The sequence below is a fragment of the Lissotriton vulgaris genome, chromosome 3_1, assembly GCF_964263255.1.
Source record: "Lissotriton vulgaris chromosome 3_1, aLisVul1.2, whole genome shotgun sequence".
NCBI classification, from domain to species: domain Eukaryota; kingdom Metazoa; phylum Chordata; class Amphibia; order Caudata; family Salamandridae; genus Lissotriton; species Lissotriton vulgaris.
Window position 1 is genome coordinate 1,170,989,039 of NC_141689.1, and position 72,089 is coordinate 1,171,061,127.

Consider the following 72,089-nt stretch of genomic DNA (forward strand, 5'->3'; position numbering starts at 1 on the left):
CGAGAAAAAAGGGGGTCCCAAATCATGTTTTCCCCATGCAATTTTCCATAGGAACTTTAGCCAGGGCTACAGCCCGAACGGCTTAACGGAATTACACCAAATTTGGCAAAAAGGTAGAGTTTGGTTCGCAGATTGTTATACATTAGGAATATGAAATGTAACTTAAAAAAATAAAATAAATATAAATATTTATAATAAAAATGTAGTAAATCAGTATCAAAACAAATAAATATAACAATGAATACTTTTAAAAATTGTCATTTACAAAACTTTTGAAATTCACAAAGAAAACCATAGGTTTCAGGCCTGATATAGTTAGGAATTAGCATTTAAAAAACCTTTGAAATTCACTGAAAAAACCATAGGCTTCAGGCCTGATATAGTTAGGAATTATTATTTAAAAAACCTTAGAAATTCACTGAAAAAACTGTAGGTTTTAGGGGTGTTATAGTTAGCTGGACATTTCACTCGTACAAAACCATTGAAATTCCTCCGATATAGTTAGTTGTACTAACTATATCTTGTGTGCCCGCAATCCACCGCTGATGATGTCACATATTACATCGTTCATGACATGGTCAGTGACATCACTGATGACATCTCAAATTACATCACTGATGACATCACTGATCAAGGTTCCTCGGAGTTGAAACGTTATGGCGACAAGATAGCACGCATTAAAGACTAAATTTGCATCGAAGAATTGGTTTTGTGTCTGTGTTGGCTGAAACTGGCGTATAGATTTGGCTGCTGCAGCGATATGACGGAGTTGAACATATATATATATATATATATATATATATATATATATATATATATATATATATATATATATATATATATATATATATATATATATATATATATATATATATATATAGTCACTGAAAAAACCATAGGTTATAGACCATATATAGTTAGGAATTTGCATTTACAAAACCTTGAAAATTCACTGAAAAAACCATAGGTTATAGACCATATATAGTTAGGGATTAGCATTTACAAAACCTTATTTTATTCGCACAAAACCATTGAAATTCCATATATAGTTAGTTGCACTAACTATATATCGCGGACCCGCAATCCACTGCTAATGATGTCACATATTACATCATTCATGACATGGTCAGTGACATCACTGATGACATCACTGATGACATCTCAAATTACATCACTGATGACATCACTGATGACAACACCCAGTGACTGTATGTTTCTGTAAAGTTAAAATATGTCTTACATATTGAAGAATGAGTGGATGTATAAGTGTCTGGATGAAGGATTTAGTAGGTGCATGACTGACTGTATGAGAGAATGATTAAATGTGTCTCACTGAGTGCATGGGTTAGTGACTAAAGTGTCTTAATTTGGCAATCATTATATATGTTGTTCTGTAAACTGCTGCATGTTTAAATCAGTAGCTATATCAGTAACTATATGGGTTATTGAATGGTTGCCCAAGTATTTGTATGGGAGACTGAGTATGTTTGTGGGTGGCTGGGAGGTGTATGACTCTGTGCATAGATGTGTGAGCAGTTGATTCCCTAGGTGTATGGGTTCAAAAGTGCATGTAGAAACAGCTGTATGGACAGTTGACTGTGTGCATGAGTGTATTGGTGAGTCAATGGATATCTCAGTGCTACATGTCAAAGTAAGTACATATGTAAAACACAGTCCATGTGAGAGTTGACATATATAAATAACTGAACATAAGAGCCAGTGAATGTGAGAGTGACTGTATGGATCATTGTGAACTTGTATCAGGGATTGTATAAGAGAGTAAATATGTGTTAGTATATGTTTGAATAAGTAAGGTGTGTATAACTGTATAGTTGAGGAAATGGAGGTGTGATTGATTCTTTGCATGACTGACTAGGTGTGTGAGTAACTCCATGGATGTGTGACAGTCTGTGAGTGTCTGTTTACACTGAGTGTATCTAAGGTTATATTAGAGTCTGAAGATGTTCATTGTATTATCACATAAATGATATCATCAGTGATGTGATCAGTAATGTCAAATGAGATGTCAGTGATGTCATCAGTGATGTCATTTGAGATGTCATCAGTGATGTCATCAGTGATGTCATTTGAGATGTCATCAGTGATGTCATCAGTGATGTCACTGACCATGTCATGAATGATGTAATATGTGACATCATTAGCAGTGGATTGCGGGTCCGCGATATATAGTTAGTGCAACTAACTATATATGGAATTTCAATGGTTTTGTGCGAATAAAATAAGGTTTTGTAAATGCTAATCCCTAACTATATATGGTCTATAACCTATGGTTTTTTCAGTGAATTTTCAAGGTTTTGTAAATGCAAATTCCTAACTATATGTGGTCTATAACCTATGGTTTTTTCAGTGAATTTCATTGTTTTTTTAAAAGCTAATATCTATAAAATATATTCTTTATTACGTGACGTATCACGTAGCCCGTGAGACGCCTCATGATGCATCGCATAACCGTGACATATCGTCTCTGCAGCGCAAACAAAACCCGTAACGTAAGCGCGCCAGAGCACGCTTAAAGATATATATATATTTTTTTAACCTTAATTAGACAAAATCCACACGTGCACATATCACAAACGTTCAAAAAACACAATATGTCGGACTCCCGTTACGCTGGCGGTTAGCTGCCCGGTTAACGTACCGGGAAGCACCTTTACCGCGAAAAATCGCAATTCTTTTTTCTTTTGCCCCGCGGGGAACTTTAATAGCCCCCTCATCAATCCTAGGGGTTAAGGAGGGGTCTACCTTACCCCTTTCCTTCATTTACACCTTTTTTTTTTCCACCTCTTGTCTCTCGATCCCACAGAGAGACAAGATGGCGGCCGCTCCAGACTGTTTACAATGTTAACAGCCAATCAGCTTCTCCTCAGACTCCCGTTACACTGCCGGTTAGCTTCCCGGTTAGCTGCTCGGTTAGCTGCCCGGTTCGCGTACCAAGACGCGTCTCTACGGCGAAAAAATCAGATTTTTTTTTTTTTGTTGGGCCCCGCATGGCTCTATAATATCCCCCTCATCAATCCTAGGGGGTCAGAAGGGGTCTACCTTGCCCCCTTTCCTTCATTTCCCCCTTTGTTTTGGCCTCCTCTTGTCTCTCGATCCTACCGAGAGACAAGATGGCGGCCGCTCCGGACTGTTTACAATGTTGACAGCCAATCAGCTACTCCTCAGACTCCCGTTACACTGCCGGTTAGCTTCCCGGTTAGCTGCCCGGTTAGCTGCCCGGTTCGCGTACCAAGACGCGTCTCTACGGCGAAAAAATCTGATTTTTTTTTTTTTTTGGGCCCCGCGTGGCTCTATAATATCCCCCTCATCAATCCTAGGGGGTCAGAAGGGGTCTACCTTGCCACCTTTCCTTCATTTCCCCCTTTGTTTTGGCCTCCTCTTGTCTCTCGATCCTACCGAGAGACAAGATGGCGGCCGCTCCGGACTGTTTAGAATGTTGACAGACACCGGAGAGCCAATCAGCTTTGCATCGCAAAGTTCCGTTACGCGAAAAGTACGCGAACCGGAGCGCTGCCCGGAGCGCTGTTACAGATATATATCTTTTTTTGAACGTTAATTTCTCAAAATCCACTGGAGCACATATATTGAGACCTAGCAAAGGCACATCGGGCTAACAGTCCCTACAATTTTGCCAAGTTTCGTGCAAATCCATTCAGCCGTTCGAGCTAAAAGTGAGGCCAACCGCCCTATGGAAAAATGAATGGGAAAAACGCGTTTTGGGACCCCCCTTTTTTCTCGTCCCCCCTTGACGAACCCCCCCAAATTTTCAGGGGCTGCTCAGAAACAAAATGTGCCATTTTCCTGAAAATTTCAGCCAATTCCGTCCACAAACGCCAAAGTTATTAGACATAGAATTTTCAAAAGTTCCATAGAGAAAAAATCCTAACTATATATACCTACTGGCTATCGCCAGTAGGTAATATATATATATATATATATATATATATATATATATATATATATATATATATATATATATATATATATATATATATATATATATATATATATATATATATATATATATATATATATATATATATATATATAATGGCTCCAATACCTCTAAGATACCCAGCCGGGTCAGAAGAAATACAGCACTCACGGGGTTTTCAGCATTCAGAAAAGGATTTATTCAAAGAACAAACGCGTTTCGGGAAAGAATCCCTTCGTCAGTGCTCACATCTGAACGCGCTGCGCGGCACCATTATCTGTGTTCACTGGGGTCATTGAAACAAACAACGGACATCAACAAACATTTAGGTTTGCGCGCCATCTTTGAATGTGCATTCCATTCCAATTCGTTTTTACAATGAATGTTTCAATCAAGTTATTCCACCATCTATTCACGCCGTGTATCGGCAAGGGATGTAACACGAAAAGTACTATTTAGTGCTACATCAATATTGAGGTCTTATAGGCATTATTTACCTGGACATCGATTTCCTGAAGAAATGCCGTTATAAAACTATAACGTCTCCATAGCTATACGAATATCATAGATTTAAAGTACCAGTTTGCGTGATATCTTGCCGTGTATCGGCAATTGCAGCCTAAATGGCCGCATAGATCTCAGGGTAATTTCGTGTACAGGTAAAGTTTGACATGCCTCAGACATTTCTAATAGCCAACGTGATTCAAAAATAGGTGCATTTTCAATTCTAATAAACCCTTCTATCATTTACATTCTTTATATTTCCATACTGCAAAACATTTTCTCTACCATTCATTTAAACACCTTCACATTCACAGTTTCCAGATACTGGTGTTCTGTAGTTATCCCAAGTGTGATGACAATTCCTTTCCCATATTAAGACCTCCCGGTGCCCTGGTCTCCAGATCGATTATATATCGAGATTCTAGTCTCCTGAGTGTCTGTAATTTGTTTCCTCCCATCGGGCTTTCAACAACACAGTCCAAACAAAAATATCTCAGAAGGTCCCTGTTGCTGTCGTGTTTGATTGCAAAATGACGGGCCACCGTATAGGTGAAATCTCTATTCACGATGGCCGGCATATGCTCCAACACTCTCAGTTTTACAGAATTGATAGTACTGCCAATATATTTCAATTGGCAAGGGCACATTAAACAGTAAACTGCAAGATCTGTGTGGCAAGACATACATTTGTTAATTCTCTTACCCCCTTTACAGCCTTTCACATCATATGTCAAGGTTCTATACTAGCTGTGCAAGCTTTGCATTTCCCACATGGGAAAAAGCCCTTGACATCTTTCAGCGTACCCTGCTTCTTCTCTAAAGGCTTCAAGTGGCTATGAACCATGTGGTCGCGTAGCGATCTGGCCTTTTTGAAGGTTATGAGTGGAACAGCAGGTATGTCGGATCCAACAATTTGGTCAGTTTTTTAAATGTGCCAATGTTTGGTCATTATGGATCTTAACCTGAAAGAGTTGGCTGAGTAGGGTGTGATCATGCGGAATTTGCCATCAGTGACGGAACGGGTCTTTTTTGCAAAGAGGGAACTACGGGGTAATTTTCTCACTCTGTTCAGAGCATCCTGTAGAAGGTTGGGGTTGTAACCTCTATCTGAGAATCTTTCCACACTGTCACTGGCTGCTTGTTCAAAATCCTCATTTTGGGTATAATTGCGCTTAAGTCTTAGAAATTCCCCGTAGGGGATGCTGTTTATGAGATAACGGGGGTGGCTGCTGGAGGCGTGCAGTACACTATTGCCTGCCGTAGGTTTTCGGTAGAGTTGAGTGCAGATCTTACCGTCCCTCACACTAACTTGAAGGTCCAAATAATTGACCCTTTCATTGCTCACCTCTCCCGTGAATCTCAAATTGCAATCATTATTGTTAAGCGCTTGTATGTACTCGTTAGCCTCTGCTATTGACCCATCCCAGACAAGGAACAGGTCGTCGATGTACCTGATCCATGCAACCACTTTGTTGTTCCATGTGGCATTCCTGGGGGCCTAGGCTACCTGCTCCTCCCACCAGCCAACGAATACATTTGCATAGCCGGGGGCGAAGCAGGAGCCCATCGCTGTACCAGAAAGCTGTCTGTATATGTCATCCTGAAAAAGAAAGATGTTATTGTACAAGCAGAATTTGATGAGTTCTAGCAACATCTTGTTATGCATTGCATATTTTAGTTGTCTTTTGTTCAGGAAATATTCTATAGCAAAGAGACCCTGTTCATGCTCAATGCAAGTGTAAAGACTTGTTATGTCTAAAGTTATGAGTACATAGGTTGGTTGCCAGTCTAGGTTTTCCACTTTCTCAATGAAGTCTGATGTATCTCTAATGTAAGACTTCAACGAGAGTACAAAGTCAAACAGGTAATGGTCCAAAAATTTCGAGAGATTCTCAGTAAGTCCCCCTATGGAGGAGATGATTGGTCTCCCTGGGGGATTAACAGTGTTTTTATGGACTTTGGGCAGGTGGTAAAAACAAGGTAAGATCGGATTCACAGTCTTTAGAAAAAGATATTCTTCTAGTTCCAACATCTGCTTGTCATGCCATTTCTTGAGCAGATCATGTAAGGTGTCAATGCTCGCAAGATAATCCTTTTTCATTATCACAGAATAACAGGTTGTGTCTTGTAATTGACGCAAGGCTTCTGCAACATATTGTTCTCTCGACATGATAACGATGTTACCTCCTTTATCGGAGGGTTTGCATATGATGGTTTTATCCTCCATCAAACCTTTTATGGCCAAGTTTTGTTCTTTGGTGACATTGAAGTTTTTTTGTTGGGAACTTTCAGGCACATGCATCACGCGATTTTGAAATCGCAAATGGTGCAAATCGCAAAAATCGGCCGTTTGCGATTCCAAAATCACTTATTGGGATGCATTATTTATTTTTCATGTATCGCAATTTAAGAATTCACAATTTTTGGCGATTTCTCAAATTGCGATAGCATTTAAGAAATCGCCAAATTTGCAATTTCTTAAATGCTATGCATGATTAATTTTATTTTGCGAATTCGCAATTTTGTAGGGAAAACTTACCATGAAGTACACCTTCATGGTAATTTTGCGAAAAGTGTAAAAAATGCAAATAAATGCATATTTGACACTTACATGTTACACACACACATGCCCTTGGGACATGTGTGTGAGTAAAATGTACTTACATGACATTCCAGTGGTGCAGGGGGTGGTCCTTTGGAACCCCCCCCCTGCACCCTTGAAATTGCATTCTCATTTTGGGATTCCTTAATTGCGAATTCGCAAAATGAAAATGCCTTCCAATTGATTCCTATGGGCCTCTAGGCCCATGGGAAACAATGTAAAGCTATTCCTTATTTGCGATTCGGAATTAAGGATTTGCAAATAAGGAATATTAAGAAATCGCTAAAAGTTTTGCGATTTCTTGATGCATTGCCTTTTGCGATTCCTTAATTGCGATTCCTTAATTTTTGCAAATAAGGAATCGCAAACGGCACCAATGATGCATGTACCTGAGAGTTCTGCCCTCATAGCCATCAAATCCCAGATGACTGCATCAGAAAAAATGTCAATAGCATCCACAGCGGTTTGTGGAAGAAATTTAGATACAGATTTAAACTCTTGGGTGCTTCTTGGTCAATGTCAACATTGGCTAGTCTTTGTGTGAGGGTGTTGCTTGTCATGTTCGTTTCCATGTGTCCCTCTGATCTCAAGTTTTGCAGAACTTCACGTGCAGTCAAGTCATTAACAGTTAAAAGGTCAGTATCCTTTTTGTTGTTTCTCAGATGTTTGACTTCTTTAGCAGTTGGTATGACCTTGAAAAACTTGTGTAATTTGATCTTTCAGATGAATTTGTACAGATCAATTCTCGTTTGGGTATATTCCATATTGTTGTTCGGACAGAATGTAAGTCCCAATTTCAAGATGGACTCTTCCGCAGATGTTAGGGGTCTTTGGGATAAGTTCACTATCGTAAGATGGTCAGATGCAGCTACCATCTTCCTCTTCTCTGACTCCTGGTTACCCTTGGAGTTGTTTTTACTTGCCCGCTGCCTCTTCCTCTTACAGCTACCACGTCTGGTTCGCCTACCCCTTCCAGGGGTTTGTTCTTGCCATCTCTGAGCCAACTTTCCTGGATTACTTTGAACTCCTGTTTTTGTAGTTGTTGTTGTTACCGGACCTGCCTCTTTGTGGAAAGAGCGTTATAATATAGCAATTTTCTGTCATTCGATTGCTTCATCAAATTGTCATTACAACAAAATAATCGTGTATATCAACACAACAGTTCTTAAGACGTATGGTAATCATTAAAATAAATAATATTGGTCATATTTCTGGTCAAAGTTTCACATTTCACCATGTTCAATCATGGCCTAGTGGCCGTGTGTGTGTATCAGAGGAAACCATTTCTTCTAGTCCTAAAGAAAGTGTGATTTTGGGCACGACCGAGAGATTGTCGTCCCGACTCCTACTAGCCAACTACCCTACCCGTGTTGTTTTAAAAAGCAAGAGACGAACTTCAGAAAATCTAAACTTGAAAAAGTGAGGAGGGTTATCTACACGGGAGCCTCACTTACAAAAAAAAGGGGGGGAAATGACCAGTGGTGAATGTGTATGTCTGGTGCAAACGAAACAACAAACTGAATAAAACAACAAAGGGGAGCAAGGGGTGGATGGTTTTTAATGGGGCATATCAGTTCCAGTTCGGTCACAATATACAGATACAAATTCAAATCAGATTCCAAGTGGGGTACATAGTGTTGACTCACACTATGCTGAGGTGGACCAAGCTCCATGTGAAATTTTCCAACCTGGTAGTGCTGCGTCTGGGTGGGGGTCCCCCCTCTCTGAAGACAAAGCAAATGCAGAGAAAATGGGTATCACAGCGAGAGCAGTAGGGATAGAAAAGGTTGGGTACTCATCCAATGTGGACATGTAGTTCCTCATCCTCATTCAACCCAAAAGGGTTCTTAGTCTCTAGCATGACGATGTACTGGGACTCCAGGATTCTTAATTGTTTCTTGCAGTCTCCCCCTCTGGGGTTCGCCGGGACCCTGTCAATGCCACAGAAAGAGAAGTAGTTAATGTCTTTGTTGTGGTGTCTTAGCCGGTGTCTTCCAGTTGAGTAGTTCAGATCAACATTCTTAATTGTTCTCATGTGCTCTAAGATGCGCTTTTTCATGGGAAAGATTGTACTACTAATATACATCATGGAACACGGGCAACAATCGCATACACACAAAAATCAGTGTTACAGTTCATAAATTTCGTTATGTTTCTTGTTTTGCCTGTGGGTAGTGGATAAGTTTTAACATTTCTGCTCGTCCCACAGGCTTTGAATTTGCCACATTTGAAAAAACCTTTTTGTTGCTGTATCCAAGTTTGCTTTTTCGCCCCTCCCATGTAACTTTGGACCAACATATCCTTCAGGGAACGCGCTTCCTATAGGTTACTTGTGGCTGTGTAGTCATTGAGGGTCCTTTGATTTGATCATTCTTCACTTAGGGCCAGTGTTTTTTAAGAGTTTCACGCACCGCCCCTGCCTCCACATTATATGTGGTGATCATTCTTACACTGTTGCCGGAACTTTTGCTTTCTGGTCTTTTGACCAGTAAAGTTAGTCTCTCCTTGGTAGCTGCTCTCTGTTTGGGTTGCACAGGACTTTCTCAGGATAACTGCTTGCCTTAAATCTTGTCATCATGATAGCTTGTTCTTTCTCAAAGGATTCTGAGGTGTTGCTATTTCTTTTCACCCTAAGTAATTCCCCATAGGGAATACTCCATTTAAAGTTGGGCGGATGGTGGCTTTTAGCATGTAAAATGCTATTCCCTGCTGTTGGCTTCCTGTATAGATTGGTAGTTAGGGAGTTCTCAATAGGAAGTCCATTTCCACCTGGTGAAATTTGTGCGTGAAACCGAGATTGACCTTGTTGTTGTCTAGGGACCTGAGTAGTTTGGCTAGATCTATCTTAGACCCATCCCAGATCAAAAAGATATCATCTATGTATTTGGTGTAGAATACAATGTGTTTAGTCATGTCTGCGTTTGCTTCTGTCCACAGCATTTGCTCCTCCCACCAACCCACCAATCATCATACATGAGTAACGAGGCGCAAAGCAACTTCCCATCACTGTGCCCATCTGCTCTTTGTGCCACTTGTCCTCGAAAAGAAAGAAATTGTTAGTTAGGCAGAAGGTCAACATTTCCAGTAACATCTGAGTTAGATCATATAAAAATGCTGATCTATACCTAAAGAAGTGTTTCCACGCCTGTACACCATCAGTGTGTTCTATGCAGGTGTATAGTGATACTACATCGATCGTAACAAGCCAAAGATCTCCTGCCACACAATTCCCTTGATCTTGTTGATGAATTCAGTGCTATCTCTGCAATAAGATGGGAGATTCAGGACGTATGGGAACAAAAATGAGTCTAGGAAGATTGAAGTGTTTTCCAGAAGGCTGCCATTAGCAGATATTATGGGGCGTCCTGGGGGGTTATGGTCATTCTTGTGGACTTTAGGCAACATGTAAAAACATAGTGCCACAGGATGTTTAGAGAGAAGGAATTTAAATTCAGCTTCCTCAATGAGTCCCTGACCTCTCCAGTGTCCCAATTTCTCATGATAGGTTTTTACTGCTGCGGCATTCTCATCTTTGTTAGATCTAACATATTTCCCTGATAGAACCAGTTGTCTATTGGCCTCTTGACAGTATAGGTTAATGTCCCAGAGGACCACATTGCCCCCCTTGTCCGATGGTTTGATTACAAACCCCGGGTCAGCATTCAAAGTGTTTAGTGCTAGGTGCTGTTCCTGTGTTAGGATGCGGGCATGCTGATTTTTGCTCTTCTCTCAAATTTTCATGAGGTCTCTAATAACCACCTTGTGAAAGGTGTCTAAGTCATTGTGTGGTGGATTGGGATTAAAGGTAGATTTGGGTCTAAATCTAGTAGTGTTGTCCAACCCATCTGAAGGCCCATTAGCTCTAGCATTTCATGCTCACTTAGGCCTTCCGTGGTACCCCCACAGAGCTCAACTGCATGTGCCATATCATCAATGTCGTCTAGGGAAAAGTTCCTGGAGGCGCGTAGCTCCCAGCCCCCCCTCACCCAGACTGCACTCAACGGCACATTTCTTTTTCATCATAAACATTTTCATCAGTTTAAGTTTCCGGACAAACAAAAATACATCAGTTCTTGTTCTGCTATAGTAAAAGTTCGCCATGGGGCAAAAAGAGAGACCAAATTCCAGCAAAGACTCCTCTGCCAAAATTAGTTTGTTTGAGGATAAATTTAAAACTGTAATGCTTTGCTCACCCATTATTTGCGTCTGGATTTGTTGTGTTTTCTTACTCCCTTCCTTGTCCTCTTCCTCTGGTGCTTGCGCCTCTTCCTCTTCCTCTTACTGGTCCCCGGGTTGCCTCCGGTGGTCTCGCTCTCAAAGTTATGCTTGACTGTAAAAAAAACGATATTCGTCCAGGAGCCTGAAAGTTGGGATATCTCTCCTTGCATTATCTGGTTAGTCTTCCAATTCCGAGTAAATTTCAGAGCCTGACTCAGAAGATGCAGCTTCCTGTTGGCGCACGGTGTTGAGCTGTTTAAATTGTTTGATTGCGCCATCATATTTCCTGCCAAAAGTAAGTATTCTGCAGCTGGCGTAATCAATCTTATCCCTTAGAAATTTTCTTCTTCTGTTTGATCTCTTCTTCATATTTCTCGAATGTGACCTCCATGAGGTCAAGTGCTGTTTTAATTTCTCCCTGAGCGCTATGTTTATCCAGTTCACCTTTGATTTGTTCAATTTCCTTCAGCACTTGTTCAAGTTCAATTGCCACATACTTTGATAATAGCCCCATCATGTTTTTGCAGGTGTTAGCCCTTAAGCCCGACCAGTCCTCCAGCAGTTTTGGGTGTGGATTTTGATACGTGGGTGTAATCAGGATCCGAAGTCCTCTAGGCAGTCTACAAACTTCAATATAGTTGTTCTGGGAGGAAACCTCCCACCATCGGTTGATCTCTCTTACTAAAAGCTTCTCATATGTGAAGAGTATTTGTTTTATTATTTTGCCTGTTGCGCTCGCTGTGTCCCCATTTCCTGGACAGTTTCTGTTTCCTCCTGTTCTGCTTCACAAAAGAGCGAACATGCAGCATCTTCTCTCTCCGCACGTTTGTTGCGACTGGTAGTTTCAGCGGCTGTACTTACATCCTGTTTCCCCTTGCTCATTTTCTTCGTGATTCTTAGTTATAGTAAAATGAACTTGGCCCTGCCACTGCTACTCTCGATATGAGTGTGAGGTACCCCTGCCTGGATTAACAGTTGCGGTGACTCGAGTAACTGCGTTCCCCAAAGCCAGCTTGTGTGCGACCCGGGAACGTGCTCCCTCCGGTGCACGCCCACCTCTCCCTCACTTACCGGCGCAGGATCAACAGCTTTTCTTACTCGTTCCGTCCACCTCCGAGTGGAAAGGAAAAAGTACCAAACACCAGCTCCTCTCCTAGCGGGGTTGGTGCCAGTGCCGGGATTCGGGACCCGGTATGAAATGGAAAGTGTATTAGTGGCGACGCGTTTCGAGCGGACGCTCTTTTTCACAAGCCAAAGTTTACAGTTGCAAACCACCATTAAAAGTGAATATCAACTACATAGAGAGAGGACCAACTGTTTCCCAATAGAACTGAAAAACAGACTTAACTGATGTTACTTTGCTCATCTTAACAGCGGTGAAAACTGCACTTTTTCATTCATTGTTCACTCTGTTTTTATTGCACATGAAGTACTAATTCCTACCTAAAATCAGAGCCTATTATCAGGAGTAAACATATGTCTTGAACGGAAGAAATGCCAAAGAAAAAGATATATATGACAACATTTAAATAAATCTTAATAGCTTTAGAGGATAAAAGAAGCACCAAAAACAAAATAAAAATAATAACAATAATAAGAGAGATCCGAAGGGAGACAAAGAGGGAAAGCTTCACAGGGGCAAATATTTGATTTCTAGTTTAAACTCATATATGAGAGAAACTCATATAGAGTTGTCTTACACATAATCTATTCTGCAAGTATAAATACATCTTCTTTAAGGGTGTAACCTTGGATATATCTCCCGTGTAACATTGCTTCCATTCTCTACAAGAGGTTATACATAATTTTCAAGTATCCTCAAATTAAAGTGCATCTTCATCATCAATCATAAAAATGTCTAAGTTGTGCTAAAGAAAGCATACTTGGTATTCTATTCAATATTAAATTGTGTTTTCACTGTAAACATTATATTTTTCTATTTTGTGCAAAGAGATGCGTACAGTTCCGATGTATTTTGACGTATAAAAATAATGATGTGATTTTCCAAAGTAAATTTTCAATAGAAAGACATTGTTATATACATACTTTAATTTGTTAATTGTACTGCCCATCTATTTTATTCCACAGGTACATTTCAAAGTATATATTACTGATTCAGTTTCATATGTGATTCTCTCCTGTATTTTGTTCTTCCTTCCATATATGGCCTTATATTCTGTTTTGTTTTCACCATATCTACAGATTTTACATTTAGTACATTTAAAAAACCTTTTGTTTGAATCGGAAGCCATGTAGTCATGTTTGTTCGTACAGTCACAGGTTTCATGTAGCTACAGGTTAGAATATCTCCTATGAATGATGTTGCACTGTAATTAATGTTGGGTGTTTCCTGAAGTATATTCCTCAGATCTTCAATCATTTGTAGAATCTTCCAATTGTCCTTTAGTGAATTCGTCACGTTTTTACTTTATGTATTATAATCTGCAATATACCTAAATATCTGATTCTCATTCTTTGCTTCTTCATTTTTCTATTTGATTCTCAATAGCGTTTCTCATTTTTTAGGCTTGCTCTCTTCAGGGCATCATTTAAGATAATTTCAGTATATACCCTTACCTGAAATCTTTTGAACATCTCCTTTGTTTGTTCTTTAAAGTCATATTTCTCAGAACAGCATTGTCTTAACCCAGAAACTCACCATACACTCCATTTGCCCGAAAGGGGATGCCCAATATTGGCATGAAGTGTGCTGTTTGTACTCGTCCATTTCCTGTACATTTTAGTACAGATTTTATCGTCTTCGACTTGGATGCTGATGCCTAAAAAATATATTTCCTATTCTTATCTCACAGATAAATCCCAAGTTTAGATTGTTTTGCTTCAGGGATTTTAAGAAGGGTTGTAGGTCTGAAATTTCGCCTTCCCATATTAAAAAGAGATCATTTATGAAGCGAACTCATAGAATCATTTGTTCCATGTGTGCTTGTTTTGACCACTCCATGCTATTCTGCTTCCCAGCGGCCCATAAAAAGATTTGCGTATGTGGGTGCGAATGATGTGCCCATGGTCGTTCCATGAGTTAGTAAAAAATATTTGTCATTAAATAAGAATACATTGTGATGGAGGCAGAATTCGATCATTTCCAGTAGTAATAGTAGTAAATAATCTTTATTTCGATTATACACAATAATCATAAAAGCTAAAATCACATGTTAAAAAAAGAAAAAAATTGTAACAAAAGAATACTTATTTTTAAAAACACAAAAGACATTTAAAATCTTCTAAGGCACATACCAATTCAGTTCATCCAATTTAAATATGCAAAGACTCATAAAATCCTATTAAAATCAATTCCCTGTCCTAACATGCGTGCCATTATTACTAAGCACGCAGTATTTTGTTCTAAAATAGGGCACCTTTTAAATAGCCGATGACTGCCGTCATCACCACCTGGTCCTGTAAAAGTTGTAAAAATAAAAAGGCAGGGCGATGTTGGATGAAGCCCCTCACTTTTAAAAGTGGTAAGAAATATCTTCTATGGAGGACCTCATAGTATTTACAAAATAGGACCAGATGTATTAGGGTCTGGGGGAACGGTCGTCACAAGGGCAAATTAAAAGAGCATGAGGATCAAACTCACCCGGCGGAAGCAAATCATCGTACAGATAGTACCCAAGCAAAATTTGATAAGTAAGGATCTATCCGTGGGGTGCTTTACTGTTGTGAGATAATATTCAGGGCCTGTAACAGTTTTCAACAACAGGAAAGATCTAGTAGAGTCTTTCATCAGCACCCTCGCTTCGCTATCCTCACTGACTTTATTAAGAAATGTTTCTCCGATTGGCACAGGGCAGGCATTACAAAATTGGGGGACCTAATCACAAACGAGGGAGTTATTCCTTTCTCTGACCTCCAAATAAAGCACAACCTTAGGAGAGAAGACTCTTTTAAATATTTATCTATCCACAACTTTCTCTCTCGTAAGGTTGGGGGCCCCTCAGGATTTGCAAAGGTGGAATTTCTTAGGGGGCTGCGGAAACCATTGACTCGGCGTATCGGCTTTCTGTATAGTATTCTTAATACCCGGATGCCAGATGACCTCTCAAAAATTGCAGACAAGTGGCACGACAAACTTGGCGCCCCCAAAATGTTTTTTTAACTCTATTACTTTGTCCCAAAATATCTTGCTCTCATCAAAACTACAAGCACAACACTTTAAAACTATTTTTTTTCTTTATTACACTCCAAACAAAATCGCTAAATGGGGGACAGGCCGAGGCACTCTATGCCCCAGATGCGCTATATTTGGAGCCGACTCCATGCATATTTTTGCTTCTTGCCCAAAGCTTACTCCCATTTTAAACCGAATTCAGGGGCATCTAAGTCAAATCTTTTCTCAATCAATCCCTCTTAATTCTACCACTATCATGTTAGGTACACAAACATAAACACCACACTTTCAAAGAGAGGGTCTGATTTTTATAGCCATGGCTGTTTGGAGAATCTGCATCGCTACAGCCTGGCTTGATCCAGAGCCCCCCTCCTACTCTCAATGGCTTGCACGATTTTTAGCTACGTACCATCTTGAAAGAGCAGTTTATGCCAAGAAGGGAAGCAGGGGGCGCAAAAAGGGCCTAGAAGTTTGGGGTAAATTAACGGACTGGCTTTCCCCGAGTGAGTAAGAAAGGCTCGTTTCTGTCATCATCCTTGGGGTTTTTTTTTCTTTTTTTCAGAAATTGCATACCAGGAAGACATATCCACGTAGTGTTTTAGATTGTTATGTTTTTCATTGTTGACTTCGTTTTTTCTTGACGTTTTGCACTTTTGGTCATCTATTTTTCTTTTCTTTCTTAGCTGTTTCCCCATTTCCTCATTTGTACCTTTGTGACTTGAAGGGGGGGGGGGGGGGGGGTCACCGTTGGATTTGCTCACAGCCAGTTATAGTTGTATACATTTTGCAATTTGAAAATAAAAAAAAATAAAAAATAAAAAAAATAAGAAATGTTTCCATTAAAACTCTGCGATGACCCTTTTTGATGAGATGTGGCTTTTCGAAAATGTCCATGGAATCGAGGGAGTGGGCGACCGATTTTATATAATTAATCCACTGTATCTTAAGGCCGTAGGTGCAATCCATGTAGTCCTCAATCACACTCCTGTTAAACCAAAGGCTATCATTTGCCCAAACAGAGATCCATAATAACAGTCGAGCCAGTTTAACCTACTCCTCCACATAGTTTAGTCCTGATTCCTCACGCGTGACAAATGAGGAGCTGTTTGGGACCACCCCAAGGAGTTTCCTACAAAATCGGTCCTCTTCCAACTGGATTCCTTTACACTTACGGTACCCCCCAAAAAGCGGCTCCATAAGTCAGGACTGGGCAACAATTCATTTAGAAATGTTTTACCAGGTACAGCACAGGCTTGTTGCCTACTGACATAGAAAATCTGAATAGGGCACAGCAGGCTTGGGTGAATTTAGAACAGCGGCTACATATACAGTCGAGCCAGTTGTTCTGGTAGTCAAAAGAGATTCCCAGGTAGGGGAATGTGGATACCCTATTAATGTGTTGCCCTTTGATGACGATGGGCCTCGTCTTAGCTGTCCTCCTCCCACAAACCTTATAGTGCGTCTTAGAAATGTTAGTGTCTAGGTCCAGGTCATCTGTGAACTTCACAAATAGATCCATCAGGAATATTAGCCTGTTAGCCGTTTGGGCCATCAGTATGGCATCATTGACGTATAACAAGGATGTGACCCTACTTGTCTCTACCCTTGGCAGATCAACTCTTTTTGTGCTCAGATATGCATCAAGGCTGTTGATATATAATAAGAACAGTAGTGGGGCCAGCACGCATCCCTTCATGAGCCGTCATAGTAGGCCTAAAGGTTCAGTTGTTTCCGCCAGTGCCATATCTGACATGAGCATTTACGTCCATATGCAGGGCTCTGAGAGAATTTCCAGGTCGACAGCAAGCCCCAGCACCCCGACAATGTCCCAAAGCTTGGACCTATTCACCCTATCAAAGGCACTGCTAAGATCCATTAATGCAAGGAAAACAGATCCCTGCTTTGCTACAACATACTTTCATTTAATACGGTTGAGGTTCAGGCATTGCTCAATAGTGGCCATCCATTCCCCAAATCCATATTGGATGGGGCAAATGATGTCTTTTGCCCAAGCCCAGACTTCCACATGCTGGAGAACAATATGCCCTACCACCTTTACTACTGAGCATAATAGGGATTTTGGTCAGTCGCAGGTGGGGTGTAACCGATTCCCCTTCTTAAATACAGGGATTATAGTAGCTGTTATCCTGATAGGTGGATGACCAAGTTGTGTTGCAGCATTGAGAACAGTAACCAACACTGTTGCCCAAAGATGAGGTTTATTCTTCTAAAGGTCCATGGGGATTCCGTCTGGCCCATTATAGCCTTGTAAACCTCGTCAAACTCAAACCTGATCTCCAAAGGGTAAAGGTTATCTACATCACGCTGATTAAGAAGAAGGTCTTATCCAATGACTAGTCCTTTTGAAAGTGTGTAACCCAGGTGGCTGGAGGGATGGAGGAACCTATATCATCTTGCACAGCCACATTGAGTAGCCTACCATTAACCACCTCCCAAAAACATCTAGAGTCTCTATAGGCAGTAGTTGAAACTAACTGATCCATTGAAGCTTCTCTAAGCGCCTCCTTCCTCTTCTCTAGGGCGGATTTATAGTCCCTCCCAGCCTCCCTAATGTTGTCTTGGTTGCGAGGCAAGGTGTTTAGAACTTCTCGCAAATAGTTGCCCACAGACCGGCATGACTTGTTGAACAAACCCGGATTGGTGCCCGTTGGTTTCCTCGCCATGTCTCCTATATGTTGGCAATAGATTTGTTTAACTGGGAAAAGGCTTCAACCGTTAGGGCGGGAGATATAGCCAGGGTTAAAAAAGGCTCCATGATAATAGCAATGTTCTATGAAACTACTTGATTGTTCACTTTGGCCATTGAGAGCTTACGCCACTTAACCCTCAGACTCCTGTCCTTTGTGGTTAAGCCAGTCAGGCTCGGGTCAGGAGTTACACTCTGACCTATATCAATTCTTAGCCCAATCTCTATGGAATTACGGCCGCTAAAAGTGATTTCATGAACCACTCCTGGGCTGACCAAACTATTGAGAGACCTTGAAATAAAGATATAGTCTATAATGGTCTCTTTTCCCCAACCCACAAAGGTAGGCAGTTCCCTGGAGAAACGGGAACCCCACGCATTACATTTCTCAGCCCAGCCTGGGCTAGGGCTTCCGGGAGCTTCCATCCCCTCTGGTCCAATTCAGAGTCATTAGTCTAATGGTCTTCTAGAGCAAAGGGATTATCCTCATAAGGACCCAACTTACTATCAACCCCCATCTCTACCCCCACCCTGCCTCCCCCTGCCTCAAGCCCACCCTTTCTTCACCCCCCCGTCACCCACGTCTAGACACCCTCCGCTTGCCCCACCTCCACCCTGCCTCCCCGCACCCCCAGCCTCCCTCCTCCTCGCACACCAGCACCTACTCTACTCCCCACCCTCCCTCCCCCGTCCCCTCTTACCCCTAGCTGCACACAGCCCAACGCTACCCTCAAGCCCTCTAACTCACCTTATAAAACACATCTCCTCTGCTCTATTCGCCCCCCTTCTATCACCACCCCCCACCTCTCGCATCTAGCCCCTTCTTCTCTATCACCACCCACTCGCCCCCGCCCTGCTTCCCCCTACACCCAGCTCACCTCCTCCCCTCGGGCAACCAATGCACCCCCTCTCTAACCTTGCACCCCCTCCCTCTTCACCACCCCTCCTCCTCTCTTGCATAAGCCCCTCTCCTCCCCCCACATCAGTACACACCCCCATCCACTCCTTGCACCCCCTCTTGCCTCCTCCCAGCACTCCCACACCACCCCAAGCCACCCCCCTCATCCTATACTGCCCCAAGTCACCCTTTCCCCTCTACTGCCCTCCCCTACCGCAGCCCCCCTCCTCTTCCCACCACGACAATCACCCATGTACCCATCAGGGAAACGCCCACTCCACCTCCTCTTCATCCTCCACCCACCCCCACGTCCTCCACACCCACACCTAACTCTCATCCTACTCTCTATCCCCCACCCATACCCTTTCCACACACACATCGAACAGCACCATCTCTCCTCAACCTACCCTTGGTTTTCCTACTACCCCCACCACTACTGCTCCTAACTACATGCTCGATCAGATCGTGGCAACCCTTCAACAAATCAAAGACAAGCTTCAAACCTTCAAATTACTGTTCACTCGCCAACTTAGGCTGCCCGTTCCTCTGAGCACCGTACCATCCCGCAAGCACCCCCCATCCCACACGCTTACACAAGCCCAACCCCCCACTGGACTTCTATCCCTGCCCCTAATTCTTCCAACCGCCCTCTCCGGTGCACCAATCCATTGACAGGATATGGCATACGGGTCCTACTACACTCTTACGAACCCCTTCCCACCACCCACATAGCCACCTCGCATTTTCCCACCCCTTCCATCCATTCCAAACCTCACACGCCCCCTCATTATTGCTCACCGCCCACCACTCACCTTCCCATCCCCACCATCCTCTCCGACCCGCACAGGCCCCCCACGCAAAACACTAGAGGCACTATCCCTAATAATCTGAAAACAATCACCCTCACTCTGGACCCTTCCACCTCCCTCCTCAGCCCACGGCTCAAATGCACTCTACTTAACTGCAGATCGGCCTCCAGACACGCATCTGACATTGCTGACCGCATTATCGCACATAATCTACACCTTTCCATACTCACCGAAACCTGGCTAACTGAATCTTCTTCCCCCATCATCGGCATTCAAGTTCCCCCTAACTATCACATCATCAGATTAGACAGGCCTGTCAAGACAGGAGGTGGAATAGCATGTATTTATCGCAATAGCCTTTCAGTGACCAGAGCCATCTCCCCTACATTCTCCTCTTGTGAACACATATGCCTAGACGTCAACAGTGAGGGCAACTCTGTATGCTTGCTACATATTATCTACCACCCACCAGGGGACAACCTCACCTTCACTGAACACCTCATGGGCATGATCACAATTAACTCGGGTGGACAAAACACACAAATATTCCTTGGTGACCTCAACCTTCACTGGAATGATCACAATGATTCCGTGGTTAACAGTCTCAAAATCTTCCTCAACACCTTAGACCTAACACAAATCTGCAACAGCCCCACTCACGACAAAGGCTCTAGCCTTGACCTCATTATCTCCAAATATGACGCCACCCAGATTGACTCAATCCAACCCTGTGACTGGTCAGACCACCACATTATCACATTCTTCATCAATGAATTGGTGAAACTACACCCAGCACAATCAACCAAACCCAAAGTATGGAAAAGAGACCTGAGGAATCTTAATCCCATCTCTGCACCCTCCTCCAGTTACAACTTACTCATACCTCCCATTGGCAACAACGACGTCCAGGCTCTTACTGATCACTACCTCAACTCAATGACTACGATAATCAATGAAGTTGCCCCCCTCCAGCTAAAGAGAGTCTCCTCCAAAAGCTCAAAGCCTTGGTATGATGGTCTGCTTAACAAAGACAGACCAAACATGAGATTAGCAGAACGCAACTGGAAATCCGCCCCATCAGCTATGCACCTCAAGACTCTGAAGAAAAAAAGAAATGCTTACTTCAGGAAAATTAAACAAACGAAAGCTGACTTCTTTAGCCATCAACTAAACCAAGCAATAAATCGTCCAAAAAAGCTATTTGAGCTAATCAAATCGCAATCCAAAGATGAACCAGAACGAGTGCTTAGCTCAACCAGCACTCTTCCATCATGTGAAGATTTCTCCACCTTCTTCAACCTAAAAACAGTCAACATCAAGAATGATCTCATCACGGACCTAAACCTTTATTCCAACCCCATCAGCAAAACACCTATCAAACAAAAAAAACATGCTACCTGGGTATCCTTTGACACATACACGGAAGAATCTATTGGCAAGATCCTAAGCACCCTGAAGCCCTCCAACACCTCTCGGATCCTCTACCTGCAAACACCGTAAAGTACTTTAGCCCATGGCTCATCCGGCTCTGGACAAAAATAAATCGTTAATAGCTCTCTTCTTCAAGGATCTATACCAGACTCCCTCAAAGTGCGACAAGTATCACCCATACTTAAGAAACTCACAGCTGACCCTACCGGCCTAAACAACTATCGCCCCATCTCTAATATCCCTACCTTAGCAAAACTGTTAGAAAAATGTGTTCACCTACAGCTTACTAAACACATCAACGACTTTGACCTCCTTAACCAAAACCAATCCGGCTTCCGTGCAGGTCACAGCACAGAATCTGCCATGACCCATATAATTGACGACGCACTCCAAATTCTAGACCAAAACGGCACCTGCCTCCTCATTTTACTCGACCTATTATCTGCATTCGATACAGTCAAACACGAGAATTTACTCGATCTGTTGAATCTCAGAATGGGTATCTCTGGGACAGTACTCAAATGATTCTCCTCCTTCCTGCATAACCGGACTCAGAAGTTCAAAACTAATAAAAACATGTCCAAACCTGTCCCATTTACACTAGGTGTCCCGCAAGGTTCCTCCTTATCACCGACCCTGTTCAACCTAGTCATGGAGCCACTCACCGCATTGCTTCAGGCATCGAATGTGCAATTCCACATGTGTGCGGACGACACCCAACTTTACCTCAAATTACAATCCCCTGAAGACCTCATACTTCTCAATTCAACACTCAAGGACACACAAACATGGCTAGCAGAGATCTATCTCAAACTCAATGCTCTAAAAACAGAATTCCTCCTATTTGCACCTCCCTCCAAAATCCTCATCGCTCAGGACTGGCTGAAACACCTCACTGCATTCAATGTCCAACCTATCATTGTAGACTCAGCTAAATATCGACGGTTTCACCCTTGACTCCAATCTCAATATGCAACAACATATTAGCAATGCAACCAAGGGTGCCAATTTCCAAATCAATATCTTGAGAAAGTTGAAACCCTTCCTCCCAACCAACGACTTTAGAACTGCAGTACAAGCATTAGTCATACCTCGGATTGACTATGGTAGCACTGCCCTCTGTGGTCTCCCTCTTTCAACAACCGCTCCATTAAGAGCTTCCATCAATGCTGCAGCAAGACTCATACCTGGATCAAAAAAACGCACACTCATCTCTCCGGAATAAAAATCTCTGAATTGGCTACCGCTCGAAGTCAGAATACACCTGAAAATTGCATGCATTACGTACAAAGCTGTACATCACAGCATGCCCAGCTACATTGCTCAGAAACTGACACTCTCAGGAGGCTCAAGATCTACAAGGCATGGCTTGGTAGTTCGGACTGGACTGTTCCCATGAGGCACAGGGTCAGAGCTGATTTGCATATGGCCAGTGTCTAACCCAGGGTGGTGTGGAGTGCAAAAAAACGATGGATTTAGGCCCAGATCCTTGTACTGGGGTGAATGTATGACATTGTTCTACATTCTGTCCATCAACTGTGTTTTTTGCAATTTTCACCCCGAGTGTGCTGGGTATACTCAGACGTGAGTCCCAGGCTCTCCACACCACTGGAGTCAAGCTATCCAGGCTGAAGAAGGCTGATAGCCAGAAACCGGTCCTTGGATGCTTGATTCCGGTCTGGGAAAGACATGGCTTGGTAGTTCGGACTGGACTGTTCCCATGAGGCACAGGGTCAGAGCTGATTTGCATATAGCCAGTGTCTAACTCGGGGTGGTGTGGAGTGCAAAAAAACGATGGATTTAGGCCCAGATCCTTGTACTGGGGTGAATGTATGACATTGTTCTACATTCTGTCCATCAACTGTGTTTTTTGCAATTTTCACCCCAAGTATGCTGGGTATACTCAGACGTGAGTCCCAGGCTCTCCACACCACTGGAGTCAAGCTATCCAGGCTGAAGAAGGCTGATAGCCAGAAACTGGTCCTTGGATGCTTGATTCCAGTCTGGGAAAGACATGGCTTGGTAGTTCGGACTGGACTGTTCCCATGAGGTACAGGGTCAGAGCTGATTTGCATATAGCCAGTGTCTAACCCAGGGTGGTGTGGAGTGCAAAAACAACGATGGATTTAGGCCCAGATTCTTGTACTGGGGTGAATGTATGACATTGTTCTACATTCTGTCCATCAACTGTGTTTTTTGCAAGATCTACAAGAAGCACAGAAACCCTCCTTTTGAAACCACAAAGATTCTGCAAGAAAAAAACTTACAAGCGATCCTTCTCAGGGATGGCCCCCAGGATCTGGAATGCCCTCCGGCGAGAAACGAGACTCATCTCATCCACTGCCTCCTTCAAAAAAAGAAGCAAAATCTATTCTTATGGCTAAATTCACTTGAACGTCAAATACCCTTTTACTGTAAGCCTATTTGCCTCTCCCTTATATCTCAATGCCGTACTTCACCACTTAATCATTCCGAACTACCTGACATTGTTCGTTCTTTGCACATATTGCTTTATTAGGTTCTACTCTAAGTTTGCTGCTCATTTGTACTATGATCTTTGTATTGCGTTCTTCTCTCATATGTATGTAAAGCGCTCTGATATCTCCAAGGATCTAGTTCACGCTATACAAAACTCCTAAAATAAATAAAATAAATAAGTGAAAGATCTGAACAGAAGGCAGGAGGCAGCTTCAAAGAGAGCCTCACTCTGGCACCCAGGATCCCCAACAGAACTGTAAAAGTTTTACAATTTAATACTGGCATTTACAAGGTTGAATCCAGCAGTCAAAATGTTAAACCCTTATTTAAAAGGCTTCTATGATCTTCAGTAATGTTTTTGTGGGAGAGATTAATAATCAAGTTATTATCTTGCATCCCTTCCTTTCTTATTGCTATTTGTTTTGCGTTCTTCTTCCTCTTTTTACTCCTCTCCTTTGATCTTCTTGTCTTGTGGAATCCCTTTCTGTTTTGTTCATATTTTCTCTTGCTTTCTGCCTGGTTGTCCTTTAGAAGAGTCTCATCTCTCCTGAAAAATCCAATCGGGGAAATGGTGTAGTGGGTTACTCATTCCCCGCACTTACTTCCGATCTCTCCACACTTGAAGCTGCTGATTTCACCCCTGGCCTCTAAATTGCCACTGTTTGGTTTGAATATAAGTAATAGAATTCCCTTGCAACCATATATACCCGGCCTGCAGCATGATCTCTTTTGTCTCGATTAAACTTTTTGAAATTTTTTTGATCTACTTCCTGTTCATGTTTCTCCAATTCATTTTCAATACTAAGTAAACCATTCTTTATATCCTCTCTGTCTTGCATGGTTTCCGAGGTCTCTTCCAGTTCTTTAATTCTCTCAACAGCTTTAGCTAGTTTTCTGTCAGCATGATTTATCAATGCTCGCATCAGTTTGTTTGAGCATTCTGTAGTGTCATCGTGCCACTGTTTTGTTAAATCAGGGTCCAGATCACTTAGGGTCAGGACTACAAATATTCATAATCCTCTTTGCATCTTTCTGCACACCAGATAGTTCTTTAGAACTGTCATCTCCCACCATTTATTAATTTCAGTGATCCTTGTTTGTTCTAATTCTTCAACTAGTTTCAAAGGAGATGTATCCATTGTCCTCAAACCTTGCCCACCATCACGAATGTCTTTGCCAAATAGGTCCTTTGCGGTCCGTTTTTGTTTGGCCCTTATGTCTGCCATGAGTTTTGTATATTTACATATTTCTGCTCTTGTTTCCGTGTCTCCTTATTCCAATATTGGTTTGTTTATTTCAGTCCAATATGTAGTTTTATGCTTCTCTTCTTCTTCCTTCTGGTGTTATATTTAAAGCATATTATCCCGCATTTCCCTTTCAGATCTGTTCTTTAGTTCCTTATACTGTTTCTTTTTATATTTCAACTATTTTTATATTTATTTTTGTAATTACAATTATTTCTTCTCTTAAGAATAGCAGTATTGTACAGTACATAGTTAAAACATGTTGGGCTTTCAAACATGAGTATAGATTTATCAGTTAAATTCATTCGGGTAAGAAATCACTGAAGCTTTATTTATACTCTAATGCAAAAACAACAGTTGATAGACAGAATGCAGAACAATGTCATACATTCACCCCAGTACAGAGATCTGGACCTAAATTCATTGTTTTTTTGCACTCCACACCACCCCAGTTTAGACATGGCCATATGCAAATCAGCCTTGACCCTGTGCCTCATGGGAACAGTCCACCCCGAACTGCCAAGCCATGTCTTTCCTGGGCCGGAATCAAGCATCCTAGGGCCGGTTTCTGGCTATCAGCCGTCTTCAGCCAGGATAGCTTGACTGTAGTGGTGTGGAGAGCATGGGATTCACGTCTGAGCAAACCTATCCCACTCGGGGTGACAAATGCAAAAACAACAGTTGATAGACAGACTGCAAAACAATGTCATACATTCACCCCAGTACAGAGATCTGGGCCTAAATCCATTGTTATTTTGCACTACACACCACCCTTGTTCAGACAAGGCCATATGCAATTCAGCGTTGAGCCTGTGCCTCATGGGAACAGTCCAGCCCGAACTGCCAAGCCATGTCCTTCCTGGACCGGAATCAAGCATCTTAAGTCCAGTTTCTGGCTATCAGCCATCTGCAGCCAGGATAGCTTGACTCCAGTGGTTTGGAGAGCATGGGACTCACGTCTGAGCATACTCATCCAGGCTATCAGCCGTCTTCAGCCAGGATAGCTTGACTCCAGTGGTGTGGAGGCCATGGGACTCACGTCTGAGCATCCCCATCCCACTCGGGGTGACAAATGCAAAAACAACAGTTGATGGACAGAATGCAGAACAATGTCATACATTCACCCCAGTACAGAGATCTGGACCTAAATGCATCGTTTTTTTGCACTCCACACCACCCCAGTTCAGACATGGCCATATGCAAATCAGCACTGACCCTGTACCTCATGGGAACAGTCCAGGCCGAACTGCCAAGCCATGTCTTTCCTGGACCGGAATCAAGCATCCTAGGACCCGTTTCTGGCTATCAGCCGTCTTTAGCCAGGATAGCTTGACTCCAGTGGTGTGGAGAGCCTGGGACTCACGTCTGGGCATACCCTTCCCACATAGGGTGAACAGCAAAACACACAAGGTGATGGACGGAATGTTGCAAAATGGCAAAACATTCACCCCGGTCACAGATCTTGGTTTAATCCATCGTTATTTTGCTCACCAAGTCTTCCCAGTTCAGACATGGCCATATGCAAATCAGTCTTGACCCTGTGCCTAATGGGAACAGTCCAATGTCTGAACTGGGGTGGCTTGGTGAGCAAAATAACAATGGATTAAAGCCAGATATTGGACTGGGGGTGAATGTTTTGCCATTGTGCAACATTCAGTCCATCATCTTGTGTGTTTTTCTGTTCACCCTATGTGGGAAGGGTATGCCCAGACGTGGGTCCCGTGCTCACTAGCCCACTGGAATCAAGTTATCCTGGCTGAAGACGGCTGATAACCAGAAACCTGTCCTAGGATGCTTGATTCCGGTCCAGGAAAGACATGGCTTGGCAGTTCGGGCTGGATTGTTCCCATGAGGCACAGGGTCAAGGCTGATTTGCTTATGGCCATGTCTGAAATGGGGTGGTGTGGAGTGCATAAAAACGATGGATTTAGGCTCTTTCAACGAAATTAATATAAATTGTCAGATTGCCCCTTTGACCCAAAGAAAAAGCTTTAATAGCTGTCTGGCATTTTTGCTCTGGCAGCTTAAAGAAATATAACTAATCTAGAGTACAGTTGTGGAAATGCTGGGTTGAAGCAGGCCAGCACTGCTTGCCTCCTTGTCCGAATTCCCCTTTAGTTGAAGTTATTTTTTTAACAATTGCCTCCTTTCCTGAAGCATCTCCGTGCAAGAACATATGGTGTGGATAATGTCGCCCTGACCATTTTTGCAGAAACTGCATGCTGTAAAAGTCTGTACCCTTTTCCATAGTGGAAGATGCTGCGTGCATGGTAACACTCCAAGTCGTAGCTTTAAGAATTTTAATTTCTGTGCTTTTGGGTAGCCCAGGTTGACATATTGTTGGGGGCTAATATCTTGTAAGAATTCAGAGTCATCCAGGCATGTGCTCTAGCTGTAAAAGCTGGTTTATCCTCCAACTGTGACAGTTTTTTCAGCGACTTCCAGACTAACTTCTTCAGAGTTGAGTGGTGGCATTGTGTGTTCCATAAGGACGATAAGCCTATGTTTGCCAGTGACTCCTGAAGATACATTGTTGCAGGCGAGTTCTCCCTCTGTTGAAAGTCTTGCCACAGAAGGTGGTTTAGTGAGTTTGGGGTTGATGTTCTAATTTTATCCCAGCAGTTGATGTATGCTCCATACCTGGCTCAGGTTTGCTTTTACAGGCCAAACTCCAGTCTAAGTTGCGCCAGGGAGGTATAGTTGGGGAGGCTGAACATAATTCTGTAAGCTTTTACTAGAGTTTTATCCAAGAGATTGGCATCTCTCCCTTACAACGCTTCACTGCCATGAGTGATTGTAGGTATAATTTTAGCTTGTGCTATCATTAGAAGAGGCCTCAGCATTGGTCCCAATAGTTTGGCTTATAAAATTTTCAAAGATAAGGCAAGGATCATCCATTTCCTTTTAATAGCTTCTTGTTGATGGGTAAATGATCCTCATTCATCTAAGTAGATAACCAGATACTTATAAGTCTTTGCTGATTCAATGTATGTGCCCTCCAGATGCTACAGGTGCCCTTTTCTTTGTTTGTTGTTAATTGTCATGGTCCTGGTTTTGTTTAGGTTTATTAAAAGGCTATTTTCTATTGCCTAGCCCTGCAGACCGTTAAGGAGATGCTGCAGACCAACTACCGTATAGCTAAACAGGACTACGTCATCTGCGTATAGTAAATTGGACAAGGGAGTACCTCCAGTCTGGGCACGTGGGAGTAACAGATGTTGAGTGTCTGTGGTAATTCTGTCATGAATAAGTTAAATAAAATGGGAGACAGCCTACATTTGAGACCTTTCAATGTTATTACTTTCCTTGAGAGGTGAGGCCTTGATTCTAATTTCACCGGTACCCAGGTGTCGGTATGTAAGAGCATTAACATTGATAAAAGAACGTTTGGAATGCCCCATCTGGCTAGCTTGTTCCACAGTTTAGACCTCTCAACATTATCAAATGCCGCACTGAATTCGATAAAACAGACGTGCAGCTGTGTTTTCCTCCTTATTGTTGTGTCCATAATCAGCGAGATTGTCAGGATGTTGGATATCCTGCCAGAGTTTTTCCGGAAGTCTGTCTGATTTAGTGGGATTATTTCATTGTTTTCTGCACATGTTGTAAGTTCATCTAACAGTGTACCCACAAAATATTTGGCCTCATTATCAATCAATGCCACTAGCCGGTAGTTCTCTGTCAGAGCCTTACTGCCACTTTTGTACATCGGGATGATCGTTGAACCTTTCCAGGATTCTGGAATGATGCCCCGTAATCTTACTTCCTTGAACAGTGGCTGGAATACTTTTTGCCAATTTTTCCGGCCTATGTTTGAATACTGCAGGCGGGATTCCATTCGGACCCGGCGCTCCTTCCTTTCTTCCCTTCCTGATCTGTTTCTGATAACTAATAGAATTTAACAACTAATTATAAAGTAATTAAAAATGATTTACTCCCCACCCTAACAAAATGTAAATAAACAATTAACAGAATTGATTATCAATTAATTAATTAATTAATATTAATTATCAATTAATTAATTAATATTTAATTCATTACAAATAAATGACTTCCCACCAATTACCTCTATAACCCTACAAGCCACACCTGATTCTTTTATACAATTAGCATAACTAATTATCAATTAATTAATTAATATTAATTAACAACTAATTATTAATTAATTAAAAAATGAATTACATCTCAACCTTTACTCCTATAACCCCACAACCCACACCTGAAAGAATTACACAATTAACTCAATTAAATATCAATTAATAAATTAATATTTATTATCAGCAAATTAATAATTATAAATAAATTACTTCCCACCCATTACCCCTATAACCCTACAAACTGAACCTAAACAAATACAAGATTAACATAATTATTATCAATTAATTAATTATTTAATTAATAATAACTAACAACTAATTATTCATTAATTAAATTATATATTAATTCCCACCATTTACTTCTGTAAACCCCACAACCAACACATACAATTTACCCCAAAAATTAAAAGCACAATTAACACAATTAGATATCAATTAAATAACTATTATTAAATAAAAAATAATCATTCGTTTATTATAATTATTTACTTCCCAACCTATTCCCCTATAAACTCACAGCCCACTACCGAAGTAATACATATTACATTTATTAAAATTAAAATTATTAACTAGAAATGTAGCACATATATTAAAAAAGATAAACAACACATAATAAATAATTCCATCACATACATTTAAAAGAAATACTAAAATACATAACACTAATTAAACAACGATATTTTACGCAACATTACGAATGACTCCTATCTTTTAAATACCGATTTTACTTATCTTCAAATCAATATTTTTGACTGATATACTTGACATCAGCATTTCTATATCACAGTATTTTAAACCCGATATTCTTGTCTGTCGATATTTGCAACTTAATATTTTGTCTAAACACCAGAGGCACTTGGCTACAGGCACGCTTTAATACAAATTTCATGAACATTCACTCGGCTCACAGAATTGCGGGCCGAGTACAATGTTGCAAAAGCAACATAGATAAGTGTGGGGTCCGTAGACAACCCTATTTTTTTCAGGCAAAAAAACTGCATAGAAAGCACATAACAGTGCATACTGTATGTAGGGCATTAGCAATTATTGAAAAAAATGAACCTTCAAAAACACCTAGCTCTCAACAACAGTTAAAACCATTCATAGCATTAAAGACACAAATATTGCTATATCCAGACAAATACACCTCAAACATAACAAGAAATAAGACACAATACACTCTTGCTGACAGTATAATCAATCTTTATTAATCAAATCTGGCAAAGATTATGGGGCAGATTTATGTTGGGAATGCGCCACGTTTGCGTCACGCAACTGCGGCGTAAACGTGGCGCATCCCTACGACCCATTTACAACGTGACGCATCTAGGCAGATGCATCACGTTGTAAAGCCCTGTGCCACTTGTGGGCGTTTCGGCGCAGGGTGGGCGTTCCGGGGCAGGTGCGCCTCGCAAAAGTGGCTGAGTGAAATCTATAAGATTTCACTCAGCCACTTTCAGGCCAATGCTGCGTCAAAACCCTGTGCCTACTTGAAGCAGGCGTAGGTCTTGACGCAGCATTGTAAAGATGGGGCACCCCAGAGCCTTGCCGGAGCTGCGTCGCGCTTGCGACGCAACTCCAGCAATGCGCCACCTTTACGGCACAGATGTGTCACGCATCTGTGTCGTTTTTGATCCATGGTGCGCCGTATTGTAAATGCGGCGCACCATGGGTGGCGGAGCAGCGGCGCAAAATAACTGGCTCATCCCTAGGGATGCGCCAGTTATCATAAATCTGCCCCTATGTTTCTGGACAACAGAAAAAAAGAATAAGGAGGTTTAGAAAATGGTCAGCAGTAAGTATGGATATGCCTTTGAAAGTAAACACTTCTCCCTGAATCAATGCTAAGGTGCACTTCTTGCTCTTCAAAATGTAGTTAACAGAATGTTTCACACATTTCTACTTAAGGGAAAATACTGTCTGTTAAAGTAGCCAATTTTTGAAGTGTACAAGTAAACAAGGAAAATAAAACAAGAATCTCGTGCGTTTTTGATGAGTTATAGTGTTTATGCTGTCCTGTAACCCCCTCAACACCTTGCTTCTCTATAAACTGAATTTGCTGTATTTTGACGACGTTGTCACTTCGTGTAAAAGTCTGGTAATTGGTTTCTGCAAATCCGCATATATTTTAACTTTTTGTGTTTTCTATTTCTACTATCTCCCTTGGGCAAAGCTTTCACGCCCTAGTTCATGCTATTGAAAACTGCAAATGGATAAGCAAACAAATACATGAATAAAACTATTACGCTTGATGCAAAATCTACTAAATTGTTTGCTGTTTCTTGTACAACCTGTAATGAAGAAGCAGGATTTACAGAACTATTCTCTTCTTTTCTCGCCCTTTTCTTTGTTTTGAAAAACAAGGCATTTGGGGGTGACGTTTTGTTAATGTATTAGGGTTATGATTTGTTAATGCGTGTCCCTGGCTGTGACCTCTACATAGAGTACTCCTTTAAAGGCTTTCTATGTCGTGCAACCTTTTAGATTCAAGACCATTTCTCTATAGAAATTGTGGTTTTCAACAAAACTATGAAAGCATGGATTCAAATGTCTTCCTCTTTTCCCATGTGATGCACATTTCTAATTCATTCACATACTTTTAGTACTGCTTTGCAATTCAAAGACTGCAGTACACGGAGCAGATGGAATTGGAATGTATTATTTACTGCATATGACATCTGTAATGCACCTATGCCAGAGCCAGTTTGAATTAGAAAATCAGGAATGCATCAATGTTTAATGATGGCATAAAGTCCTACGTATTACACGGCTAGGTTCTAGTCTTGTGTTCCGGGCTTTGTTCACAAGCCTGTTTTCAGACTGGTTAATAACTAACTTATGCAGATATTTCGAATGCAATTTGAAATCTATGGACTACTAATGATAGGAGATAATTGAGCAACAGATTGCATTTTTTTCAAGGCAACGATTTTATATCCTCTGTGGAGAGGAAGTCGGTGTGATTTACTGCTGAATGAATGGTGTGGGCATACTTTGACTGCATTTGTATCTTTAATTTACAATGCTTTTGGAAGCCTACACATTTTTTAAAGACTTTTGAAAGATGCAGTAATGCCAAATCACACAAAGCTCATTAGATCATATTAAATTTTTTTTATTGCGTTATATGATACAACTTCGGTGGTTATCAGGAAAACAAATGAAAACCTTTAGTCTCACTTTCGAAAATAAAAGATTTTAGTAATATTCCTTCTTCAGAAGCCCGCGACAGGCACTATGGAATATCGTGGGTGCTGAATAGGAACGCTACATAGTCTTGCTGCCACCTCATGCCTGTTTTATCAACAATGAGATTTTCTCTGCAGTTTTATCTCACTCTTTTTCTTTCCTGCTTTCTGCATTTTTCATTTTGTTGTCATATTTTTCTTCCTCTTACATTTTCCCTTTTTTGCGTTTTTCACTCTTTTGCACTGCATGAAAGCTTGATGAGGAAAAATAGGAGCCAGTCCCCAAAAATGAGTGCGTCCGAACCCCACCTACAGCCACTGGCTCAAACTAGGCACTAGAGGATTCCCAAACACATTTGTTGTTCTTGAAACAAATTTCCAAACGTTTATTTCTTTAGATATTTTCAAGAGTAGTCATTTGATTCGTTATACTTTCAACTCATAAGGCATTATCAATTTAGCTTCATATGCAATTCATTTCGGGCATATACAATGCCCTTCATCAGGGAATGATACTGTCAACAAAAACAAACACAAAGTATATTTACAATTCAATAATCACATGCCTGTCCGTAAACGTGGTTGTTATATTCTAAATGGAAACATGAAGAACGAGGGAGTTAGCTATTTTGGGTAAAGAAATAAAAGTTTTGAAATTTGTTTCAAGAACAACAAATGTGTGTGGGAATCCTCTTGTACACAGGTGGAGAATTTTGTGTTCCCTCAGGGATGGTTCCAGTGAACCACTGGAATCGCGTGAGTGATTGATACATTGGAGAGTCTGAGGGGTTATGACGCCACCTGCGGAGAACCAAAAAAATTAAATAGTAAACAAAGAAACTCTTTAGCTGTGCACCCGTTCAAATCAAGTTATTTCAAACTAGGCACTGCCAGGAACACAAAATACATTTGCACTCCTTTTTGCACACTGGTAGCAGCTTTGCATTACAACAAAAAGGGTGCTTGTCATGTCCCATATGCAATAAATTATTTTTGGGCATGAGTTTAGTGCTGGTTCAATGGAGAGAGGATGTTCAGTAAATTGCACTTGGAGCGGGCCCCAAGAACAAGGAATAAAATACAGCTGTCCATTCACCTGTGCAGTATTTCTGCAGATGCATGGGTCAAAGGGCCTGGGGCTAGAGCACACTGAGTTGTCTACCAGGATGCCCTTTCAAATTGGGCACATAAAGGCCCACAGATGCCACCCACACAGTTGACCCCTAAATGTGGAATCTCGACTTACTTCCAAAGTTCCAGGGATGTTCTTATGCAGACACTGGCACTGTATCCTGGCCATGCTGTCACTATTTCTTAAGAGGCCAACCAAATACTAGTCTAAGTGAGGAGGGGGCAGAAAAATGTTACATGAATGAATGTGGACTCAACAGACCGCTTCAACCGTCCATGAGACCGGCAGTACAATACGGTGGAACATTTATAGGTCTTCTTCTGAAATTGCAGGGTATTCATTAGCTAATTCATTTTGCACCTGCCTTGCAAAACTGCATTTGTATTAATAGGGACATATCTCTAATCTGTGCCATGATTTGCAGTACAGGCAGGGCTGTCACAATGGGGTGTGCCAGAGGTGTCTTTTTGCCGCAGGCACCTCTTTCAGAGTCCACTGCTCCTTCCCAAAAATTAATTTCTGGATTTTTATTTGAAAGCAAATCTGCCACTTTAATGTGGCCACACCACTAGATACATACAGCGCTAAAGGTACCCCCAAAATATTTCGTTTAGGTCTAGAGTCGGGGGAGAACTGGAAAATATACTATGAAGAAAACCTCTAAACTGACCTATCTTATTTCACAGATTGGTGTAACTCCAAAAACTTTTTTTGAGTTATATCAATCTGTGAAATAAGATAGGTCAGTTTAGAGGTTTTCTTCATAGTATATTTGCCACACCACTAGATGGCACAAGACACTACAAGCCAGATTTACTATAAATTTGCTCTGGTTTTTGCCTCACACAAATAGATGGAAACTCTTGTGGTTGTCTACTATGTGATGAGAAATTGTTTTGCTGCTACATTTTCAGGTGAGGGCTAATCAAAATCCCTTGCCGTTGTTTGGCCTCTCAATTATGGTAATGTATGCAAAATGGGTGTGCCAGGGTGGTCCCAGCTTAAAATTAAGCTACAACTGCGGAAGCTTTATTTACATATATAACGTAACGTATAAACCCTTGCTAAAGGCATTACGAGAGGTTTCATCTCTGGATTCCATCAAGTCGGTTCCAGGTATTAGAAAGACCTGCCTCTCATACAGGCAAATCTTATTTTTGGTACAACAAACCGGGCATGCTGGGTGGAGCGAAGGGGCCGAGAAGGGTGGTATCGCTGAATCAAATTCTGAACATATTTAGGGGCCACATTTGTTGTAATTTTAAACATATAGCACATAGCCTTGAATTTCACCTTCTGCAACACCGTCAGCCAGTGTATATCTTGAAAAATCCCAGAAACAGGGGAGAACTTAGGCAGATGAAAAAGAAGTCTTGCTGCTGGGTTTAGCACCAGCTGAGGCCTCTGGATAGTCACTTTATTGGATCCTAGGTATAGGAGATTTCCGTAATCAAGTCTTGAAGTATCCAGGGCATGGATTACAGTTCTCTGTGCTGGGAGAGAAATAAGCCTTAGAATCTTGTTTAACTATGTCAAGACTGTAAAACAGGTGGACAATACCTTGGCTACTTGTTGTTTCATCAACAAAACCAGATTCCGAATATAGTTCATCAGTGCGGGCAGAGCTCCAAATTCTGGGGGGCAGTGTTAAGGTCCCCAAAGGTCATGCCTTTTGCCTAAGATCATAACCCTGGGCTTGTCACCATTTAATTTGAACAGATTGCTTTGCATCCCGGAAGCAACTTTGCATTTTTTTGCATTTTCAGCAACCTCAGCTAAGGGGCAGACATATATATTGAATAACAGTGTTGGGACTCCAAACAGGGAACCATGAGAGTTGGAGCTTGCAGATGCTAAGACCTGAAAGGTTCGCTTCTTGAGAAAGGACCCAAACCATTCCAAGGCCATTCCATCCAAGCCCAATGACTGTCTCAGCACATGTGAAGGTAGGGGATCGAGGAGGGAATCATATTTGATATTGAGAAGGAAGTGGTTGAGAGAAGTAGAGTCCAAGTGGGCCCAAGTTTCCAGTTTGAAAGGAGATCTGCTGCAGCAGGGTACCGTCTAGAATTGGATGAGTCCACTACCTCAAAAAAGGTGTTGTGGGGTTTTTCCTTTGCAGCACAGAATATATATTTTCAACTTTGTCAGTGAAGTAGAGAGCTGGTTCTTTGCATTGACTATGGGTGAGGGCTGGGCAAGTTGTCCGTTTATCAGAGCCGGATAGCTCGTTTACCATTTTAAATAGAGTTTTAGTGCAGTTTTTAGCCTAAAGTATTTTTTGTGAGAAAAACTCTGCATGGGATGCTTTACAGAGAATATGGCATTCGCTTAAGGCCTTTTTGTATACCATTTTAATATCTTCATTATAGTGTTTCCTCTAACGCCTTTCTAACGTTTACACTTTGTCTTTTCACATTTAAGCCTATCAGTGAACCAGGGTGCATTGGGCAAGTGTCTGCTTGAGCATTTAGGGGAAAGATGTAGGCATGTTTCTACTGCTTCCAACATCCAGTTATGGATACATTCATGATCTCTAATAGAAATGTGTTTGAGATCAGGTCTATTGGCAATTAGAATTTTATTGAATGTTCGGACATTAAGCTTAGCCCAACTTCTAGTTATCTGTTCCGGCTCCGAAAAGAGCGGCAGAGAGGAGACAAGCACTTTCAGTGTGAAAGGCACTGCAAAGTGATCAGACCAAGATAGTGGGAGGGCAGGGAGGCTGCTAAGGTCAGACAGGTTAGAGAAAATAGGGTCCAGCTGGTTTCCGGCTACATGAGTGGGGTTGGAATTACACAGTTGCAAATTCATCACCCCTAAGCCAGCCATAAGTGAAGAACCTTTGGTGCATTTAGGATCATCTAGGTGAAGATTTAGATCAGCCAGTATTGTGAAATTTGCAGCCTTCATGATATTTGGGGCTGTTAAGTCTGGGAAAGATAGCGCCCATTTTCCTGCTGGGCCATGGGGGGGGGGGGGGGGTACAACAATATACCTGGGAATGTAAATTTGGGCTTTAGCGCAATTCTAAATAATAAGTCTTCACAGTCCGGAGCTGTGAAATCTTCTGTTTTACATTCAAATATGGTTTTGTTGATTATTGCCATGCTGCAAACCTGTTTTGTTTTTTGCTGCCTATCTTTCGTAATATTAGTATAGTTAGGCGGGAGGGCAGCAACTACTTCAGGGGCTGGGTTTTCCTATAGCCAGGTCTCTATTCGAAAAACAGCATCTGTCTGACTATCTGTTAGAAAGTCAAAAATATGGGCTTTGTGTTGGTGAGGGAGCGACAATTCATGTAATAGAATACAAACTCTGTGTGGCCTGAATGTGCATATTGGAGTTTATTCCTGTTGAGGTTTTCAGTTAAGTAGAAGCTACCGCTGCTTGCTTCATTTTGAGGCTTTCTATTGTATTTATTGCACCTAATTGAAGAGGTAAGGGAGAACATGCCCTCCTCTAACCTAAGAGTCAAGATTGCCCTCCTCTAACCTAAGAGTACTACACTTGGGAAGAGATACCTGATGTAGCGTCAGCAGTTCCTGTGCTGAGTAAACTGGTTCAATCATGTTGAAAGGACCAGCGGTTATGGCCCCTGGCCTCAGATAGATGCAGAAGGGTCAGACAGGCTTGCCTTTAGCACGCCATCATCACACCCACTGCACACATTGCTTAGCGTCCACTCCCTACCATTATATGGAGGGTTGTAGCATGGAGAGTAGAGAGCAAACTGCGGTACGAGTGGAGCACCAGCCAAATGGCCACCTCGTGCTGCAAGAGCCGGAATGCACTAGTTGATTCTGTGCACTCCCCTCTATGTCCGACTGGAACCGTGGAAAGATCGTATATTCACTTGATCTGAGAAAATGCTAAAAATGCTTAAAATTACGGAGACTAAGCAAGTACGTTTTAAAATTAACTAAGAACACATCAAATTCATAGAGATCGACACAATTGTTCTAAAAAGTTAGTAGTGAGCCTACCAGGCACTGCGCGTCCGCTCCCCTGCCTTCTTATGGAGGGCTGTAGCGTGGAGACTATAGCGCAAACTGCGGTACGAGTGCGGTACCATCAAAATGGCCACCTTCGGAAAGTTACTCCTGAGAAGGACACAGGTAAAGACAGACAATGATTGACAAATGTTTTCAATAATATTGGACACTTTTAACAAATGCTTGAAAACGATTGTGCAGGAGGAACATTTGTGTCTGATATGATACAGTAGTATTTTTTGATTATTGCTAACTGTGATCTAGTTTGTCTTGATTCTTCTATAAGAATGGTTGGTTTAAAGAAAATATTTTTTAATCAGTAATTTGTATGGATAATGTGAACCCATACATCAGTATTTGCGATTTATGGATTTGTTTTTCAGTACCACAGTCCTTTTGTATATAAATATGTTATGTTATTGTAAAGAGAGTTTTATTTTTAAACTTGTATATAGAGGTTGCTGCTGTTATTTTACACATCTAAGCTATTTTTTTTGTGGGTAGGTCAAAATAAAAAATATTTGAATAGACTTGCATTCCTGAATTAGGCTAAGTTTACAAATTCTGACAGATCTGTCAGTCAAGATTAAAAACGGAATTGCAACTTCACAATTACACCAGAGAGATTTCCATGTAACATGGTTGACCTCGAAAAAATTATTAGCTGCACTCACCTAGACACTAGGAAAAACTTTTCAGGAGCTCATCAACAAGTAGAGACTAACAGAGAAGAAATACGAGGACTAAAAAGGAGAGCTAAGGATATGCTGGGAATGAAAAGAATAGATATTAACGCATGGTGCAATAACATAAGGATAATAAATATGTTATGTTATGTTATATTTAATTTATACAGCACACAGCCACTCGATAGTGTCCCGGCGCAAGCTTCAGGAAAGAACCAATGCGCACAAATCAGCGACTAAAAAAGCAACGTTTTCAATTTTTTCTTAAAGAGAAATGGGTCCTCGGTGCCCCGAAGAGTCAAGGGCAGCGTGTTCCAAGCCAAACTGGCTTTGCGCACAAACAAATTTCCACCAAGTCTTTGGCTGTTAAACCTAGGGGTCTGTATCAGCAGTTCAGCAGACGAGAGCAGCTGTCTTTCTGGAGTATAAAAAACAAACCTCTTCTGCAAGTAAATGGGACCTAGCCCATAAAGAGCCCTATGTGCAATAGTCAGCATTTTGGATTTTGCACAAGAATCAACTGGGAGCCAATGCAAATGTAAATGTAGTGTATTTTGTAAAGCGCACAGCTGCCCCAACAGGGCGTCCCGGCGCTGTATAATGCTGTGGAACCCTTCCTGGCTCTCCCTGTGAGATGCCCCTCCTGGGCACCCCCAAGGTGAAGCCAGGCATCCCATTGTTGGAGGGGCCGTTGTGGAGATTAAGCAAGCTATTGCCCAGAGTTGCAGCGTGGGACCCATGATTAGAGTAGGCGCCGAGGTGAGGATTCTCGAGTCCGCGGACATTGAGCCCAAGACCCTGCCACGTCGGGACTTGAACCCTGGTCCCCGGTCTGATCTCTGCTTCAGAGTCTGCCGCTATAACCAGTGAGCCACACTTCTCCACAAGGAGCATAAGTAAGGGCGCACACTATGCTTTCATACCTATCCCAAAAGAAGTCTGGTCACTGAGTTTTGAACAACTTGCAGTTTCTTAGTAAGAAAACCCGGTCTGCCTACCAAATAGGGCATTGGCATAGTCCAATCGGGACAAGATGAGAGCACAGACCACAGTTTCTCTGGCACTACCAGGCAGAAGGGGAAGAAACTTCCTCAGGATTTTCAAGGTGCCAAAGCAGGTACCAGCCAGCTTCTTTACTTGTGTGGAAAAGTTCAGGTTTTCATCGAACCAGACACCAAGATTTTTTGCGATACCAAAGGGGATAAAGGACAGAGCACTTGAGCAAATCAAACACTCACCCCCAGTCAACTGATCTGGGTTTAATCGATCATCATTCTTTAGCTCACTCCACCACCCCAGTTCAGGCATGGTCATATGCAAATCAGTCCGACCCTGTGCCTCATGAGAACAGTCCAGCCCGAACTGCCAAGCCATGTCTTCCCTGGACAGGAAACAAGCATCCTGAGACCGGTTTCGGGTGCATAATCCTCATCAGCCAGGTTAGCTTGAATCCAGTTTCAAAGTGAGCAAGGGACCCATGTCTGGGCATACCCTGCCAACTTAGGGCGAACAAATCGATACCAAAGGGGATGATGGACGGAGCGCTTGAGCAAATCAAACACTCACCCCCAGTCAGCTGATCTGGGTTTAATCCTTCATCATTCTTTAGCTCACTCCACCACCCCAGTTCAGACATGGCCATATGCAAATCAGTCTGACCCTGTGCCTCATGTGAACAGTCCAGCCCGAACTGCCAACCATGTTTTCCCTGGACCGGAAACAAGCATCCTGGGACCAGTTTCATGTTCATAACCCCCATCAGCCAGGCTATCTTGAATCCAGTGGCAAAGTGAGCAAGGGACCCACGTCTGGGCATACCCTGCCAACTTATGGCGAACAAAGCGATACCAAAGGTGATGATGGACGGAGCTCTTGAGCAAATCAAACACTCACCACTCACACAGATTTTTTGAGGCACCTTTGTCCGCTATTGGACGGGAAAACTGGGAGGCCAAAGCCTTTCCTTAAAGTCCGAAGTGAACGAGCCATAAAGAACCACTTCCGATTTTCCTTCATTGCATTTCAGCTGAGTATTGGCCAGCCACTGAAAAACCGAAGACAGACAGTGTTGGGCCGCCACAACCGACTCATCCTCCTTGCTTCATGAGAACAGAAGCTGGGTGTCGTCCGCGTATGCCATCACTTTAACCCCTAATGATTCCGCAAGATAGACCAGCGGGGTCACATAGATGTTAAAAAGTAAGGGGCTTAGTGATGACCCTTGTGACACCCTGTTGGTCACCTGCATTGGCACAGAGGCACATGGAGGAAGCCAGACCTGCTGTGACCTACCCTCCAAGAAGTACCTGATCTACAGCAGGGCTGGGCCAGAGAACCTATCTCTGCTAGATGATCAAGGAGCAAGAAGTGGGGTACAGTGCCGAATGACGCCGAGAGATCTAGCATAACCAAAGCCACTCTCCCTCCGGCATCCAAACACTCCCAAATCACCTCTGTCACCTCTAAGAAAGCTGACTCCATGCTATATGAAGCAGGGAAGCCAGATTTTGCCGGATGGATCAAGCCAAATGCCTCAACATAGTTGGTGAGTTGGGAAGTGACCACTTATTCGCATTCCTTGGCCAAACTAGGTAGGAGTGAGATAGGGCGATAGTTCTCAGGAGGAAGACATCGGATGGGCAAAAGGTGGGGATAATATGGCTAAAACTGAAAAAAAGAGAAATAGTTATATCCTATCTAAAATTTGCAAACATATGTGAATGAATGAAGCTAACCTTTGCATCCATTCTAATGTGAGTTTAGTCAATACCTCTGAGTGTCAAATATTCTTCATTTTATCGTGGAACATCAACGGGTTAGGAGTAACTTGGAGGCAACTCTTAATGACAAAATATTAAGGTGATAGTAACACGTGAGATACTTTCACAGAACTTACACAGAAACATATGCAGAAGACTGTTAAAAAGTAAAGCAAAATCAGCAAGTTGTTAGCCTAGATCAAATATGCTGTACAAAGGTTGTAACTATTCTTCAATGGTGGGAATATTTAAGTATCAAGCAGACGGAGCAGAGCAATGCATAACCGCAAAATTGAATGTGTTGAGTTTGTGGTCTGAACATTGATAATTCAGACTCTTTAAGAAACACATAGCCCCATTTACTAATTGTTGGCACAGGGCAGTACTGCCAACCTTCCTACTACCCACGTCAAAAGAAAAGGGAAGGAATGCACCATATCAATGAGATGCAGCATATTCCTGTCTTCTTCTGCAGCGCAGGTGCACAAATGTAGCAACGCAAACGCAGCGACTTGCGCTGCGTTCCCTCACACCATATTTATGAGGCCATGAAAAGACACGCAGGGTGGCTTTCCATGGCCTGGTAGATATAATTGAGAGGCCCGCGCCACCAAAACGCCATTAAAAGTGATGCTCCAGCAGTGCAGGCCTTTTGTAAATGAGGCCCCTATAGTCTAGTCTGTTTGAGTATAACTTTCCCAACATTGTAGGAGGTGATTTAATGTCCTGTTAGATGATAAAGTAGATATAGAACGAACATAAACTCTCACAAAACCCATACATGTCTTAAATCAGTTATGAAATATATAGCACTATGGAATATTTGGCGCTTGGATGACAGCCCCTTAAGAGACTATACATTCTACACTTTTAGATATGAACATTATTCCAGGAAAGATTACTTTGTGATCGATTGAAAATATATGGGTAAGGTTAGAGATGTAAACATTTATCTGACCAGTCTGCCAGATCTATCAAGCTGAATTTACCTAAATAAAATGGACATCGGAGGTGGGCAATAGACAGAAGGACTGATTGTTTTAGCTAAACGGATGACTCAAGATTTACAAAAAAAGAGAACATTTTTAGATGAATATAGTAGTAGCATCCATCAACATGGTATCGGGTTGACATAAGGAATGTCGGGTTCGTATAAGGAATGCTTGAGGGGTACGATTCATGGCATCTCTTAGTACAGGACTACAAAAGAAATACATAAAAGCATAAAAATAGTGAAGAAAATGGTTGATGATGAAAAGAAACTGAAGAAGCATAGGCTTGAAAATAGGGAGGGAGACAGAGTAACACAAACATTATTAGAGTTTCAAAGGGACCTGAAAGTTAGTTTGGAGGACAAAGTGTGTAAAATGGAAAATCTGGAGAACCAAGCACTTTTACCATGGCGAAAAGTGTGGTTACTTCTAGCATGGAAAGGCAAAGTAGAACAAATAATAATATATAGGAAATCATAGACAATTTTCAGGTGTAATTCAGACCAATAATGAAAATACGAATTAAATATGTCACCCTTTTTTCCAGAAATTGTTCAGAGAACATAATATTAGTAATGTAGTAGAATTTAACAGATGGTTAAAATAGGAGCATCTCCATAGACCAACAGTGTAGATATGAAAAGAAGATCAAGTAGGGGAAGGCTGCAGGGCCTGACATTGAACCAAACAAAGCAGCAGATTTACCAGTTTTTCACAAAGTGCAGCTAGCCACCTTGCTGCAATGCACTGCATAAAAAAGAAAGGTCAGGTATGCACTGTATGTAACATTATACAGTGCTTTCCTGTCCTTTCCTACAGCTAGGACACTTTTGGCTGCCTAGTGCAAATACAGACACCCTTGCCTCATGGTGCAAGGATGCCTGCACTAGGGGACACCATCCTTCACAAAAACAATCCCCAGAGGCATTTCTATGTGTGAAGTGGATAGAACAAGGAGAAATAAACATATTTCTCCTCATTACGTTTTACTTGGGGAGGCATAACATTGTGACGCATTCCCAGGCCTACCACTAATGCTAAATCTGGAAATGCCCCAAAATCCATGGAAAGATGTGTGGGAACACCCACCTTGGGCAGACTAAAGCAAGGCAGTGATTTGTGCTGCCTTGTGTTTCTCCACATTTATCATGAGATGGTGGGCCACAGAAGGTGGCCTTGCGTGGCTTTATAAATCTCACTTAGGTTTGCATCACTACTGCACCCCCTTGCATGGGACCACCACAACTCAGAACCTTAATAAATCTGGACCAAAGTCTAATTCAAACTAAGAGAAGAAATTATCTTAATATGGAAGATGCTATACACCTCCATTTTTGGAGATGGAGCTTAGTTGCCACGTTTGCAGTGTGAGACTACTATTAGTACGATCATACAACTCAATCAACCACCAAATAATTATGAATGATATCAGCCTATTTCTCTGTTAAATATGATTTAAATTGCGTTAAATTGTGATTATAAAGTATTCTTCAGTAGTGTAGTGATCTGACTAAGTAAGGTAGTGGGTAGCCTAATGTATGAAAATCAGAACGGCTTCTTACCTGGAAGGCACTTACTCAAGTTAGTGCATATCACTGTAGGGTCCATAAACTTAGCAGCAGCTTACATCTTACCATTGGCTATTTTCACACTAAGGGGCTCAATAGGATGACGGGCGGACTTTGTCCGCCCGCCATCCTGTCAGAATTCGGGACCGCCCCCATTAGGGTGGGGGTCCCGTGGGGGTATTAGGATGTGCCCGCCACAGTGGCGGGCACATTTTGCATTTATAGCATTGTGGCGGGCGGTGCTCTCTGCACCACCCGCCACAATGCTATAAATGCATTATACATTTGCAAAAACAAAGCGGCAGGCAGCGCACGGTGCCTGCCGCTTTGTTTATGCAAATGAAGGGGGGTACCACAGGTACCCCCCTGTGTGCAGCCCCCACCTGTCCTTCTCTCTGGGGGCCCCCAGAGTGAAGACTGCATGCCTTTCCGTGGCGGCGTCGCCACCACGGAAAAGCATCTCCCTAAGCCCATCATAATATGGCTGGCGGCGTCTATTAGACACCACCACCATATTAATCGTTTTCCGCCCCGGCCGCAAGGCGACTGGGGCGGAAAAACGGCGGACGGTCTTTCCGTCCACCGCGGTCCCCCCCACCATCCTAATATGGTGGGGGAATTTAGGAGCGGATGGCGGGCGGATTGCCCCCGCCAGGCTGGCGGTGGCTACCGCCAGCTTGGCGGGGGCAATCCGCCCACCATCCTAATGGGCCCCTATATGTGACAAAAGCATTTGATGGAGTAAACTGGAGATTATGTAATGGAGGAGTTAGCCCACGGTGGTCTTGGAAAGGCGTTTGTCAGTTTAATACAGCTTATGTATATTTCCCCTGAAGCAAGAGTATTATTAAATGGGAGTCTTACCACACAAAATAAAATACCACAAGGGATTAGACAAGGCTGTCCATTTTCCCCAATATTATTAGACCTTTATATTGGGTCACTGACCCAACGTCTCAGATGAAACAGTAGTATGATACTTTTGTCTGCAATGATTTTGAAAATAAATTAGCCTTATGCACTGAGTACCTGATTATATACACAGCAGACTTACACAAATCCCTCCCATTCATACAACATGCAATAGATACTTTTGGTCAGTAATCGCGATACCAGGTTAATGGGTCTGAGCCAGTAATCATGATATGGATCTTGACTTGGAAAAGAAAAACAATAAAAAAGGAAATAAGGTATTTAGGAATAAAAATAGTCCACAATCTAGAAAAGAGGGTAGAAACAAACCTCAGGAAAAGTACCACAGAGATAGAAGCACTGATGAAGACTTGGGATCCGTTTCAATGAACTCAGTATGGAATAGTAAATATAATTAAGAGGTCGATTCTGTCTAAGATCACATTGCTCTGAGCTTTAACATGAAATCATTTGAGAAAGGAGATTAGCGAAAGGGGGTTTGACTGAATCAGATTTCCAAGTGTACTTTTGGGCCATCCAATTTACAAATTGTAGTTTGTTAATACCTAATTCAAACCAGTCAACAGTTGGGCGACTTTTTCAAGCAATGATTAAACATACCCTAGGACACTTTTCTTTTTACATTGTTTTTCCCCTTTCATAAATGGTCATACATAAAGTAAAGAGAGAAGTTCCATTTTCATAATAAGCTTAGACAGGGCTAGGGTTTAACAGTGAATCGGTCACAATGTCTTGTATACATTATTTCATGTATTGATACAAAAATACACCAGTATAATTTTTTTTTACACAAAAATGGAAAGACAAATCGATTTCTCAGTCGGTTGATATCAAAGTCAGAAATTGTAATAAAAAATAAAATATAAAAAAGACGAGTTAGTAAATGAACTGATATAACATTCATGAGACTTAAGCAATTTACTAAGTCAAAAAGAAAATTAATCAGGTTAAGTAACATTTCTTAGTTTAGTGTTATTTAAAGGATCGCAGCTAAAACTCGCTCAGATACGGTCAAACTTTTTAATCAATGTATACCCCTAGATTTAACCAGAGCAAGCTCTAGATCATAGATTTACGGAATAAAGCCCACCACTCTGTTACCTTGGGAGAAAAAGGAGAGATCCTATCTCTCAATTCATAGCCTGTCAAAGATGATAATAATAGATAGGAGTTGCCTCTGGGTACTATCAACATTCATCCTAGCATAATCTCCTTGTATGTAAACTGTATATATGCACAAATGCTGGTGCTAGAGTTGTGCCACCCCTGTACAAAAGTCATGCAGCACATGGCAGCCGGCAAATATGAATGACATCTGCTTCTAAAAGCCCACACCTAGGGCATTTAGTCTTATCATCACAACAGTTCCCCGCACATTTGACAATGTTATCTGGTGTATAGTACAGGAAACATATTGTTTTAAATTGCTCTACTTTCAGATTTATTGAAAGTCTGGATTGATCAATGGTGCCTAGAGCTGAGCTTATTTCCGAGGGTAAGAATTCACCTGAAAGAGCCTGAGTCATCTTAATGGCAAGAGTGGTGATATCATTACAGTTATGCCGGGCAAGGTCATGCGTATGCATGATTTCTGAGGTGCAACACCTGATCTTCTGAAGGAAAAGAGCAGAACAGGAAGTTGAGCTTGCTGCAAAACAGGATAGAATGCCTTCACTTTAATTGACACATCAGATCTACTATCTTCCCAGAGGAAAAGAAAGATTACTCTCTTGTCTTCTCCCAGCCACCCAACAGAAGATTGCAATGTGGATTGGATCCCCATGGGAGACATTGGAAAAGTACAATTACTGATGGCCTTGGAAGTACGAAGATGAGCCAGTGATGTCTTTCTTATATGGAGAGTGGCACAGAGGAAGTTGAGATCACTTCAATGTAACCTCCTCTTAATCAGGATGTACCACCAGGAGCCTCCATTATTGGAAGAGTCCCAAGACCTAAAGCAGCCACCACCCCTACTACAGCTGCAGCCCACCCTAGGCAAAGACAAACACCGCTGCCAAGGTCGACCATAACATGTTCTACGGGCTGGCTTTGGCTCTATAGGAAAGCTCTCCTCTCCATTTTGGAACTTCATTACACTTAAGGTACATGAAGCGACATTGCAGATTGCACAATTTGCCTCAGACTAGTGAATCTTGGAACGCCAATGTCGGAGATGAACCTCAAAAGGCTAGCTGCTGCTGAGAGAGTAGTTGTTTGACAGATAGAAGGAGTTGGTGGTGGGGAAGAAAAGGAACCATCACACAAAGAAGCCCTGTCACTCCTAGTGTGAAGCCATTCAATGCTGCTGCCTCTTCATGACACAAATAGCGAGCAATGAAGCAGCATACCTTTTAGCCATTGGTTACTAGAGGTGCTGGTATTCAAACGAAGATAACAACTATAACAGCAATTCACTATGAAGTCTATGTTCAGCAAGCAGTTGTCCTACAACAGAACCTATGAGCTTGTCTATTTATCAAATAGAAGTGCATTTGGATAGGAGCTATTGACCTATTGGCATGGGAAATTGGCCAGAACTAAGTACTGTGCATATCTTGTTCAGTTCAGCTGGGTTAACTGTGATGGTCAGAAGGACCAGTGTCTTGCTTCAAAATGTGAAGAAACTAATGATGATTAAAATCAATAAACATTTATACCCCAAAATTATAGGGCTCCACAAGACACAACTGTGGATGAAGGCAAATAATGGGACATCAACCTTGTGGTGAGTAAACATCTTGCTGATGGTCTCCCTGAATTTGAGGATAACCTCTCATTCTGCATAAAAAAGCCAATTGCACAACTAAAATGTCTGCTACAACAAAAGTACCTCAAAAAGCAAAGCCGGAGGCCACTAGAGATGGTGGTGTTCAAACAAAGATAATAACTGCCAAATCAACCCACTATGAAATCTATGTTCAGCAAGCATCTGCTGTACCATAGAAACCATGTGCTAGTCCATTTATCAAATGGAAGTCTATATAGCTATGAGAGCTGTGGACCTATTTGCATGGTAACAATTACAATTTTGCATATCCTATGGCCAATGTATAGATAGAGTGGGTGTTTTAGTTTGTCTTGGTAAATTGTCACAACCAGAAGGACCAGTCTCTTTCTTGATCAAAATGAATAAACATTTATACCCAAAAGCTTATGGCTCCACAAGACACAACCATGTATTTGGGTAATTAATGGGACATCACCCAGATGAAATCCCTAAATTTGAGTATGAGCTCTCATTCTGTATAAAAAAGACACAAAAACAAATCAGAAATATCTGCTAGAATACATTTCCTCCAAAAAGCAAAAAACTCTTCAATTTTATATTTGCTGCGTGCTAATGTGAATAAACTTAGACAAAAATGGCCCAGGATACATGACAATGAGAGACAATCAGGAAAAACACTGCCTTGATCGTCTTGTGACTGAGTGGTGAGAGGCGCCAAAAATTGAAAACAAATTCAGACTTGGAGTCAATCATAGACTTTGCAGTGAACAATTATTGGTATCCAAGCCTGGATTGTAAGCCCCCAGAACTAAGACTATTGCTTTGAAAATCAAGATGCCTGCCTCCTGAACCTAACCCTACATTCTTATGCTCATCTGTAGCACGACAAGAAACATACTTAACAGCTTATGCATGTTGTTTCCATGGAAAACAGAGATGCATAAATAAGTAAATGGACACTGCACCTGGAACAGGTAGCTTTCCTCTATGAACGCCAAATAATGATGATGCATGTGATGAGTGTTACCGGCTTAAGCTAGGGAATCCTGGTATTTCATGCTTGGGTGATCATTTGATTCAGGATGAACCCCGCTGGTAGTGTTACTTGATTTGTAGTTTGGTAATTGCACTCCAGCATTTATTTGTTCTTCACGCACTTCTCAGTTTACCTAAACTAGGCTAGGGCTAACATACTTTTACTTTTCATTTTCATGTTCAACAGGTCTGTCTCATTTAGCAAGAAATGCATTTTGGAAATGTCAGCAAAATATATTCTATTTTTTTTGTTCAACAGGCCTGTCTCTTTTCAAAAGAAATAAAATCTGCAGGTCTCAACACAACAGAAAGAAGGCCTGATGGCTATCTACTTCTATGTGAAGCAAGATGAAGCAAAGAAGCCTACCACTGTGGATGAGAAAATGTTGAGTTATTTACAACAAGGAAAACTAGTGGCTCAAGTGCACATAGTAAACTCTTGTGGTAGATATGAGGATGGTCACATCTTAACTTTTTTATTGCTTGGGTGATCATTAATTTGTGGTACTTGCAGCTAGTTGCCTGGGTTTGTTGGTAATAGATTGGCCCTTTGTATTTTATGTCAGCTCATGTACAGCACTTCAAGACCTTGCACACCATGTTTACCTTAACTCTCAGATACTATCCTATTTCTTTTCTAATTCCAAAGACCTTCTGTTCTGTAAGTCAGTGGAACCACCAGGGTGATCCTGCTCTGGGGTTCACCCCTGCTTCTAAGACTGTCAATGCCAGAAAAATGCAGTTTTACCATTTACATACATTATCTGTAGTCCTTAACTTTTATTATAAATATTTTTGGGATGTGTGTATCATTTAAATTTTGTATTCCATCCTAGATAACTCAAACTAACTTGGGAGTCTGATGGCTACAAAAGACAGTTCGAGTAGGTAAAGCTAACTGTCGTCTTGCTTCTGTGTGCTGCACACATGGACCTGCTATATACTGTGCTTGTTTTCCCTAACTTCTCATACCAATCCAATCATTAATAACCTAACCCTCTTATCCCTAGTTGTGAGTTCTAATATGGTATTGTTCATTCCCACCATGAGCAGAACTCCCAATTGGCAAGGTGGATGCGGTTTAAGCAATGCTAAACTGCTACATTGTGTGGTTATAAAAATTGATAATTTTCCTCCACCATCCCTCTTATCCAGGACAGAAAAGGTCCTCTTAGTGCAGAGAATACATTATAACAATGGTAGGTCAAGTACATGCAGTGCACACTTTTTTCCACTATGTAAGCCCTTATGCTTACATTAGTAAATGACAATCACACTGTGTTGACTTATGCTGATCTTTGATATGAATTTTTCACTCCCTCGTTATTTATTTTTTAGTCCCATGTAGCAAATTGAGAGTCCTTCTTCTGCTGGTTCACCTGCTCCACCACTGGATGAACAGCTGCAGGTCTTGGGGAGGTGGCAGACAATATAGTTCAGCTCAGGTAAGAACTGAAAGGAGGATGTAGATATAGGTGGTCAAGACTTTCTAGTATACATAACATTTCAGTATTCCAAGGGTTGTTGAAGGAGTATTCCTCCTAAGTGTTGAGTGATAACTATGTGCAGAGGAAAGGACAGTACACCACAGATATTACTACTGCTGACTGATAGGAGAATGAGTGCTCCCACTGATAGGACAATGGGTGCTCCCACTTCACAAAATATCACAAAGGGGTTTTATGTGTTTCCTATATAGCCCATTGTCGTTTTCCCTATCTTAGACTAATTATGCATGCTGTAGGTAGGCCTGGGCAGAGATTGCAGAGTTCTACTCCGTGGAACTCTGAAAAGTCCTGGGAAAACTCTGTTTCTCAAGGCAGGAGTTCCGCCATCAATGAAAACTGTTAAGTTGCGCTGCTCGCATTGATTTTTAGCACCAGGAGTTTATTCTGCACTGTACAATCAGCACAAACGGCACTATGGGTTGCACCAGATAAGGCTGCTGCTTTCTGCCACTTGAGTAGACATTCTACCTGAGTGGCAGCTTTCTTAATATCGAGCAACAGATTTCTAAACTGCAACGACCGCCCGCGTTGAGGAATCTCAATGGGAGTGTGCACTTTGTTCTCGCGTGCGCTCACTAATTTAATGTTTGTGATCTGCTCAACAGTAAAAACTCTTTTTTTAAGTTTTGCGGAACTACACCCATCCCTAATTGTAGGCCACCTTTGTTTTGCAAATGTTACCAAATATCACGCTTTTTTTTGTACTGCATTGTAGTTTCACATCGTCAGCACATTTTTTTTTGTTCTTTTCCTGCGATTTCCTCAGAACAGCCTAGGCAAGGTCATTGCTCCTTGTTATTCTCTGTAGTCAGACACTAGAACCTAGACATAATAGGGAAAACCAGCTGCTGTTTTTGAACACACACATGTTTTATTATATAACCCGGGATTTATTGATCTAAAAAACACAATGAAGAGACTGGCAGACAGAGCAAATGTCCTGGGATGAGAGGGCAGCATTAGATGGGATGTAGAGCAACTACCTATGTATGCTAAGGAATGGGGTCTGCCACTAAATGCAGAGATCTAAGGTCTATAATCTATAATCACTTAGCTTATGTAGTGAGGATGGATTTAGGCAAATCTGTCAGCTAACATGATAGGGCATTTTATTGTATAAGGTCTGCTAATCATGCCAATGACATTATTGACCTATATTTGTTTCCTAGTTGTTTCGCAATATTTTCATATCAGTACACAATAGTTTTAATAAATATTGTAAACTTCTTTTGTGTCAAATCAAAACACACTTTATTCAGTTGAATGAGACAATGCCATAAAGGCAGCCTAAAAATTGTAAATTATCTTCATATTTCACAGTATAAAATAAAACACACAGAATGCATAAAATCAAGCAAGGCTGAACAGAAACCCAAGACAGTGGACCCTGATAGCCATATGCATATGCATGTGCTTTGTGCAAAGTAACCTATTTATAAAATAATAATAACTCAAAGAACGTCATTATACCTCAGAATATATAAGGAAGGTGAATTATGGTTTTAACATATCAGTAATCTGTCTAAAAAGGACCAGATATATAAAAAGCAATGTGCACAATTTTATTTTTTTTAAAACATAGTGTGCAACAATGCATATTGTTTACAAAAAAGTGCTGAGTGCAAAGTAGTGCACAAATATCCAATTAAAACTAAACAATGGTTTCAATAACTCCATGGTGCATCATAGAATAAAGATAAAATACATTCCGTTTGAAAATTCATAATTGTAGCCAGAAAAGATTAAGGATACCAAAACCATAAAATAAAATGTTTACAGGACCTATTGCACAAACATTGGCTCACGCATTGGAGATTGCATCATTCTTTTCACAAACAAGGGCCTCAAGATAAGAATTACTGTTTTGTATTTTGATTGACTTCTTGATATAGGTAACCACTGCATTAAAAACTCTAATATTTACCAAACTACAGAAATATTCAAAAGCTGAATTATATATAAAAAGTATCTCCTTTAAAAATAATGATCGTAGGAGACTCTTCCTGACATCTCTATAAAAACCACAGAATAAAATAAAGTGCAAAGTTGTCTGTTCTGATCTTCTATCACATGGGCACATTGGAAGATTTTGATTCCACTTGCCCATTGATGGAAAGGCTATCAAAAGGTGATCTAATCCCATTCTCAATGTAGTGAGATGAAATCTGAGTTTTGTATTTCTAATCTGCAGTAGATAAAAAGGTATCCCGTGCCCAGATGTGCGGTCCAAGTAAGCATTGGTCATTGATTTCTGATATGCATTTACATTCCTTAGCCAGTTCCGTGATTTCATTAAATTATTCTTCAAGTCTTTTTTCCAAAATAATTATTTGAAAGGGATTTTTAAAATCTATGTTTATGGCACATTCATTTAAAAGGTTTTTGATATAAACTTACCATGGTATTTTTGTTCCATGATTATGGGCAACACAATCTTTAATGATGTCCTGTGTAAACCTTGTACCTTCCTTACTCCAGATACCATACCAGACATTTAAACTTATTGTATTTATTCAATACAATTCAATTCAATATCTTTATTCGGATACAAGTATATATCTATAAAAGTACAAACAGGCAACAACATGTACAATAAAAAAAATGTTTCCAACAACAGGGGGGCATTAAGAAATTTCAATTAAAACTGGTACTCCAGTAGTAAATATGCATAAAAAGACATTGGATTGTAAGTTTACCAAAAGTTAAAATTAAGGTTAAAACAGGCTAAAGTGAGCATAATTCAAGGGGGGGCACATAGACTTAAGAGTGCGCACTGTCGCTTTCAAGAAAGAACCCAACCGAAAAATTATCTACCAAAGCAATAGCCTTCCTATATGCTGCCTCATAATCACTCCCAAGTTTAGACTTAAAATAAGGTATCAAAAACCTTTTGGTGAGTATTAAATAGCAGTTACAAAGGAATAAAAAATGCAGCATAGATTATTTATGTTGACTGTTACAGGGACATGGCAGATAATCAAGGTTAGAGTTATACCCCGCCGGAAAACAGAGCATGAATTTCATTTTGTCGATCCTTAGACGAAAAAGTAATCCCCTTACCCAACGGCCAATAGGTCTTAGAAGATAGCCAGATGGGGTGTGGGAAGAGTTCTCAATATGCATGTATCTAGCAACAGACGTTTTCTGTGGCTAATGTTCCTATAATATGCATATAGAGCCGTTTGGAGGGATTTCCTACTAACAATACTAGGGTCTAAAGGGTTTAAAAATAACTGCTCATGGTTCACGCTGGTTAGACTTTTGTGAACGGCGGGCAGCCAGGGTATTTCCATCCCCCTATCGCATTTTAAGCAGTCAGATATAATCTCCCTAGTAAGTTGGGCTGCAGGGTTTTTCCAGACTCTGAGCCAAAATAATGTGGGGCGGGCCTTAATATAATCCTCTATATATGGCAAGTTACGTTTGCAGTGGCAGGCATACTGTGAAGAGGAAATGGGGCACCCAGGATTGTGGGGCAAAATCTGTTCTCTTCTTCCTGGATGCTACCAGAGTTAGAAAATCCCCAAACTTCTGCGCCATAAGTGTCATTTGGAATACATTTTAATTTAAAAATCTTAACAGTGGCAGATACAACCTCTGTATTCCTAGGTTTGGGCAAACCAACTATTATGTCAGTAGAGTTGGAAAACTTTCTCCTATGGTAAGCCAAATGGTGAGCCCACAGTCAGTTAGAGACAAAAACCAATCCTAGGTAGGCGAAAGTGTTAGTGCTTTGTAAGCTGTCTGAATCTAAAACAATTGATGAGTTAAAATACTTCTTCGACCTACAAGCCATTAAAAAATATTTGTTTGAATTGGTGCTTAGGTCCAAACTGGTCATGAAGTTGACAAAACCCCGCACCAAAATGTGGAGAGCTTTAGGGGTGTGTCCCATTAGCACCGCATTGTCCGCATATAACAGGGCAGGAAGTTTGTTACCATTAATACAAAGAACATCGTGGGTAAGTATTGCCAGTGATTTCTTGAGGTCATTGATATAAAGAATGAATAGGAGGGGGGTTAGGACGCAACCCTACCTGTCCCCCACCCAACTTCAATATCTTTGGATACCTTGCCACCTCTGCTAATGCGCACCTGGTCGTGTAGGTCTTTGTGCAGGTAGGCTAAAAAATATACAAGGGACTCATCCGGGTCATAGTTTAAAAGAATATTCCAGAGTCGTGACCTGTTGACAAATTCAAAGGCCGAGGTAAGATCCATGAAGGCTATATATATAGGTGTTTTTAAGCTGCGTTATATTTACCAATAATCAGGTTGAGGTTGAGGCACTGCTCAACAGTGCTGATATTTATTCTAAACCCCAACTGACGGATGTAAGATCTGATCTACCTCAACCCATGTCCTAATCTTATTATACAGGACCCTCCCCAAAATTTTCTGCGTATTATAAATCAGGGAGATAGGCATCCAACAACTTCAATTTGAACAGTCCCCCTTTTTAAAAATTGACACAATAATACTGGAGGACCATGTTTTGGGTAAAGTGGAATTTGTTAGGTTACTAAAAACGTTCAACAATAAAGGCGCCCAGAAGTCTGGCTGACTTTTGATAAGAATAATGGGCAAACCATCAGGGCCAGGGGCTTTACAGCTCAGGCTTTGATCAATAGCCTCCTCTACTTCTGATACATTAATCGAGACCCTCGTGGTGGTTGCATACTCGTAGGTGGATATAGATGGGGCTGGAGCTAAATAAATCTTCTTGAAATGTGCTTCCCATGCCTCACTAGAGATGTTACAGCTAATTGTGGTCAGGGGATGTCCCAGAGACCTCATATCTTTAACCGCTAACCCATAATCCTTCCCATTTTTTAGCGTGACTGCCCGTGCAAGATTGTCCCAGTGCTCTCTTATTATTTCCTCCTTTCTAATTGAGATGGCCAATTTATAGCGTAATCTGAGAGTTTTAATGATAGAGCTATCTCTAGGTTTGTTAACAAGTACCCTTTGAAGAGCTCTATTAGCTGCAGAACAATCAGCGTTAAACCAGCCTGGGCCAGACAAAGAATGGACCACTGCCTTAGAATACTCCAAAAACGTTTCCAGGAATGCACGATTTCAGAACATACAAATCAACATCCTACATAGGGCTTATCTCACGCCGCAACGTGTCCGTCGGTTCTTCCCTGACACGCAATTTGCATGCCCCCGCTGTCAAGCCCTTGCAGCGGACTTCAGACACATGTTCTGGGATTGCTCCACCATCCAAGGGTACTGGGACAAAATACACCAGACACTGAAGGACACGACCCATATCGCAAATATGTCAACATGGGAGGCGTGTGCTCTTGGGATTTTTCGCAAGAGAAAGACCGAGAAGGTTCAATATCGCTTTATGTCCCTAGCTATTCTACCGGCAAAGAGGGGTATAGCCTTGCACTGGAGATCCCCAACGGGACCGCCAGAAGCAGCCTGGATTGGCGCAGTAAAAAAATGGGGGAGGCAGAAGAAGAAATACTTAGGGAAGAGGAACTGAAAGGGCCCCGTAAACACCCTATTTCCTTAGAATGGGCACAATTATTACATGCATTTACTCATGAGACAGACCCCCCCGAACCATCCACAGACGAGCTGGTCCAGTCGTCCCCTCAGACCCCTCCACCCGCAGGGAACGTCCAAGAGACACGAGAATCTTAGGATCGTGCCTGGTTCGCAGACCTGCTTAGACAACCCCCATGGGCAACACCGCAGACGCCACAATAGTTGTGTAACCACTCTCCCTCTCATGCGTCTGCTGGCATACTTCCAAGTTCCATCGAGAAATTACAATTACTTCGATAGCAGAAATCCTATTAGGTCAAGACTAGATCCCCACCCAGATACCCTACTTCCCCTATAGTTTATTCCCCACAGTTAAGAATAGTTGAATGTCGGGCCGGCAGAAAAATCCGGCCGCAGTTTTTACATTGGGGGACACATATAGTGACAATAGCTCACAAAGATTTTGGGATACTCCTGTATTAATGACCCAACTAACTGCACGTACAGTGGCAGCCCATACCCGGCCAAGACATATCATTACTTGAGGACCAACAGTGCTATATTAACCACACTCACCGCCACTTACCTACATGACGCACTCTATGACCTCCTCAACATCCCACGATATTCTTAGATCAGGTCGCACATTGGGCATATGGGATTCCCGTCGTATCGAGGCTTGCAGCCTATGGTCGTGAGACTTGCATTTTGCCAAATTGATGTAAGAATGTATTACTATATTGAGTTTATTGCCATGATACTTGATGTTTAAAACCCAAAGAAACAAATTTAAACAAAAAAAAAAAGCCTGGGCCCGAATGTGTTTCCTTAATGGGCCTAGACAACAAAGTTTTGACGCCCACACATACCTGTGTGAAAGTGTCAAATAGCTCAGAATTGTGTTCTTTAAAAGATAAGTAGATATCAATTACATCCGGATATGTTCTTGCCATTCTGCCAAATATGACTTTATTCTCTATACCGCGCCAGACCAATCTAAGATTATCGGTGGAGGGGGACAAATCCCTTGCACCACACTCTTTGTCTTGGATTGTACTTATGAAATCATGTATATAAGGGGCATCTAATTATTTATGCACACTAAATACCGGTGTGGAGCCGGGTACAGCTAAGCAGTCCTAAAAATTTATTTTCCTGTGTATAAAGAGTTGTACAATTTGCCCCTCCCCATAATGTTACCCCATAACAAATCCCAGTAAGGCACTTGCTTTTATAAGGTGCAATTATTTCCCTAATCTAAAAATTGACTCAGTTATTTCCATGAATTTTAATTTACAATGCTCGATATGGGCTCCCAAGTTCCCCTTAGCTGTAAACATCAGCACTAAATATACAAACAAGTTTGTTTTCACAATGAGGACATTATTTATATGATGATTCGTAGTTTTTATTTTTTTCATGTGCACAAACCATTGTAAAAGTCTTTTTCAGATTAATTACTATGTCCTTTGCTTGCATATATTGCGCACATTTTCTGATAAGGATCTGCAGCCCGTTTGCAGTTCTTGATCGTAAAGCCGCATCATCGGAACGCCATGTTTGGCTACTTTGGGGACATCTGTGTTTAACTTTTGCAATTCCTCATCTACACCATTTATATATAAAGAAAACAGTAGTGGGGCGAGCACACACCCTTGCCTGATTCCCCGTCTAACCCTAAAGCTAACATTGCATTCCCATCTAGCCGATAACGGACTCTTGTAGTCAGTCGGCTGTATATCTGTGAAAGATATATAATATTATGGTTGGGAGCGCCCATTCGAATCAAGGTTTGCCATAGTTTCACACGATTTACCAAGTCAAAGGCAATAGATAAATCACTAAATCAAAGGTGTAGATGCCCCTTTTGTACACTTGTGTAGTTACTAATCAACAGGTGTAAATTAATGCATTGTTCAATCATCCCTATTTCCCTTCTAACCCCATTTTGTGATATTTTTATTTTTTTGGTTCTCATATTCCACCATGGTTTCAAGTGTAAAGGGCCAACAGAAGCAACTTGCTGTCGCAGTATATGACTGGCAGGGATTATAAATGTTACTGTTCCGTCTCCCATCAGCAAGAAAACACATTTTTCCAAGACCCACACATAGAAACCAAATAGAAGTGAACAATGCTGCCATCATACTCGGGATTCCAACCAAAGTACAGGCACAACAGGGAAAATTAAACCACAGCAGCATATTCATTGGACCAGGGGGAAAAAAAAAACACTGGTCGTTTATTAGTTCCATTTCAACAGATGCCAGAAAGATCTTTAACCCCTTCACTGTGGCGGCTATTCCGCCGCAGTGCTAAGGGGGCGGGACGGCTGCACGGCGGCCGCATGCTGGTGACGGAACCACTCCGTCACCAGCGTCGGTGGCGCTGTGCTTATGACGGAGCGGTTCCGTCATGGCCCGCCCCGCTCAATAGAACGCTCGGCGCAGGCGCGGAATTCGCGCCGCGCATGAGCAGCGAGCGGGCCATGACGGAACCGCTCCGTCATCAGCACAGCGCACCCGCAGCTGATGACGGAGCGGTTCCGTCATCAGCATGCAAAGGGTTAATTTCGGTTCCCAGACCTTGCCAGGTCAATCTTTGATACTTGTAAAAGAGAAGCTCACCAGTCTATCAAGGAAGGTGGAAGTTGTGATAGAGCGCGCAGGTCACCCAACTAACTCTGTTACCAAATAATGCACACTTGGGCCCATGAAATAATAATTTACCTGTTATACATTAATCAGGTAACCTACACACTATTATCAGTAATTCAGTTTCACTACTTTTCTATTTCCGTGTACCTGACTTACCAATCCTCGTCACAGTTACCTAAGATCACAATGGATCAGGGAGCTAGCTGTGGGACAAATAGACAATATAAATACCATATGCAACCGCACATGGTGCCACCTTACTGTTGGACACTGCAACCGCATTTACATAAAAGAATTCAGGGCAATAATTTAATCCGATGGTACAGCAATTAATTTGCATTCTAAAGTGTACTTGAAAAATAATATAAGTAAGAAAAGTGAATAAGTACCCCTTAGTGGAATTACTGAAGGAGTGTCGGAAATGTCTATTTGATATACAAAATAATACAAGATGTATGGAAGGAACCTTTAAGTCGAAAATATATACCCAGGTTATGTGAAAAGGTTTTTACACGCATTTTAGAGGGAAGTTTTGAGGAAAAACAAATAAAATGAGCTATGTGAGAAGAACATGAACTGAATTTCATATTGTGTGAAGGAATAACGTAACTAAGCACATCAGCAACTACTTGTTGAAGCAAATTCTTTCCTTTAGGAACAGTCACTTCAGAAAGAGTTCAAAGACTGTATCCTTTTAGTTTAACCTATACTAAACAGGAAGAAATAAGGAACAAAATACACAGAGAAGAAGGAGATTTCAAAATGGTATTGTACAAGAGAGAAATTGAACATGAGTATACCATCAAAATAGAGGGAGTAGATATTGACTGTAACGGAGACTCAGTGTCACATGGTACGGAGGTTAGCGAAAGAAAATGGAAGAGCGAATTGGCCATAACACTAGGGAATACTTTGAAAGAAGCTGACACGTCCTGGGAAACACACACGGGCAAAGGCATTATTTTAATTGGAAGAAATGAGATGAATTGGAGTTACAGGGTGAGAAGCCCATGGAATAAAGGGTATATGTCAGAAGAGGTGTTCTACGTACTTGGAGGGGATGAGGAAATGAAATTAAGAGTAACGCAAAGTCCCAAAAGTTCAGAACCTATGGGTAGGCGGACTATAATCAAAAGTAGACAAATTACCCAGTGGGTGATGTTGAGGTTGAGAACACCATTATCCAGGGAAGGAGTTGGAGGGACTAGGGCTGTTGTGAGGAAGGAGCAGATAGGAGAAGCAGCAGTTGTCAAATTCAAAAGAGATCTAAATACTTCGTGGAGAAAAGATGAGGAAGGGAATATAAGGATAAGTTTCAAAATAGAAGAACTTGCTAATAAAGGAACTTGGGTGGTAACACGACCCACGAGGACAGAGGAGGACCTTTGTAAGTCCACCTGCCACAAGGCTGAGAAAGCGTGGTGCTCTAATGCACAGGCCGAGTCCCAACCTATGACAAGGGTGATATGTTCTGCTGACATTGACCGAGGTGGAGCTTATGATCAGAGTTGGATTGATTTAAAGTGTAACAAGCAAGGAGAGTACTTGGACTGGTTATATAGTCAAGTCAAGTCAAGTCATAAAATTTATATAGCGCACTACATACCCAGAGGGTTTCAAGGCGCTTAGGAGGAGAGGAGGATTACTTGTCAAATATCCACGTTTTAAGTTGCTTTCTGAATGCTAGGTGGTTCTGGGTAAGGCGAAGGTAAGGGGGGAGTGAGTTCCATGTTTTAGCAGCCAGGTATGAAAAGGATCTGCCTCCCATGGTGGTTTTGTTGATGCGAGGTACAGTGGCGAGGGCTTGGCTGGAAGAACGTAGTTGGCGGGAGGGGGTGTAGAAGGACAGTCGTGAGTTGAGGCATTCTGGACCGATGTCGTAGAGTGATTTGTGTGCGTGGGTAAGCAGTCGGAAAGTGATCCTCTTATTGACGGGTAGCCAGTGGAGGTCTTTAAGGTGACCAGAGATGTGTTCGTTGCGTGGGATGTCTAATATGAGTCTGGCTGAGGCGTTTTGGATTCGTTGGAGTTTCTTCTGGAGTTTTGCGGTGGTACCTGCGTAGAGGGTGTTTCCGTAGTCCAGTCGGCTCGTGACCAGAGCGTGGGTGACTGTTTTCCTTGTTTCGGAGGGGATCCAGCGAAATGTTTTTCTGAGCATGCGAAGAATGTTGAAGCAGGAAGAGAATACGGCGCTGACTTGTCTGTTCATTGAGAGTGAAGAATCCAGGATGACGCCTAGGTTCCGTGCGTGGTCTGTCGGGATGGGTGCTTTTCCGAGGGCTTCCGGCCACCAGGAGTCGTCCCATGCAGAGGGGGATGTACCTAGAATGAGGACTTCTGTTTTGTCTGAGTTCAGTTTCAGACGGCTTTGTTTCATCCATTCGGCGACTTCTTTCATTCCTTCGTGTAGGTTAGTTTTGGCGGTGTTGGGGTCATTGGTGAGAGAAAGGATCAGTTGAGTGTCATCCGCGTACGAGATGATGTTGAGGTTGTGTTGGCGTGCGATGGCCGCGAGGGGGCTCATGTATACGTTGAAGAGGGTTGGACTAAGTGAGGATCCTTGTGGTACGCCGCAGATGACTTCAGAGGCCTCGGACTTGAATGGTGGAAGGCGGACTCTCTGGGTTCTTCCGGTGAGGAACGAGGTGATCCATTCAAGTGCTTTTCCTTGGATTCCGATGTTATTGAGGCGTTGTAAGAGGGTGCTGTGGCAGACTGTGTCGAATGCTGCAGAGAGGTCAAGGAGGATGAGGGCGACTGTGTCTCCATTGTCCAGTAGAGTTCGAATGTCGTCTGTTGCTGCGATGAGGGTGGTCTCAGTGCTGTGTTTTGCTCGGAAGCCAGATTGTGAGGGGTCGAGGGATTTGTTGGCTTCGAGGAAGGCGGCGAGCTGGTTGTTGACAGCTTTCTCGATGACTTTGGCCGGGAATGGAAGAAGCGAGATGGGGCGGTAATTTTTGAGTTCGGTGGGGTCCGCTGTGGGTTTTTTCAGAAGGGCGGTGAGTTCAGCGTGTTTCCAGTCTTCCGGGAAGGTGGCAGAGTTGAAGGAGCAGTTGATGACGTCTCGGAGGTGCGGTGCTATGACGGAGTCTGCTTTGTTGAAGATGTGGTGGGGACATGGGTCTGTGGGGGATCCTGAGTGGATGGAATTCATCAGGCGGATGGTGTCCTCAGTGGAGATTGGCTTCCAGTCGTTAAGGGTGTTCACGGGGGGAGGATGATCAGCAAATGGTAGGGTGGGTTGGTTTCCGGGTTGGTTGTCAAAGCTGTTGTGGATGTCTGCAATCTTGTTGTGGAAAAATGAGGCTAGGGAGTCGCAGAGGGTTTGAGAGGGGGTGATGTCGTTGGAGTTGGCCGAGGGATTGGAAAATTCCTTGACGATGTTGAAAAGTTCCTTGCTGTTGTGAGCGTTGTTGTCAAGTCGATCCTTGAATGCAGTTTTCTTGGCTTTTCGGATTAGTTGGTGGTGAGTGCGGGTGGCGTTTTTGAAGGCGTCCTTGGTGCTGGTGGTTGGGTCTTTTTTCCAGGCCTTTTCAAGGGAGCGGCAGAGTTTCTTGGACTTCTTGAGATCATCGTTGAACCACGAGGCCTTCTTGCTGCCAGGTTTGTTTTGACGTTTTTTCAGTGGTGCTAAGGTGTCAGCGGAGTTGGATAACCATAGGGTGAGGTTGGCGGCGGCTTCGTTAGCGTTAGAAGAGAGGGCTGGGGTGTTTTGAAGGAGCGATGCGGAGATTTGGTCCGTGGTGATTTTGTTCCAGTTTCTTTGCAGGGTAGGTTGGAGGTGGATGCTGGGTTTTGGTTTGTTGTAGGTGAAGTGAACGCAGCTGTGGTCAGTCCAGAGGAGGTCCGTGGTGTGGCTGAAGGAGACATGGTTGCTGGATGTGAAGATGGGGTCGAGTGTGTGACCTGCGATGTGGGTGGGGGAAGTGACTAGTTGTTTAAGTCCGAGGTTGGCGAGGTTGTCCACGAGGGTGGCGGTGTTGCGGTCGTTGATCTTTTCGAGGTGAAAGTTGAGGTCTCCCAGAAGGATGTAGTCTTTGGAGGGGAGCGCGTGTGGGGTGATGAAGTCCGTGATGTCTTCACTGAATTTTGCGCGGGGTCCTGGTGGTCTGTAGAGGAGGGTGCCTCTGAGTGTGGTCTTGGGGTCGATGTGGATCTGGAAGTGAAGGTGTTCGGAGTTGGCGAGGTTGGCATCAGAGCTGGTTGAGATGCGAATTGATTTCTTATGGAAGTGACTGAGATGGAAAGGGAGGAGGCACACAATAATGTACGTTACCCGCACCCCAAAGTACCTTTAGGAGGGAACAGGATGCTTACAGAAGGCGGGAGAGGATATGTGTTCATAGACACAGAAGATTCAGCATCATTCACCAGTAGAACGGGTTTGAAGGAATCGGGGGAAAGGCCGGATTTTGAGGAGGCGCGTACCGTAGGATTTACCAGTGGTACTGAGAGCAGTAAGAGAACTGTCGTTAGACCCGATGCTGATCACTATGATGAGAAGGAAACTGGACATTTGAGTTGGTGTAAACGCAGCGTTACATGGTCCAGGAAATTTCCCAAGAAAAAAAAAGTCTATAAGGGTGGTCACCCGCCTGAGTGGAGAAGGGTACAAGTCATGGCGGACTATAGCAAAATAGTAAAAGTGACCGCTGTGGCCAGTGGCAGCCTGAGGAACTCACCCACACCATGAAGCATACTTAAGGGGTGCACTGATGCATTTAGGAATTGCGAGTGAGCACAAGTTCAGTTCATCGACAGGCCCTTTTGTTTCCTAATTATACGTTCCTTTCCTTGTAGATGGAAGGGACAGACTATGGGAGGGGCCTACACTGATCTAACGAACACTGGTTAAAGTAACCCTCCTTGCTAACTTAAAACGGACGAGAACCATGGTAACCCGAGTCTACATGATTCCTTAATTACAGACAGATGTACTACTAGGAGCATGTTGTTTACCAGTCTGTTGTTTAGAATTGAGGGGTGGCCGGGGAATACGAGAAGTTGGGGTTTTTGGCCAGGTTTTTTCCCGTCACCATTAGATATGACTAGGAGGGTGAAGGGGACTTACAGTCAGTTTACTATTGGTAGGAAAGGAGGGCAGAGAATATAGTTTCTCAGGATACTAATCACCCGCCACAGGACTTCACCCCCCCGCCCTGTCATAGACATTGTTATAGTTATCAAGGGGCTCTCTGCCAAGCCTGGTAGAGGCCATGGTTTATCATATAGGGTAGACCCCGGTGTCTCACCGGGGCCAGGGTCCTCCTTGTAGGACCCACCTTTGGTTTTTGCGCCATGATGTTATCTGTTCCTCCTGTGTACACCTGCTTTCCTCTCTCACACTCTGTTTCTCTCTCTCTCCCTTACTCGCTCTCTCCTTTCCCCGCTCTTCCCTATTCTCCACCCCGCACCCACCTCCGTGTCTCCTGCCCAACTCCCCATCCCTTTGTTGTCTCCCTAGGGAGGATGATGTGTTGTAATTGACCCTTGGTTCCACCCTTTCCTTCCCTTTCCCCCCTTGCCTCTTTCCCACTTGGTATGGCCCGTGCTGTCACTTGAAGGCAGCAGTAGAATGTTCGGTTGTTACGATCCTGTCAAGCTGGGGGCACCTGTGTTATATAGAACTTAATAAAGGTTCTTGAATCCTACCACGTGCGGACTGTCATTACTACACATATACACATTGAATAATGTTTATACTTTTATAATACTAAAAAGAAGCAGGTGGGGGGGTCACAGGGGAATTTTTAACGACCACGGTAGCTCAAACTCCTATACCAATTGAGAAAACAAACAAGAGTTACCTGGTCCAAATAATTACCTGTGTGTTGTGTCGCGCCAAAAGACCGCTCGACCAACATGTCATCACAATGATAATGCTGGGTTGGAAAAAATTCCCATCAGCTCACCCTTTATGGTGGAGTATAGTCATGTGGGATACATGTCATAAACCCAGATCTCTCCCAGCGCACCTGATAATGATGCGGAGATGGATTTTGAAAAATACTTTTCCAAACCACAGTATTTCAAAGGAAGGACTGATGGAGTGCAGTGCTCGTGAAAAAGGAAAGTGAAATATAGATAAAATTGGCTCCTGAGACAAGAAATATGTTTATTGAGTATTATCTCAGGGTCAAGGTTAAAAATAGCGCCCAATAGTCTTAAAGAATGACTACATAACGGCGCAGTGCATAGAGGTCAACATGTTTCAGCTTATATGGACCACGAGTCCAAGCTTTCTTCAGGACCAATTGATGTTAGGCATCTGCATTTTTGTGAAAACTAGGTATATTAACAATTTGGATTAATCCTACCAGAACTTTGAGCCCAAATGTTCTCAGGTGTTTATCCAACTATTTGTGATTCTCCCAGCGTTCTGTGGGAGAACACCTCACCTCACCCGGCACCTACTCGGGAAGAAGGAGACCCCGCTCTGACCGTCGGTACCTCAAGGGCCAGCATCCAAGCAGGTTTTATAATAACCACAGACTCAAGAAGTTTTAAACACCTTTATCTAATCATCATCATCATCATATGCCATGAGCCACAGATTAAGACAGATCAAGCTGTCTATAACTAGAATTAGAAATATCGTATAGCTATGAATGAACGTAAGAATCATTTAGACTGGAAAAATAAAGGGAAGGAGAAATAAGGAACACAATCTATTTTAGATCAACAGACTTTCACAATTTCACTAAAGGCGGGTAAAGAAAGGGAACATACTAATCAAATAACTTTCGAAATTCACTAACGGTTCAGAGGAAACGAAACTTATGATTTATCCAGATGTTCTGAGTTTTCTATAGGGAGGGTAAGAATGGAACAACTATATATGCAAACGATTTAGCAATTTACTAAAGGTAGGTAGAAAGTGGAACACGCTATTAGACAATAATGCATGAAAATCTCATTTATGAAAGATGGAAAAAAAGAAAATATGCAAGTGTGCTTTATTCGAGAGATAGGAAAAGTGAGTTTAGGGAGATAAACACCCACATGGAATTTATGTTTACCTAGGACAGAATGAAGACTAACCCTGGCCACGGGTTAGTTTGGAAAGGCGGGAAAGGACCCTCAAGGACTTAGGATGCCAGTAGGCGAGCAGGGACAGCTCATGGACAGTCAGGACAGGATAACCCCAGGATTTGAATCAGGACCGGGCTCACCAAAGGGTACGACACACACCCGCAGCTTCGGTTGCAACGCCTGTGCTACTCCCTCTCTGCAAGGAATCTGCCAGTAACCCCGATTGGGTTCTCGATTCTCCCAGCAAAGTGCTTTGCAAGCACTTAAGGTTCCCAAAACCCTGACTGGGTTTGTGGAAAATACCGACAGAGTGCTCCGCAGCTCTCTGTATCAGTCACCTATAGAGCACGTTGGGTCAGTGACAGGTCAGCTATTCGGACAAGTCGGACAATTTCTCTAGCTAAACCTAAGCTAGTTATACTGTTTTTCAGGTCAGTGTACCACCCCCCAATGTTGCAAGTGAAAGGATCCCCAAGTTCTGATTGGACAAAGGAGGAGGTGAAGTCATCATACCATCAGAATTTTAGACTTTCTCAGACTTAATATTCATTTTCCGTACCCACCCCTTACATTCTAGTTCTCATGGCATAAGATTTACAACGTACAATGGACTATACAGCAGTTAAATACAATTGTAACAGTTTAAGGTACAGTTCAGCTTTGTCTTGCTGGGTAACAGGTTGATTCCAAGGAGCATCTTGGCTTCGGCTGCCAGCTGGCCTCGTTCCACTGCTGCATGGCTTTCTTTTCCCTCATCACATGACAAGTACCATACGGGCTCTTCAAGATGGAGTACTAAGCACCTCCCAGGCCCAAAGAATACGATACATGAAAAGCAAGCGAAAACAATTTTGAAACACAGAAAAAATGAATAGACTGTATACCATGATTGACTATACTACATCCCTTACTTTATAATAACTATTTGCATTAGGGTAAGTGCAGAAAAGACAGCTTTGCAAAAGCGGCAAGGCAAGCTAGGAGCATGTGAAAACATAAAGCAGCCATTTTAGCCATATTGCGCATGAGCAACAAATTCCCTCCAGAACTGCGAGTGCGTCACATCACATGGGTATGACCAACGCATCCGCAGACTAAATTCCTGCTTAGCAGCGGCCATTTTAGAGGCAAGCGTATTATGATTAATAAACACATAAGCAAGCTTCACTGGGGCACCCCGTGTAGTGTAAAATGTGCAATATTAGTAAGACAAACAGATTGATTACAGAGTTAAGGTTACTCGAGGTTCATGAATACAAGCAAGTCGCTAAATGTGCGAAACCTTGCTCCATCAATCCCCTCGTTGATGATATTTGCTATCATCACTATTAATGGAACCAGATGCCAACTTTTCACATTTCACCCAATTCAATTTCTTCAAACTTTTTGTTCAGCCTTTTTTCTGCATCCTTATTTGAATGATAATTTTTCTCCCTTTTATAAATCTGATTATCCAGCTCTTCTAATTCAAGTTCATCAACATTCCGTTTCATTCCTCTCTTATTCACAGCATACTGCTTTATGTGTTTTTGACATTTACAGCAAATTATTATGATGAGCACGAATAAGCCTATTCCTGCTATTGGCATCAGTATTTTACTCACAAGACTTTTACCTAGGTTAGAAAACCAATTACCTACAGAGGAGAGACCATCAGTTAGTCTCTTCCAGGCACTGTCAACCTCCAGTGGTTTGAGCTCTTTTTCCAAATTAGTTATGTTTTTCACACATTTCTTAATTTCAACACTTTTGTCAGGAATGTAAGTGCAACAATGTTGCGCTTTCAACATACTACAGACTCCGCCTTCTTTTGCTAATAAGGTGTCAATAGCAAGTCTATTTTGTAAAACCATAGATCTGATCACAACCATTTCGGTATACTATTGACCAGCAGGAACCCTGCAGCAGTGTCAGTTGATAACCGATCTACTTCTGTAGGTATCAATGCACTAAATATATCACCCATTATTTCTGCTATACTTTCTCTTTTACTATGCACTAATCCATGAGTATTTTCATTGCTTCCAGTGTCTTCATTCACGTGGTATATTTTCGGGAAGACAATTCCAAAATAACAGCTTCCATACCAGTGATCCGGCAATTTGAAATAAGCCTTGTTTCCACATATATAATAAATTCCGGGAAACACAGGTTCTGACCCAATTTTGAAACCCCAACCTCCAAATACCTTGTAATTGTCTTCGCATTCACTGGAACCAATGAATATGTTATTATAATAACTAGTCTTTTCTCTGTGAAGACAAAGTTTCCCTTTCTTTTCAAAATCCAGCAACAAAGCAGGATTAGCTCCACCATTTGAGGGGCTCCCCATGTTTTCTGCCCACTTAGGAGTTTTCTGTCTTTTATCGTTCGCTTTTCTTTGGAAACCTTCTCTTCTTTTCTCGGCCATATTTAGAAACATTTTCTCTTGTTCATGCAATGAACATGTTAAGTTATCTCTATGTGCTTCACCTAAGTCTATTGTACCTATAGTTAGAAAGTATTCTCCCATATAACGTGTTACATCACTCTTAGTATGTACAGGATTCAGATTTCCACGTATAGGAAGTTCAGAAAAGATTACGTCTGAGTTAGAGTAATAGTACTGTAACGGTCCTCTTTTATAGAACAAACTAGCTAAAATACTACAGGAAATCCCATATGTTAGTAGTAAATGATGATAGGTCACACCTTCAGCTACTGAAGTAGGTCACTTCATACAGACGTAACAGTCTTCTATTTCCATTGCTTCTACGTAGTGTACTAACAGGTTTGCAAATACGTTTAAATGAGTTCTGTTCTTGATTCTGTGATAATGTAGTCCTTCCTCATCTGGTGCATCTAAAGTCATTCTAGTTTGTCTGAGGCTAACTGCTTTCTCTAGTCTTTCTACATTTTGTGGAGTCTCTTTCGCTTGCATTTCTTCTGTGTCCTTTGTCACTATTTTAGTAGGGTACAAATTAGTATCTTTACTCATCATGTAAGGAATAGTGATTGTTAGTCCTATCCATAATATCATTATTAAGGCTATACCACATACGCATACTTTGCAGCATGTTTTACAACAATTGCGTCTAGGTCTTCCATTCACAGTGGAATCAGACATTTTTGCTTAAAAGAAGTTTTCCAACCCCTCTTTGTAACTTTGCACAGGTTGCTTACACAGGGCAACGTTCAGGTAGGATCCTCTTCTTTTGAAGTCTGGTCAGCAATCAGTTCTTCATCACTTTCATCACTTATATCAAGATTCTCAAATTCCTCCAACACCAGATAAGTCGATTCAGGACTCTGATACTTATTGTTTAGTCTTTTTATTTGTTCACTTTTTCTCCTAGACCTTGCTCCAGACTGGTCAGCTTCACTGGAGGTTTGTTTTTCCTGCTCAATTTTTTCCTCTATAGTTTTTAGTCTCAGTCTCAGTCTTCTGACAAATCTTGGTTGTCTATCCCTTTTCTTGAATCTTTTAACTGGCACTGTAATTTGGCTTTCTTCAAATGCTCTTTTATTCTCGTTCAGTTGTGGCACATCTGCCTCAACGTTTTCTTCTTCCCTTCCTGTCTGACTAGTTCCAGGTCTTATGTCATTTTCTTCTACCTGGTTACTAAACTGGCCTTGTTCAGGTGTATGCTGATTTTGACTTTCAGTTGTTTCAACTTCTATTTCCTGAACACATTCGTCTAACCCTTTCTGATCCTGTTCAAGCACTTCGAACTTTTGATCCTTTTCCGCTTGAACTTCCGCTTTAATTTCTATCTGTCCCTCTTCAAGCTCAGGTCGATAACCTGTTCTGTCCCTATCTGACCTTCCTCATCATCAGATTTGACATGGATTTCGATGATCTGATTATCTCCTTCTGTTCCTGTCTCGTACTCACTATCCCACTCTCTATCTAAGTAGGTTTGACTCCTGGTTCTGATTGGGTCGAATGTCAGGTCGATTACTGGGACCGAATCATCTTGACTGGTGCTCGGTTGTTCTTCTTCAGCTACTTCAGGACCAACGTCTGGAGACCCCTCAGCTGCACAACCTTCAGCCTCAGTTTCTTCTTCGTCTTCTGTCACTTTCTTTGTGTGGCTGGCATGGATCCACCGTGGCACACCCGCACACTTCAACGCTGTTGTGGTAACAAGAATCACTTGTCTTTTCTTTCCCCACTTCGGTGCAAGGCAACTCTTCCGAGTGTGTTTCTTAATTACAACCCAATCACCAGGATTCAAATCATGGGCTGGAGTTGCTGGCCCGGCGATGGCGTCTTCTCCAATCTGGTGAGAGATAGAACGCACTTGGTCACCCAGTTGCTTGCAGTACTCTAGCACCAAATCATCAGAAATGTTTATCAGTTTGTGTCCTGGCACCCATGCTTGCCGCATTACTCTTCCTATCAGAATTTCATGGGGGCTCAGGCCTGTTTTCCGATCTGGAATACTTCTGAGTCCCATCAAGACAAGGGGTAATGCATCTATCCATTGAATTCCAGTTGTTTCACACATTTTTCCCAATCTGGACTTGATAGTGCCATTCAGTTGTTCTACCACTCCAGAAGCCTCTGGGCGATATGCACAGTGTAGTTTTTGTGTAATCTTGAATGCTTCACAGATTTGGCCCATTATTTCATTCTGAAAATGCCCACCTCTGTCTGATTCAATTGTGACTGGAAAACCGTACCTAGGTATTAGTTCACTCATTAACAATTTGGCTACAGTGATGGCGTCATTTTTTCGTGCAGGATAAGCTTTTTGAAAATAGGCAAACAATGACAAGGACGTACTTCATTCCTCAACAGGGGGGTAACTGAATAAAGTCAATTTGTAATCTTATAAAAGGACCTTCTTCTTTTCCAATTTTACCTGGTAAAACAACTGTTTTCTTTCCAGGATTGAATTGCTGACATATCAAGCACCTCTGGCAGAGTGCCTCTGTGATGTTCCTGAACTTCGAATTGAACCATGTCTGTCTAAAGACACGGACCATAGCATCTCTCCCTATATTTTTACTTCTCCATGTATCAGTCTAGCCATAGGAGCAAGCAAGCTGTCTGGCAACACAGGCATACCATCAATGTAAACAATAACACCATAACACCATCCTCATTCCTTCTCTGGCAACCACATTTTCTCCATCTCCTTTTCTCTTTTGGTCCTGCTGCATTCTGCAAATCTCTCAGTTCTTCCCATGTTTTTATGTCTTCAAACACCATAAGTTGGCAGATGTTTCCGCTTTCCCCCAATTTTGTACAGATTGATATCTTGTGTCTTGCACAATGTTGGGCCAGTTGGTCAGCATATCTATTACCTGCTGTCACATCGTCATTGCCAGATTTGTGAGCAGCACACTTGACCACTGCCAATTCCTTTGGTAACTGGATTGCGTCCAGTAGTTCCTGTACGAAATTTCCGTTTCTGATAGGAGTACCTGAAGAAGTCAGGAACTCTCTTTGCAGCCACAATTGGCCAAAGTCATGCACAACCCCATAACCATACTGGATATCAGTGTATATGGTTATTCTTCTGTTTCTCCCAAATTTACAGGCTTTTGCCAATGCAACCAATTTGGCTACTTGTGCAGACTTAATTCCATACAAATAGGATGCTTCTACTGGACCCTCTAATGTACATACGGCATAGGCAGCGCTTAGGCCTCCATCCGTATGTCTCAGACATGAGACATCGACAAACAGCTCAAAATCTTCTACAGGCAGGGGCATTTCTTTGATGTCTGGGTGAGGTTTTGTACTAAACCCAGTCAGGTCAATGCAATCATGCTCGACCTCTCCCTTTACTTCTACCATGAGTGAATTCGATAATAGGGTAGCTGGATTCAAAATATTACATCGGGAAATAGTTACATTACCTGCACCTACAAGAATTCACTCATACTTAGTCAGCCGACTAGATGTGAGGTACTGGGTTTTAGTTCTGGTCAGTAATATTACAACTGCATGTGGAACATACACAACTACAGGATGTCCCATAATGATGGTTTCACTCTGTTCAAGACTCATGCAAGTTGCAGCTACTGCTTTCAGACATCCAGGTAATCCAGCAGCCACTGGATCAAATGTAGCAGAAAAATATGCCACTGGACGTCTAGTCAAACCATGCATTTGAGTTAGGACTGAAAGTGTGCAATTGTCTCGAGTGCCACAAAACAGCACAAACTCTTTCAAGTAATCAGGCATTCCCAATGCAGGAGCTGTACACAGACATTCTCGTAACTTTGTAAAAGCTGTCATGCTTTCATCATCCCACTCCACTGGGTCTTTTGCTCCTTTCTTTGTCATTTTTATTAATGGTCTGGCTAGGAATGCAAATCCCACAATCCACTGTCTACAGTATCCTACAACTCCAAGAAACATTCTGATTTCTTTCTGGGTATTTGGTACTTCCATGTTTTGAATTATTCTAATCCTTTCTGTGGTAACCTTCCTGATACCTCTCTCTATCTGGTGTCCCAGATATTTCACTGAGGAGGTGCAGAACTGTAATTTGTCTGGCGATACTTTATGTCCTCCTTCACCTAAATGGTTCAGTAAGGCAATGCAGTCAACAACACAGTCGTTCCGACTTTTAGACGCCACTAATAGGTCGTCTATGTATTGGACCAGGACTGCTTCTCTAGGCAATACCAAGGATTCAAGGCACTTCTTCAGGATCTGATTGAAAATCGAAGGACTTTCTGTGCATCCGTGAGGGACACGATTCCAGACGTAAACATGACTGTCGAATTCAAATGAGAAAATAAATTTGCTATCTGGATGCAATGGAATTGAAAAGAATGCATGACATAGGTCAATGACGGTAAACCATCCAGCATTCCATGGAATTTGGTATAAAATCACTGCAGGGTTTAGCACAATAGGACAGCAAGGGACGACAATTTTGTTAACCTTGCGCAGGCCCTGCACTACCCTGTACTTACCACTCGGTTTCTTGATTCCAATTATGGGCGAATTACAAGGACTGCTCAATACCTCCTGTATGATGTTTGCTTCTAACAATCTTTTTATTTCAATGGCAACCCCTGCTTTTACTTCTGCACTCATTTTATACTGTTTAGTATTCGGGTAAACTGCATCTTCTTTTATGGAGATTTTAACTGGGTCAACATTTGCCATTAGTCCTACATCTTTCCCAGTAAAAACCCATACCTCTGGTTTCACTGTCTGTTGGAGTTCTTCGGGTAAGTCTTGTATTGTCAGTCTTTTGAGTTCTGAGTCAGGTCTTACAAACATTAATTTGTAAATTCTGTCTTCATCTGGGGTCTGAATTTCAACGCCTTTTGGTGTGCAAAAGATGG